Here is a 52,707-nt window from a genome sequence, read left to right as displayed (position 1 = left end):
GGGAAGACAGATATTAATATAAATAAATACAATTACAGCTATGTACATAAATTCTGTGGGGCTCTGAGGGGGGATGAATAAAGGGAGCAAGTCAGGGAGATGCAGAAGGGAGTGGGGGAAGAGGAAGTGAGGGCTTAGTCTGGGAAGGCCTCTTTCATTCAATCGTATTTATTGAGCACTTACTGTGTGCATAGCACTGTACTAAGCGCTTGGGAAGTACAAGTTGGCAACATATAGAGACGGTCCCTACCCAACAATGGGCTCGCAGTCTAGAAGGAGATTCATTCATTCATTCATTCAATCGTATTTATTGAGTGCTTACTGTGTGCAGAGCACTGGACTAAGCGCTTGGGAAGTACAAGTTGGCAACATATAGAGACAGTCCCTACCCAAAAATGGGCTCACAGTCTAGAAGAGGGAGACAGAGAACAAAACAAAACATAGTAACAAAATAAAATACATGGAATAAATATGTACAAATAAAATCAATCAATAAATAGAGTAATAAATACGTACAAACATATACATATATACAGGTGCTGTGGGAAGGGGAAGGAGGTAAGGTGGGGAGGATGGAGAGGGGGAGGAGGGGGAGAGGAAGGAGGGGGCTCAGTCTGGGAAGGCCTCCTAGAGGAGGTGAGCTCTCAGTAGGGCCTTGAATAATGATGGCATTTATTAGGCACTTACTATGTGCAAAGCACTGTTCTAAGCACTGGGGTGGTTACAGGGTGATCAGGTTGTCACACAGGGGGGCTCAGAGTCTTAATCCCCATTTTACAGATGAGGGAACTGAGGCACAGAGAAGCCAAGTGACTTGCCCAGAGTCACACAGCTGACAATTGGCGGAGCTGGGATTTGAACCCAGGACCTCTGAGTCCAAAGCCCGGGCTCTTTCCACTGAGCCACGCTGCACCGCAGGCGGGGCCAGTGGAGGGGGCTCAGTGAAGTGGGGGAGAATCATGGTCTGTCGGATATGAAGAAAGACGGCATTCCAGGTCAGAGTCAGGTCATAATAATAATAATAATAATGGCATTTATTAAGCGCTTACTATGTGCAAAGCACTGTTCTAAGCGCTGGGGAGGTTACAAGGCGATCAGGTTGTCCCATGGGGGGCTCACAGTCTTAATCCCCATTTTACAGATGAGGTAACTGAGGCACAGAGAAGTGAAGCGACTTGCCCAAAGTCACACAGCTGACAATTGGCGGAGCCGGGATTTGAACCCATGAACTCTGACTTCAAAGCCCATGCCCTTTTCCACTGAGCCACGCTGCTTCTCTTAAGGTCACGGGTGAGAGGTTGGCAGCGAGATAGACAAGTTGGAGGGACAGTGAGAAGATTGGCATTAGGGGATGGAGTGTGTGGGCTGGGTGGGAATAGGAGAGTAGTGAGGTGAGGTTGGAGGGGGCAAGGGGATGAAGGGTTTTAAAGCCGATGGTAGAGAGTTTTTGTTATATTTCAGGCCACATAACCCACCTATGAGAAATATCTAGATAATTCAAACCAAATTTCTAGTAAGAAAAAAACCTGTTGGATAATAATAATAATGATGATGGTATTTGTTAAGCGCTTACTATGTGCAAAGCACTGTTCTAAGCGCCGGGGGGATACAAGGTGATAAGGTTGTCCCACGTGGGGCTCACAGACTTACTCCCCATTTTACAGAGGAGGGAACTGAGGCCCAGAGAAGTGAAGTGACTTGCCCAAAGTCACACAGCTGACAACTGGCTGAGCTGGGATTTGAACCCATGACCTCTGACTCCAAAGCCGTGCTCTTTCCACTGAGCCACACTGCTTCTCTTTTGGATGTCTTCCATGCTGTCTACCTGACCCGATTCACCCCTAGCTATGATTTTTTTTGTAAGATATACAAATGAGTTATTGGTACATTAGTAGTTTTGATTAGTTTTTGTATTTTTCTCCTATATTTAGTGTTTCCCTCATTTCTTTTTTACCAACCAGGGGAGTTCTAGTAAGTGTATTTAGCAAGTTCCCCATTAGAGAGAATCTTTACCCTTTCTAGGTCACTATAATCCTACCTTTTAGACTGTGAGCCCACTGTTGGGTAGGGACTGTCTCTATACGTTGCCAACTTGTACTTCCCAAGCGCTTAGTACAGTGCTCTGCACACAGTAAGCGCTCAATAAATACGATTGATTGATTGATTGATTGATTGATTTGTGACTGCCATTCGTAGTAAATGATCACACTGCTGATAATAACTATGATATTCGTTAAGCGCTTACAATGTGTCAAGCACTGTACTAAGCGCTGGGGTAGATCTAAGTTAATCAGGTCGGGCACAGTCCCTATCCCACTTGGGGCTCACAGTCCATTCATTCATTCATTCAATCGTATTTATTGAGCGCTTACTGCGTGCAGAGCACTGTACTAAGCACTTGGGAAGTCCAAGTTGGCAACATATAGAGCCGGTCCCTACCCAACAGCGGGCTCACAGTCTAGAAGGGGGAGACAGACAACAAAACAAAGGGAAAACAGGTATTGAATCCCCATTTTACAGCTGAGGAAACTGTGGCCCAGAGAAGTGAAGTGACATCCTAAGGTCCCACAGCAGTCACATGACAGAACCAGGATTAGAATCCAGGTTCTCCGACCCCCTGTCAGTGGTATTAATTGAGTGCTTACTGTGTGCAGAGCACTGTACTAAGCACTTGGGAGAGTCCAATAGAACACTATAACAGCGCTTAGTCCAAGCGCTTAGTACAGTGCCCTGCACACAGTAAGCGCTCAATAAATACGATTGATGATGATGAACAGACACATTCCCTGCCCACAATGAGCTTGCAGTCTAGAGTGGGAGACAGACAGCAATATAAAGAAATAAAATTACAGCTATGAACATAAGGGCTGTGCAGATGGGAGGGGAGCGAGTAATAATAACAATAATAATTATGGTGCCTAAGTGCTTTCTATATGCCAGGCACTGTTCTAAGCACTTGTGAGCCCACTGTGGGCAGGGATGGTCTTTCTTTATTGCTGTATTGTACTTTCCAAGAGCTTAGTAAGTGCTCTGCATACAGTAAGAGCTCAAGAAATACCTCCCCCTCCCCACCCCTCCCACCTTACCTCCTTCCCCTCCCCACAGCACCTGTATATATGTATATATTTATTAATGGGGATTCAGACTGTGAGCCCCACGTGGGACAACCTGGTCACCTTGTAACCTCCCTAGCGCTTAGAACAGTGCTTTGCTCATAGTAAGAGCTTAATAAATGCCATCATTATTATTATGATGATTAAGAAATACAACTGACTGACTGAAAGGAGCTCCCCGTAGCTGCCCACCCAAAATCCTCCTGGAGGAGCAAGTCAATCAATCAATCAATCAATCGTATTTATTGAGCACTTACTATGTGCAGAGCACTGTACTAAGTGCTTGGGAAGTACAAATTGGCAACATCTAGAGACAGTCCCTACCCAACAGTGGGCTCACAGTCTAAAAGGGGGAGAAGGGGGGCAAAACTAGCTCCGACTCCGGAGTGACGGTCCTCATCAATCAATTGATCGGTCACTGGTATTGATTGAGCGCTTGCGGCAAACAGGGGTCTGGACTAAGCAGTTGGGAGAGTTCAGTACAACAGAGTTGGAGGACATGTTACCTGCCCACAACAAGCTGACAGTCTAGAAAGGAATGGCCCCCCTGGCTCTCATCATCATCAATTGTATTTATTGAGCGCTTACTATGTGCAGAGCACTGTACTAAGCGCTTTGTGGAGTCAGCACTTGGAGTTGTGGGCAGGGAACGTGTCTACCAACTTCTCTTATATTCTACTCTCCCAAACACTTAGTACAGTGCTCTTCACACATAGTAGAAGCTTAGTAAATGTGATTTATTGATTGATTAGGGGGAAAAGGGTCAGGAGATGCTATCATTTCCCCCCCTGTAGACTGTGTGCTCGTTGTGGGCTGGGATTGTCACTGTTTATTGTTGTTTTGTTCTTTCCCAAGCGCTCAGTACAGTGCTCTGCACCCAGTAAGCACATAATAAATGTGAGTGAATAAATGAATGAATCATATTTATTGAGCGCTTAGTGGGTGCAGAGCACTATACTAAGCACTTGGGAGAGGACAATACAACGGAGTTGGTAGACACATTTCCTGCCCACAACGAGTTTACAGTCCAGAGATGTGTAATAATAATGATAGTATTTGTTAAGCGCTTACTATGTGCAAAGCACTGTTCTAAGCGCTGGAGGATACAAGGTGATCAGGTTGTCCCATGTGGGGCTCACAATCTTAATCCCCATTTTACAGATGAGGTAACTAAGGCACAGAGAAGTTAAGTGACTTGCCCAAAATCACACAGCGGATAAGCGGTGGAGCCGGGATTAGAACCCACGACCTCTGACTCCCAAGCCCTGGGTCTTTCCACTAAACCAAGCTGCTTCTCTGCTTCTTAATAAATATGACTGACTGATTGACTAAAATGGAGTTTCTCTACCCAATCCTGCCTCTGCCATTTGCCTGTTGTGTGACGTTGGGCAAGTCACTTAACCTCCCTATGCCTCAGTGTCCTCATCTGTAAAATGGGGATTAATACTGTGAGTCTCATTTGTGTCCAATCTGATAAGTTTGTATCCATTCCAGCACTCAGTACAGTGCCTGGCACATAATAAGCACTTAACAAATACCATAAAAATAACAATAATAATAATGGTATTTTTTAAGCACTTACTATGTGTCAAGCACTGTTTTCAGCACTGAGGTAGATACAAGATAATCAGGTTGGACACAGTCCCTGTCCCACATGGGGCTCACAATCTCAATCCCCATTTTACAGATGAAGTAACAGAGGCCCAGAGAAGCCAAGTGACTTGCCCAAGGTCGCACAGCAGACAAGCAGCAATCAGGATTAGAACCCATGACCTGACTCCCAAGCCTGTGCTCTATCCATTATGCCCTGCTGCTTCTCTGTATAGTGATAGAGTAGGAAGAGAGTATAAAATGGTGATTTTCTTTAATGCTGTTCAAGTATCCCCTCAGTTGCATCAGAAGCCAACCAGTACAGTTCTATCCAAGAGTGGATTTGGAAAACATATTAAAGTCTTTTCTTTGTGATCTAAAGTCCAGTCTCCCTCACCTGTGTGGCTTTCCAATCAAGATGACGAGCAAACCGTGTTTTCATACTCAAGACCTCATCAGACCATCCGTGCAGGTAACAGAATAAATTCCTCTTTTTAGTAATAATTAATCACAATAATAATGGTATTTGTTAAGCGCCTACCATGTGCCAGGGACTGTACTAAGGATGCAAGCAAATCAGGTTGGACACAGTCCCTGTCCCACCTGGGGCTCACAGCCTCAACCCCATTTGATAGATGAGGTAACTGAGGCACAGAGAAAGGAAGTGATTTGCCCAAGGCTACACAGCAGACAAGCGGCGGAACGGGATTAGAACCCATGACCTTCTGACTGCCTGGCACATGGTCTTTCCGCTACACCATGCTGCTTCTAGTAAACTTTTGGAAAACTCATGGGAATGGACATTCCCCAAAAAGGAAAATATTGCAGGATTGTCAGTGAGTTAACAAAGTTCATGATGTCAATTGCCCAAGAAACTTTAAGAAAAAAATATAAAAACAAATTATGGCTACGTTCCATCCCTTTGATTTTTGTTAACAAACTAGACCAGGATATATGCGACATTTAAAGTGACCAAAATTCTCCACGAAGCAATGCCCTTCGCTTAGCCCCAGAAGGCAGATGCCTAAGACTGACTTCAAAAAGCAGTCACACTATCCATTTCCTAACCAGTCAGATCCATGGTATTTATTGAGCGCTTACTGTGTGCAGAGCACTGGACTAAATGCTTGGGAAGCAGCATGGCTCAGTGGAAAGAGCCCGGGCTTTGGAGTCAGAGGTCATGGGTTCAAATGCCGGCTCCACCAGTTGTCAGCTGGGTGACTTTGGGCAAGTCTCTTCGCTTCTGTGGGCCTCAGTTCCCTCATCTGGAAAATGGGGATTAAGACTGTGAGTCCCACGTGGGACAACCTGATCACCTTGTATCCCCCCAGCGCTTAGAACAGTGCTTTGCACATAGTAAGCGCTTAACAAATACCATCATTATTATTATTATTATAAAGCTAATCAGATTGGACCCAATACCTATCCCACATGAGGCTCACAGCATCTATCCCCATTCTGCAAATGCGGGAAATAGGGCTCAGAGAAGTGAAGTGACTTGCTCAAGGACACACAGCAGACATGTGGTGGAGCCTGGATGAGAACTCAGGTCCTTCTGATTCCCAGGCCTGGGCTCTAGCCACTAGACCACACTGCTTCTCAGTTGGTAGACACCTTCCCTGCCCACAAGGAGCTTATAGTATAGACGACTAGTTTAATTTCCTAACTAACTCTGGGCAGTGTTTTCGCAGCACTTTATGGGAATGACTGAGGGACTGTTCTATTATCGTATCCCCCGCGCTTTATAAACTGCTGTGCTCACGATAAGTGCTCAAATGCTTTTTGACTGGAAGTTTTAATGCCCGGCACTGTACTTAGCGCTGAGGATGCGGGTTCTAAACCCGGCTCCGCCACTTGTCTGTTGTGTGACCTTGGACAGATCACTACACTTCCCTGTGCCTCAGGAACCTCATCTGTAAAATGGGGATTAAAGACTGTGAGCCCCTCGAGGGACATGGACTATATCCAACCTGATGATCTCTTATCTATCCCAGTCTTTAATCCCGGCTCTGTCACTTGTCAGCTGTGCAACCTAGGGCAAGGCACTTGACTTCTCTGTGCCTCAGTTACCTCCTCTGGAAAATGGGGATTAAGACCGTGAGCCCCATGTGAGACAACCTGATTACCTTGTATCTACCCCAGCGCTTAGAACAGTGCTTGAAACATGGTAAGCACTTAACAAATACCATCATGATTATAATTAGAACCCAGGTCCTTCAGACTCCCAAGCCCGGGCTTGTTCCAGCAGATGAGAACAATGTACCATTCCTTTCCGAACTTCTTGAAAGAGTTGTTTACACCTGCTGTGTCCAATTCTTCTCCAATTTTCCCCTTTCTGCCCTCCAATCTGGTTTCCGCCCCCTTCACTCCACGGAAACAGCCCTCTCTAAGATAACCATTGATCTTCTTCTCACCAGATCTGACGGCCGCTACTCTATCCTCATCCTCCTCGACCTCTCAACATCCGTTGACACTGCAGGCCACCCCCTTCTCCTGGAAACTTTATCTAACCTTGACTTCACTGACACTGTCCTCTCCAGGTTCTCCTCCTAGCTCTCTGACCGCACCTTCTCAGTCTGTTTTGCTGGCGCCTCCTCTGCCTCCCACCCTCTGACCCTCTGACCCTCTCCCTCAGGGCTCAGTTCTGGGTCCCCTTCTCTTCTGCATCTACACCCCTTGGAGAACTCATCCACTCCCATGGCTTCAACTTCTGCGGTATCGCATTTCCTCCTGCCTTCAGGACATCTCTCCCTGAGTAGCCCGCCGACACCTCAAACTTAACATGTCCAAAACAGAACTCCTTATCTTCCCGCCCAACTCCTGTCCTCCCTCTGACTTTCTCATCTCTGTAGACAATACCAACGCCCGTAACCTGGGCATTGTCCTCGACTCATCTCTCTCATTCGATCCACGTATTCAATCTGTCACTAAAACCTGTCAGTTCTACGTTCACAACATCACTAAAATCCACCCTTTCCTCTCCATCCAAACTGCTGCCATGTCTAACCAGGTGCTTATCCCACCTTGACTGCTGCATCAGCCTCCTCACCAACCTCCCTGCCTTCTGCCTTTCCCCTCTCCAGTCCGTACTTCGCTCTGTTGCCCGGAATATTTTCTAAAAAAAATGTTCGGTCTATGTCTTCCCACTCCTCAAGAACCTCCAGTTGGTTACCCATCCACCTCCGCATCAAACAGAAACTCCTCATCGTTGGCTTTAAAGCACTCAATCCCCTTGCCCCATTCTATCTCACCTCACTAAATCTCCTGCTGGAGCCCAGCACGCCATTCTTTGCTCCTCTAGCACCAGTTTACTCCCTGTACCCCAATCTTATCTCTCACCTTGCTGACCCCTTTCCCATATCCTCCCCCTAGCCTGGAATGCCCTCCTCCTCCACAAATGCCAAACCACCACTCTTCCCACCTTCAAAGCCCCACATCTCCTCCAAGAGGCCTTCCCCGGTTAATCCCTCTTTTCCCAGGCTCCCTCTCCCTTCTGCATCATCTATGTCATTGGATCCGTGTCCTTTGGGCATTTGATATTCGCCCCACCCTCAACGCTGTGGCACTTAGGTACAGATGTATAAATCATATATTCTATACTCTTCATAGTCTCCCCCTCTAAACTGTAAGCTCATTATGGGCGGGGAACATTTCAGCCGACTCAGTTGTACTGTCTTCTCCCAAGCGCTTAGCACTGTGCCCTGCACATAGTCAGTGCTCCATAAATGTCATTGGTGATGATGATGAAGAAGAAAACAGCTGTGAATTATTTTTCTTCTAATTGATTTGTAGGAAACGAAAGCCAAGACTCCTAACTTGACTGCTAAAAAAATATTCAGGGCTTCTCTGACTCAAACCCCATCGATGAAATCCGCTTCCGCCAAGGGACCCGTAGACCAGGACCCCAACAGGGGGCTTTGGGTGAACCAATCCAACATCTTCTCCAGCCTGACCTTACAACCACAACTTGCCAACTTGAGGGATAGAAATGCCCAGCCCAGACAAACATCAGGACAAAATCATCAGCATTTAGGGGCCTCCCAAAAGAAAGATGCCACCAGAATCATACCGATTTTTAAAAAACTGCTACAGCCGAACGCGAAGAGCCCCAGAAAGGTCAACTTAAAGAAAAATCAGCATCCGACCCGAGAATCCAAGTTGTCCGCAGCTCAAGCTATTAAACCCGTTTTTGGCCCGCCAGCCAGAAAAGGCAATAGCAGCAGTGTCCTTCAGGTGCATTCTGGAAATACCAATCCGAAAGGGCTCACGGAACTGTGGAATACGAAAACAAAGCCTCATCGTCTCTCATCCCAAACGGATGCGAGTAGAAGCCCCCTCCAGCCCTCCGACAACTCTGTCGTTCGCCCAGCGAGCAAGCCAGATTTGGGCAGGAGTGCAGTTGCCAAAGAGGTCCAATCAAAAAAGAGAGGAAATGTATTAAGCAAACGCCCTCCACAAGCTTTAGAGAAAAGCCAGAAGTCCAAAAAAAGAAAAGGACAATTTAGTACCTTCGAGGCAGATGCGGAATCTCCAGGGTGTTCGCAACCATCACCTCCGCCAGCGGAGAAACAAAAGAAACCAGCCCGTGCTACTCTTGATCAAAGCCACCGGCCAAACAAGTCTAAAAGAAAGTCTACAAATGAACGTTCAGAGACTTCCTCTCACAAGCAGAGTCATCACAAATTGGCTAATTCTTCAGCTCATCAGGTAAGCAATCAATCAATCAATCGATGGTATTTATTGAGCACCTACTCTATGCAGAGCACCGTACTAAGCACTTGGGAGAGTAGTCAATGGTATGAATAATAAACAATAATAATAAGGGCATTGGTTAAGCACTTATTATGTGCCAAGCACTGTTCTAAACGCTGGCGGGGAGGAGGATAGGAGGAAATCAGGTTGTCCCACATGGGGCTCACAGCCTTTATCCCCATTTAACTGATAAGGTAACTGAGGCACAGAGAAGTTGAGTGACTTGCCCAGAGTCACACAGCTGACAAGTGGTGGAGCTGGGATTAGAACCCAGGACCTCTGACTCCCAAGCCCGGGCTCTTTCCGCCGAGCCACGCCGACGGACGTGTTCCCTGCCCATTACGAGCTGACAGTCTAGAGGTAATAGTCAAAGGTCATTTCACTTGTCGAGTGTTGATCATTGAATGAGTTATCCCGTATTCGTTCATACATTCGGTCAGTCGTATTCACTGAGCTCTTACCACTGTACTAAGCGCGTGGGAGAGTACAGTACAGCAATAAACGGAAGCATTCCCCTCCCACAACGAGCTTACAGTCTAGAGGGGAGACAGACATTAAGAGAAATAAATAAATTGTAGAATTTATAAATCAATTAGCAAATTAAATTGTAAGCATTCAAGTAGTTAGCTAATTTAAAGCATATCCAACTGACTCAGCACCCACTTGCAAATGAGTCAGTCTAGAGGTGTTATAACAGTGCTTGGCACATTGTAAGCGCTTAACAAATACCATCATTATTATCATTATTATTATTATTATTTGGAAACCCTAATTCTCGTCCTCTTAGGAAGTTAAAACTGCAGGTCAGGGATAGAGCCCGAAGTACACCACGTAGATCAATAAGCAGTGATATTTATTGAGCGCTTCCTGTGTGCAAAGCACTGTACTAAGCTCTTGGGAGCCTTTTAGACAGTGAGCCCACTGTTGGGTAGGGACTGTCTCTGTATGTTGCCAATTTGTACTTCCCAAGCGCTTAGTACAGTGCTGTGCACATAGTAAGTGCTCAATAAATACGATTGATGATGATGATGGGAGAGGACAATATAACAGAGTTGGGAGTTGCGCTCCCTGCCCACAGTGCTCTTACAGTCTAGAGGGGCTCCTCATTTCCTCAATTTGATTCTGTGCTTCTTCTGTGGGTTACAAAGATACAGATATTTTTTATGGTATTTGTTAAGAGCTTACGATGTGCCAGACACTGTACTAAGCACTGGGGTAGATACAAGGTTGTCAGGTAGGACACAGTCCCTGTCCCGCATGAGGCTCATGGTCTAATCCCCATTTTGCAGATGAGTTAGCTGAGGCCCAGAGAAGTTAAGTGACTTGCCCAAGGTCACACAGCAGAAAAGTGGCAGAGCCAGGATTCTTCTCCCTCTCTAGACTGTAAACTTGTTAACGGGCAGGGAACGTGTCCCTCTAGACTGTGAGCTCGCTGTGGGCAGGGATTAGTCCCTCTTTATTGCTGTATTGTACTTTCCCAAGCACTTAGTACAGCGTGGCTCAGTGGAAAGAGCACGGGTTTGGGAGCCAGAGGTCATGGGTTTTAATCCCAGCTCCGCCACATGTCTGCTGTGTGACCTTGGGCAATTTACTTAACTTCTCTGAGCCTCAGTTTCCTCATCTGTAAAATGGGGATTAAGACTGTGAGCCCCCTGTGGGAAAACCTGATCACCTTGTATCCCCCCAGTGCTTAGATGAGTGTTTTGCACATAGTAAGTGCTTAACAAATGCCATTATTATTATTATTCTCTGAGCCTCAGTTTCCTCATCTGTAAAATGGGGATTAAGACTGTGAGCCCCCTGTGGGAAAACCTGATCACCTTGTATCCCCCCAGCGCTTAGATGAGTGCTTTGCACATAGTAAGTGCTTAACAAATGCCATTATTATCATTATTATTATTATTAATCCCGGCTCCAGTACTTGCCTGCTGTGTGACCTTAGGCAAGCCACTTAACTTCTCTGGGCCTCAGTCACCTCATCTGTAAAATGGGGATTAAAAGCATAAGCACCACATGGGACAACCCGATCACTTTGTATCCACCCCAGCTCTTAGAGCAGTCTTGGCACAAAGTAAGTGCTTAACAAATACCATAATAATAATTATTATTATAAATACGATTGATTGATTGGTTCTTCTTTACAGGAAGGAGTAGTCGATTTGAAATCCAGAACCATTTTCATCTAGGACGGGGATGCAGACCAACACATAAAGAAAAATCAGGTAACCTGTGAAAAGAATTCCATATCATAATCTTTATGGTTTCCAGCTCAGAAAAACAAGTTGACTGCTCCAGCTCCAGCGTGGCTTAATGGCAAGAGCCCGGGCTTAGGCGTCAGAGGACGTGGGTTCCAATCCCGGCTCCGCCACTTGTGCTGTGTAACCTTGAAAAGACACTTCGCCTCTCTGTGCCTCAGTAACCTCATCTTTAAAAGGGGGATTAAGACTGTGAGCCCTAGGTGGGGGAACCTGATTACCTTGTATCTACCCTAGTGCTTAGAACAGTGCTTGGCATCTAGTAAGTGCTTAACAAATACCATAATAATTATTATTATGATTACTATTATTATTATTAACTCTCAGAGAAAAGCTCACTCCTGGGCAGGGGCCTTCATTCCCACTCCAGCTGTGTCAGTAAATCATATTTAATGAGCACTTACTGAGTACAGAACACTGTACTATGTACTTGGGAGAGGACAACAAAACAATATAACAGGCACGTTTCCTGCCCACAGTGAGGTGATAGTCTAGAAAGGGAGGCAGACATTCATAGAAATGAATAAATTACAGATATGAACCTAAGTAACTAAGCCCTCCTCTCCTCCCAATCCCTTCTGCGCTGCTCTTACTTGCTCCTTCATTTGTTCTCCCTCCCAGTCCCACTGTTGGGTAGGGACTGTCTCTATATGTTGCCAAATTGCACTTTCCAAGCGCTTAGTACAGTGTTCTGCACACAGTAAGCGCTCAATAAATGCGATTGATTGATTATGTGGATATCTGTAATTATCTATGTATTCATCTATTTATTTATTTATATTAATGCCTGTCTCCCCCTCTAGACTGAGAGCTCGTTGTGGGCCGGAACATGTCTGCTTGTTGTTCTTATTGTATGCTCCCAAGCGCTTAGTACAGCAGTGTAGCCTAGTGGATAGAGCATGGGTCTGGGAGACAGAAGGATCCGGGTTCTTATCTCGGCTCTGTCATTTGTCAGCTGTGAGGCTTGGGGCAAGCTACTTAACTTCTTTGGGCCTCAGTTACCTTAACTGTAAAATGGGGATCAAGATTGGGAATCCCATGTGGGGCAGGGAATTGTGTGTGGCCCGATTAACGTGTATGTACCCCAGTGCTCAGTGCAGTACCGGACACAGAGTAAGTGCTTACTTACCAAGAGAGAGACCATAAAGAAATTGAAAGAGATTGCATTTCCCAAAGCCAAGGAGCTGAAGAAGGAGCTGTTGACCCGCTACCCCAAAGAGTTTGCCGAATATAATGGGAGGAAGGTCAATCAATCAATCAATCGTATTTATTGAGCGCTTACTATGTGCAGAGCACTGTACTAAGCACTTGGGAAGTACAAATTGGCATCACATAGAGACAGTCCCTACCCAACAGTGGGCTCACAGTCTAAAAGGGGGAGACAGAGAACAGAACCAAACATACCAACAAAATAAAATAAGTAGGATAGAAATGTACAAGTAAAATAAATAAATGAATAAATAAATAGAGTAATAAATATGTACAACCATATATACATATATACAGGTCAGTAGCAGTAGTAGTAATAATAATAATAATAGAAGCATTTGTTCAGCGCTTCTTCTGGGTCAGGCTTGGCTAGAGAAGAAGTAAGACGCTGCTATATAATATCATATAGACGCTGCTACATAATAATAATAATGGTATTTAAGTCCTTACTGTATGCCAAGCACTGTTCTGAGTACCCAATGCCAAGCATCATCATCATCATCATCATCATCATCAATCGTATTTATTGAGCGCTTACTATGTGCAGAGCACTGTACTAAGCGCTTGGGAAGTACAAATTGGCAACATATAGAGAGAGTCCCTACCCAACAGTGGGCTCACGGTCTAAAAGGGGGAGACAGAGAACAAAACCAAACATACTAACAAAATAAAATAAATAGGATAGATATGTACAAGTAAAATAAATGAATAAATAGAGTAATAAATATGTACAAACATATATACATATATATAGGTGCTGTGGGGAAGGGAAGGAGGTAAGATGGGGGGATGGAGAGGGGGACGAGGGGGAGAGGAAGGAAGGGGCTCAGTCTGGGAAGGCCTCCTGGAGGAGGTGAGCTCTGTACTAAGCGCTGGGGGAGTTTCAAGATAAGCGTGGCTCAGTGGCAAGAGCCCGGGCTTTGGACTCAAGAGATCGTGGGTTCAAATCCCGGCTCCGCCACCTGTCAGCTGTGTGCCTTTGGGCCAGCCACTGAACTTCTCTGTGCCTGTTACCTTATCTGTAAAATGGGGATGAAGATTGTGAGCCCCCCGTGGGACAACCTGATCACCTTGTAACCTCCCCAGCACTTAGAACAGTGCTTTGTACATATTTATTACTCTATTTACTCTATTTATTTATTTATTTATCTTCCTTGTACACATCTATTCTATTTATTTTATTTTGTTAGTATGTTTGGTTTTGTTCTCTGTCTCCCCCTTCCAGACTGTGAGCCCACTGTTGGGTAGGGAATGTCTCTATGTGTTGCCGACTTGTACTTCCCAAGCACTTAGTACAGTGCTCTGCATACAGTAAGCGCTCAATAAATACGATTGATTGATTGATTGATTGATTGCTTAATAAATGTCATTCAAAGAAAAGAAGCAAACATAAAAAATGATCCAAGGTGAGGCAGATTGCCTCTAAAACCATTCCTTCTTAGTGCTGTCCACACTCTCTCAAACCTTCTGGAAAATGAATATGGCCCTGACTCATTAGAGAATGAAGGGAATCCTGAGAAAATCAATCAATCACGTTTTTGAGCGCTTATGTGTATAGTGCACTCTACTAAGTGCTTGACAAAGTACAATGCAACGGAGTTGGAAGAAATGGCAATAATCCTTCAATATTTTCATGATCATTCCGTTTACTGCCTAAAATCAAGGCCCAACAAAGCAAAGGACCCTTTTACATTTAGATAGGGCTCTCTGGTCACGGCATCAGATCACTCGGTAAATCAATCAATTATATTTATTCAGCATTTACCTGTGTTCAGAGTACTGTACCAAGAGGTTGGAAGGCTCAATGGAAAGAGCCCGGGCTTGGGAGTCAGAGGTCATGGGTTCAAATGCCTGCTCTGCCAATCGTCAGCTGGGTGACTGGGCAAGTTACTTTACTTCTCTGTGCCTCAGTTACCTCATCTGTAAAATGGGGATGAAAACTGTGAGCCCCACGTGGGACAATCTGATCACCTTGTATGCTCCCCAGCGCTTAGAACAGTGCTTTGCATGGAGTAAGTGCTTAACAAACGCCATTATTATTATTATTATTATTATTATTATCATCATCATTACAGTGCTCTGCACACAGTGTGTTCAATATTCATTCATTCATTCATTCATTCAATCGTATTTATTGAGTGCTTACTGTGTGCAGAGCACTGTACCAAGCGCTTGGAAGTTGGCAACATATAGAGACGGCCCCTACCCAACAACGGGCTCACAGTCTAGAAGGGGGAGACAGACAACAAAACAAAACATATTAACAAAATAAAATAAATAGAATAGTATGTACAAGTAAAATAGAGCAATAAATCTGTACAAACATATATACAGGTGCTGTGGGGAGGGGAAGGAGGTAGGGTTGGGGGGATGGGGAGGGGGAGAGGAAGGAGGGGGCTCAGTCTGGGAAGGCCTCCTGGAGGAGGTGAGTTCTCAGTAGGGCTTTGAAGGGAATACGATTGAATGAATGATCTGGGGCCGGGAGTGGGGATGAATAAAGGGAGCGAGTCAAGATGATGCAGAAGGGAGTGGGAGAAGAGGAAAGGAGGGCTGAGTCAGGGAAGGCCTCTGGGAGGAGATGGGCCTTCAATAAGGCTTTGAAGAGGCAGGCGAGAGTCATTGTTTTTCAGATATGAGGAGGGAGAGTGATGGTCTGTCAGATATCATCATCAATCGTATTTATTGAGCGCTTACTGTGTGCAGAGCACTGTACTAAGCGCTTGGGAAGTCCAAGTTGGCAACATATAGAGACAGTCCCTACCCAACAGTGGGCTCACAGTCTAAAAGATATGAGGAGGCCAGAGGCAGGACGTTCGGTCAGGCGGGCAGGCTCAGCATGGGTCCGCCCCACGGCACCCACGTTCCCTGGACTTTGAATCTGCGTGTCCATTTCCACAATCCCCCGGTGCCAGTCTCCAGTGACCCAACCCCGCTCTCTGAGCCGAGGGGCAGCTTCGATTGATTGATTGATTGATTGATTGATTCCACAGCTCGTTCTTGGCAGGAGGACCAGACCGCAGTCCGTGGGTTGGCATGCCTCACTCTCACTCCCTTACTAATAATAATCATCATCATCATCATCAATCGTATTTATTGAGCGCTTACTGTGTGCAGAGCACTGTACTAAGTGCTTGGGAAGTCCAAGTTGGCAACATATAGAGACAGTCCCTACCCAACAGTGGGCTCACAGTCTAGAAGGGGGAATAATAATTATAGTATTTGTTAAGTGCTTACTATGTGCCAAGCCCTGTTCTAAGCGCTGGGGGAGATACAAGGTGATCAGGTGGTCCCCCGTGGGGCTCACAGTCTTCATCCCCATTTTACAGATGAGGTCGCTGAGGCACAGAGAAGTTAAGTGACTCGACCACGGTCATGCAACAGATAAGTGGTGGAGTCAGGATTAGAACCCGTGACCTTCTGACTCCAAGGCCTGTGCTCTAACCACTTCACCTCCTCCAGGATGCCTTCCCAGACTGAGCCCCTTCCTTCCTCTCAATCAATCAATCAATCAATCGTATTTATTGAGCGCTTACTATGTGCAGAGCACTGTACTAAGCGCTTGGGAAGTACAAATTGGCAACACATAGAGACAGTCCCTACCCAACAGTGGGCTCACAGTCTAAAAGGGCTCACACTCTCCCCCTCCTCCCCCTGTCCATCCCCCTCATCTTACCTCCTTCCCTTCCCCACAGCACCTGTATATATGTATATATGTTTGTACATATTTATTACTCTATTTATTTATTTATTTTACTTGTACATATCTATTCTATTTATTTTATTTTGTTAGTGCGTTTGGTTTTGTTCTCTGTCTCCCCCTTTTAGACTGTGAGCCCACTGTTGGGTAGGGACTGTCTCTATATGTTGCCAACTTGGACTTCCCAAGCGCTTAGTACAGTGCTCTTTACACAGTAAACGCTCAATAAATACGATTGATTGATTGATTGATTGATTCGCCGTGCTGCTCCCTTCTCGCGGGTTCCCACTGAAAACAAGAATAAGTGTAGTGCTTAAGCGCTTACTTTGTGCTGGGCACTATACTGAGCACTCGGGGAGATACGAGGCCATCGGGTCTCCCGTGAGAAGCAGCATGGTGTAGTGAATACAGCACAAGCCTAGGAACCAGAAGGTCATGAATTCTAATCCTGGCTCCGCCACTTGTCCGCTGTGTGACCTTGGGCAAGTCACTTCTCTGGGCCTCAATTCCCTCATCTGGAAAATGGGGATTAAGACTGTGAGCCCCACGTGGGATGGAGACTTCCAACTCAATTTGCAAGTATCCACCCCAGTACTGCAGCGTGGCTCAGTGGGAAGAGCCCGGGCTTTGGAGTTCGAGGTCATGGGTTCGAATTCCGGCTCCGCCACACGTCTGCTGTGTGACCTTGGGCAAGTCACTTCACTTCTCTGAGCCTCAATTCCCTCATCTGTAAAATGGGGATTAAGACTGTGAGCCCCACGTGGGATGGAGACTTCCAACTCAATTTGCAAGTATCCACCCCAGTACTGCAGCGTGGCTCAGTGGGAAGAGCCCGGGCTTTGGAGTCCGAGGTCATGGGTTCAAATCCCGACTCCGCCACACGTCTGCTGTGTGACCTTGGGCAAGTCACTTCACTTCTCTGAGCCTCAGTTACCTCATCTGGAAAATGGGGATTAAGACTGTGAGCCCCACGTGGCACAACTTGATCACCTTGAATCCCCCCCAGCGCTTAGAACAGTGCTGTGCACATAGTAAGCACTTAACAAATGCCATCATTATCATTATTATCAGCATCAATTGTATTTTTTGAGCGCCTACTGTGTGCAGAGCACTGTACTAAGCACTTGGGAAGTACAAATTGGCAACATCTAGAGACAGTCCCTACCCAACACTGGGCTCACAGTCTAAAGGGGGAGACAAAGAACAAAACCAAACATACTAACAAAATAAAATAAATAGAATAGATATGTACAAGTAAAATAAATTAATAAATAAATAGAGTAATAAATATGTACAAACATATATACATATATACAGGTATATATTATTACTTAGTACAGTGTCTGGCACATAGTAAGCACTTAAGAAGTACCGTAAATTATTATTATTATTTTTCACAGTCTAAGGAGGAGGAAGGATGGAGATTGAACCCCCATTGCAGGTGTGGGAACTGAGGCCCAGAGAAGGAAAGTAACTTGCCCAAGGTCACACAGCAGACATGTGGTGGATCCTGTATATATGTATATATGTTTGTAAATATTTTTACTGTATTTATTTTACTTGTACATACTTATTCTATTTATTTTATGTTGTTAATTTGTTTTGTTTTGTTGTCTGTCTCCCCCTTCTAGACTGTGAACCCGCTGTTGGGTAGGGACTTGTACTTCCCAAGTGCTTAGTACAGTGCTCTGCACACAGTAAGCACTCAATAAATATGACTGAAGGAATGAATCCGGGATTAGAACCCAGCTCCTTCCGACTCCCAGGCTGCTAGTGAATAGTGCCCAGGCCTGGGAATCGGAAGGATCTGGGTTCTAATCCAGGCTCTGCCACTTGTCTGCTGGATCATTGGGCAAGTCACTTCATCTCTGGGCCTCAGTTCCCTCCTCTGTAAACGGGGGATTAAGAGTGAGAGCCCCTCGTGGGACAAGGATTGTGTCCAACCTGATTAACTTGCTTCTACGCCCGTGCTTAGAACAGTGCTTGGCACATAGTAAGCGCTTAACAAGTACCAATCAATCAATCAATCGTATTTATTGAGGACTTACTGTGTGCAGAGCACTGTACTAAGCGCTTGGGAAGTCCAAGTTGGCAACATCTAGAGACGGTCCCTACCCAACAGTGGGCTCACAGTCTAGAAGGGGGAGACAGAGAACAAAACAAAACATATCAACAAAATAAAATAAATAGAATAGATATGTACCAGTAAAATAAATAAATAAATGGAGTAATAAATGCATACAAACATATATACATATATACAGGTGCTGTGAGGAAGCGAAGGAGGTAAGGCGGGGGGGATGGAGAGGGTTTTTTACCATAATTAAAGAAACAGTTGCACACTTGTGTCAAGGCTAGAGTACTAGAACACAAAACTACTAGAACTCGAGTCTTCCAAAACTCGAGGTTTGTCAAGATTATAACCACTGCATCATGAGAGAACTGAGGGTCCATATGTGCCGTCTGTAGGAAAATGAAAGCAGAAAAAGCATCATTGGAATACATAATTCTGATTTACTACAGTGTTACATTAAGAACTTTCTAGAGGGAGAAAATGGAATGAGATTTTCTGACTAATTTTTAAAGCAAAGAATAATTACAAATCCCCTTTTTCTATTGCTTTTCAGGTGGTCTGCATTCGGAGTATAATGAAGGCGGTATTCCGGGCACGTGTTTCTATGTAATCTACAATCTTTCCCAGGAACTCTAAGTTGTCTTGTTTATTTCTGAAAATTGGCAGCGACAACCTGAAAATATAGTCAGGTTTTCATTGTCCCTACTGCTTTTTAAACTCATGGCAACTTTACTAAGGCAACTCAGAATATGTTCAAAGGAATGAAAGGTTCAGCTGCAGATATAAGCTCCTCTAGACTGTAAGACCATCCTGGGCAGGAAACATGTCTAATAATAATAATGGTATTTCTTAAGCGCTTACTATGTGCCAGGCATTGTACTCTCCCAAGTGCTTAGTACAGTGCTCTAAGGCACACAGTAAGTGCTCAGTAAATACCATTGATTGATTGATTTGTCCTTCATATTAAAAGATAATCCAGAAGGGTGAACTTTGAGCCGTAGATGCTGAACTTTGGGCCAATGTGTCAGTGCTGGCAGTTCTTTAGTAGTTTATATTAAGTATTTATACGTCGATGATATTTGTTAGAGACAATGAATCAGAATTAAACGTGTTTTCTTAATATCATATTACATATTGTTCACCTGGCCAGATTTGCCTCCGATTCTGTTGTCAGAATGTGATTACCAGTTTAATATGGAGTTAAATGATCACCCAAGTCTTCTTAGCATTGGTTAATTCAAATGTTAAATTAAAAATAAACACATCTTGTCCAAGCTGTACTTCTCCCTACCTGTTTTGAAATACTGCACAATAAAGGTGTTTAAAGCACAGGTCTCCGTCTTGTAATGTAAGTATGTATGTAATGTAAATGCAAGTATGTCTTGAAAATTATCTTCCATATCATGTGCCTGAAGAGAAGCCGCGTGGCACAGTGGAAAGGAAACGGGCTTGGGAGTCAGAGGTCATGGGTTCTAATCCTGGCTCCGCCACTTGTCAGCTGTGTAACTTTGGGCAAGTCACTTCACTTCTCTGGGACTCAGTTACCTCATCTGTAAGATGGGGATGAAGATTGTGAGCCCCACGTGGGACAACCTGATTACCTGGTATCTACTCCAGTGCTTAGAACAGTGCTCGGCACATAGTAAGCGCTTAACAAATGCCATCATTATTATAAGCCAAGTGGCCTAGTTGAAAGAGCCCATTCATACGATCGTATTTATTGAGTGCTTACTGTGTGCAGAGCACTGTACCAACCACTTGGAAAGTATAATTCAGCAATAGAGAAAATCCCTGCCCACACCGGGCTTATGGTCTAGAAGGGGGGAGACAGAAATCAAAACAAGTAAACAGGCATCAATATAAATAAATAGAATTATTGGTATATACACATCAAAACAAGTAAAAAGACATCAATATAAATAAATAGAATTACAGATATATACATAAGTGCTGTGGGGCCGGGAGAATAATAATAATAATAATGGCATTTATTAAGCGCTTAGAATGAATGAATGAATGTGGTTTTTTTCGATGGCATTTATTAAGCGCTTACTATGTGTAAAGCACTGTTCTAAGCACCTGAGGGGGGGGTTACAAGGTGATCAGGTTGTCCCACGTGGGGCTCACATTTAATCCCCATTTTACAGATGAGGTAACTGAGGCCCAGAGAAGTGAAGTGACTTGCCCAAAGTCACACAGCTGACAAGTGGCAGAGCCGGAATTTGAACCCACAACCTCTGACTCCAAAGCCCGGGCTCTTTCCGCTGAGCCACGCTGCTTCTCCAAGAAGTGGGGGAAGAGCAAAGAGAGCGAGTTGAGGTGACACGGAAGGGCGGGGGGACCAGAGGAAAAGGGGGGCTTAGTCTGGGAAGGCCTCTTGGAGGAGGTGAGCCTTCAGTAGGGCTTTGAAGGGAGGAAGAGAGCTAGCTTGGCGGATGTGAGGAGTGGGAGGTGTTCCAGGCCAGAGGTAGGACATGGGCCGGGGGTCGATGGCGGGACAGGCGAGAACGAGGCCCAGTGAGGAGGTTAGTGGCGGAGGAGCGGAGGGTGCGGGATGGGCTGGAGAAGGACAGAAGGGAGGGGAGGTAGGAGGGGACGAGGTGATGGACAGCCTTGAAGCCGAGGGTGAGGAGTTTTTGCTTGATTTGTAGGTTGACAGGCAACCAAGGGAAATTTTTGAGGGGAGTGACATGCCCAGAGCATTTCTGTACAAAGATAATCCAGGCTACAGAGTGAAGTATAGACTGAAGTGGGGAGAGACAGGAGGATGGGAGATCAGAGAGGAGGCTGTTGCAGTAATTCAGTTTGGATAGGACGAGAGATTGTACTAACGTGGTAGTGGTTTGATGGAGAGGAAAGGGCGGATCTTGGTGATGTTGTGAAGGTGAGACCGGCAGGTTTTGGTGATGGATTGCATATGTGGGGTGCATGAGAAAGTGGAGTCAAGGATGACATCAAGGCTGCGGGCTTGTGAGACGGGAAGGATGGTAGTGCAGTCCACAGTGACGGGAAAGTCAGGGAGAGGGCAGGGTTTGGGAGGGAAGATAAGGAGCTCAGTCTTGGACATGTTGAGTTTTAGGCAGGTGGACATCCAAGTAGCGATGTCCTGAGAGCAGGAGGAGATTTGAGCCTGGAGGGAGAGAGAGAACAGGGGAGGAGATGTAGATTTGTGTGTCATCCACATAGAGGTGATAGTTGAAGCCTTGGGAGCGAATGAGTTCTCCAAGGGAGTGAGTGTAGATGGAGAATAGAAGGGGACCAAGAACTGACCCTCGAGGAACCCCTACAGTAAGGGGTTGGGAAGGGGAGGAGGAGCCCGCAAAGGAGACGGAGAATGAACGGCCGGAGAGATAAGAGGAGAACCAGGAGGGGACGGAGTCTGTGAAGCCAAGGTTGGATAGTGTGTTGAGAAGAAGAGGGTGGTTCACAGTGTCAAAGGCAGCTGAGAGGTCGAGGAGGATTAGGATGGAGTAAGAGCCGTTGGATTTGGCAAGAAGGAGGTCGTTGGTGACCTTTGAGAGGGTGGTTTCAGTGGAGTGGAGGGGGTGGAAGCCTCATTGGAGGGGGACCAGGAAAGAGTCGGAGGAGAGAAATTTGAGGCAGCGAGTATAGACGACTCACTCCAGGAGTTTGGAAAGGAAGGGTAGGAGGGAGATGGGGCAATAACTGGAGGGGGCTGTGGGGTGAAGGGAGGGGTTTTTTTAGGATGGGGGAGACGTGGACATGTTTGAAGGCATTGGAGGACATAGCCCCTGTCCTGCATGGGGCTCACAGTCGAAGTAGAAGGGAGAACAGGAGAACTGAGGCACAGAGATGTGTAGTGACTTGCTCAAGGTCACACAGAAAACAATCGGCAGAGCCGGGCTTAGAACCCAGGCCCTCTGACGCCCAGGCCCGTGCTCTTTCCCCTAGGCCCAGACCCATTCTGGGATTCATATGTTGGCTGCCGGCCACGGGTGAAAGTTGTTTTATTGTACAAATCCTGGCTCTGTCATTTGTCTGCTGTGCGACCTTGGGCAAGTCACTTCACTTCTCTGAGCCTCGGGCTCCTCATCTGTAAAATGGGAATTCACGTCTGCTGTGTGACCTTGGACAAGTCACTTGACTTCTCTGTGCCTCAGTTACCTCATCTGTAAAATGGGGATTAAAAGTGTGAGCCCCATGTGGGACAACCAGATTACCCTGCATTTACCCCAGCACTTAGAAGAGCTCTCCCCCTCGTCCCCCTCTCCATCTCCCGCATCTTTCCTCCTTCCCTTCCCCACAGCACCTGTATATATGTATATATGTTTGTACATATTTATTACTCTATTTATTTATTTATCTTACTTGTACACATCTATTCTATTTATTTTATTTTGTTAGTATGTTTGGTTTTGTTCTCTGTCTCCCCCTTCTAGACTGTGAGCCCGCTGTTGGGTAGGGACTGTCTCTATGTGTTGCCGACTTGTACTTCCCAAGCACTTAGTACAGTGCTCTGCACACAGTAAGCGCTCAATAAATACGATTGATTGATTGAAGAGTGCTTGGCACATAGTAAGTGTTAAACAAATACCATTATTATTATTATCATTATTACGCTAAGACTCGTGTGTGGCTGTGTCGGCCCTGATGATCTTGTATCTTCCCCAGCACTTAGTGCAATGCTTAGTACATAATAAGAGCTTAACAGATACCATCTTTTTTTTTAGAAGGTTATTTTGGGAGGGATAAAGAGAGCAGATGGGGCAAATTACTGTAGAGTCTTACTGCAGAGTGGGCAGGGAATGCCTAACGTGATTAACCCCGGGGCTTAGAACAGTCCTTGACACATAGTAAGCGCTTAACACGTACCATATTATTATTATTAAGTGATAACATGGACGAAAAGCTTCTGCCCATTGGTTCTAAGGCAGGCACTCAGTTCAGGGAATGCGTCTACCAACTCTACTCAGTCATTCAATCGTACTGATTGAGCACTTACCATGGATTGATTAAAGAGATGGGATTGAGGTGCAGTTGCTGGCTGACGAGGAGAGAAGCCTGTGACTGGGGCCGGGAGAAGAGACAGAATAAACCAGGGGACAGAGAATGGGCAGAAGTTTCTCAACCATGTTATCACTTCACAATAATAAGAATAATAATTTTGGTACTTGTTAAGCCCGTACTAATTTGCTCCAAAATCCATCTGTTTGTCTTTTGGGCAGTCCATGGTATTCACAAAACCAATGCTCAAGGTCACACAGAAAACAATAGGCAGAAAACAATAAGCGTTTAAGCGTCGGTGTTCTCCAAACACCGCATTTCAAAAACAAATCGTTGTTCTTTCTATCCTGCTTTTTTACTGTCCAGCTTTCGGATCCACGCACTGTCACTGGAAACACCAGAGAATCGACAGCTTGTATTTTTGTGGCAATTGTTACATCAGCCCGTTTCATGATTTTTTTCCGGGCTCTTCATAGCAAATCTTCCTAACATGAATATTCGGCGTGCATCTTGACTACTGATTCCTGTATTATTGATTATCGATCCCTAGAAAGAAAAAATGGTCAGCTAATTCAATCCACTATAAATACAAATCCCACAATCCCACAATTATTATTACAGTGTGATGCCGTAAACAGCCTCCTGAGGGCGCTGTTGCCTTCACCCTGTAATTAATTCATTCATTCATTCAATCGTATTTATTGAGCGCTTACTTTGTGCAGAGCACTGGACTAAGCGCTTGGAAAGTACAAATCGGCAACAGATAGAGACGGTCCCTACCCAACAATGGGCTCACAGTCTAGAAGGGGGAGACAGACAACAAAACAAAAGAAGTAGAAAGGCATCAATAGCATCAAAATAGATAAGAAGAATTATATAATAATAATGATGGCATTTGTTAAGCGCTTACTATGTGCAAAGCACTGCTGTAAGCGCTGGGGGGGATACAAGGTAATCAAGTTGTCCCACGTGGGGCTCACAGTCTTAATTCCCATTTTCCAGATGAGGGAACTGAGGCTCAGAGAAGTTAAGTGACTTGCCCAAGGTCACACAGCAGACATGTGGCGGAGCCGGGATTCGAATCCATGACCTCTGACTCCAAAGCCCGGGCTCTTTCCAATGAGCCACGCTACTTCTCTAAAAAATGCAAAGCACTGTTCTAAGCGCTGGGGTAGATACACAGTAATCAAGTTGTCCCGCGTGGGGCTCACAGACTTAATCCCCATTTTACAGATGAGGTAACTGCAGGCCCAGGGAAGTGAAGTGACTTGCCCAAAGTCACACAGCTGACAAGTGGCGGAGCCGGGATTTGAACCCATGACCTCTGACTCCAAAGCCCGGGCTCTTTCCACTGAGCCACGCTGCTTCTCAGTATAATAATAATTGGCATTTGTTAAGTGCTTACTATGTGCAAAGCACTGTTCTAAGCGCTGGGGAGGATACAGGGTGATCAGGTTGCCCCACGTGGGGCTCACAGTCTTCATCCCCATTTTACAGATGAGGTAACTGAGGCTCAGAGAAGTTAAGTGACTTGCCCAAGATCACACAGCAGACATGTGGTGGAGCCGGGATTCGAACCCGTGAAACAGCGTGGCTCAGTGGAAAGAGCCCGGGCTTTGGAGTCAGAGGTCATGGGTTCAAATCCCAGCTCCGCCACTTACCTGTGTGACTTTGGGCAAGTCACTTAACTTCTCTGGGCCTCAGTTCCCTCAGCTGTAAAATGGGGATTAAGACTGTGAGCCCCCCGTGGGACAACCTGATCACCTATCTCCCCAGCGCTTAGAACAGTGCTTTGCACATAGTAAGCGCTTAACAAATACCATATCTATATAAAGAGCATTAATAAAATAAATAGAATAATAAATATGTACAAATCTACACAAGTGCTGTGGGGAGGGGAAGGGGGCAGGGCAGAGGGAGGGAGATGGGGTGATGGTGAGAGGAGGAGGAGAGGCAAAGGGGGGCTCAGTCTGGGAAGGCCTCCTGGAGGAGGTGAGCTCTCAGTAGGGCTTTGAAGGGGGGCGGCCTAGTGGCTAGAGCCAGGCCTGGGAGTCCGAAGGTCATGGGTTCTAATCCCGACTCTGCCACTGTTGTGTGGCCTTGGTCAAGTCACTTCACTTCTCTGGGCCTCGGTTGCCTCATCTGTAAAATGGGGACCAAGACTGGGAGCCCCATGGGGGACTGGGACTGTGTCCATCCTGATTTGCTTGTATCCAACCCCAGCGCTTAGTACAACGCCTGCACATAGTAAGCCCTTAACAAGCACTATTATTTTTAATATTGTTATTAATGCCGGAAACGGCCTGCTGTAGGCGCTGTTGCCTTCATCCTGTATTGCCAAAGGCCGCCTGCTGAGGGCGCTGTTGCCTTCATTCTGTAATTCCGGAGGCCGCCTCCTGAGGGCGCTGTTTGCCATCGTCGCAGGATGCCGAAAGCTGCCTGCAGAGGGCGCTGTGTACCTCAATCGGCGCGATGCCGGAAGCTGCCTGCAGAGGGCGCTGTGTACCTCAATCGGCGCGATGCCGAAAGCTGCCTGCAGAGGGCGCTGTGTACCTCAATCGGCGCGATGCCGGAAGCCGCCTGCTGAGGGTGCTGTTGCCTTCCTGGCGCAATGGAAAGAGCGCAGGCTTTGGAGTCAGAGGTCATGGTTCAAATCCCGACTTCGCCAATTGCCAACTGTGTGACTTTGGGCAAGACACTTAATCGATCAATCAATCGATCGTATTTATTGAGCGCTTACTGTGTGTAGAGCACTGGACTAAGCGCTTGGGAAGTACAAGTTGGCAACATGTAGAGACAGTCCCTACCCACCTAGTGGGCTCACAGTCTAGAAGGGGGAGAAAGAGAACAAAACCAAACATACTAACAAAATAAAATAAATAGAATAGATATGTACAAGTAAAATAAATAAACAAATAAATAGAGTAATAAATATGTACAAACATATATACATATATACAGGTACTTCTCTGGGCCTCAGTTACCTCATCTGTAAAATGGGGATGAAGACTGTGAGCCCCCTCCCATGGGACAACCTGATCACCTTGTAACCTCCCCGGCGCTTAGAACAGTGCTTTGCACATAGTAAGCGCTAAATAAATGCCATTATTATTATCATTATTATTATTATTATTATTCCTCCTTTAATGTCGGAGGCCGCCTGCTGAGGGCGCTCTCGCCTTCGCCCTGCAATGCCGAAGGCCGCCTACTGAGGAAGCCGTGGCCTTCGTCCTGTAATTCCTGAGGCCGCCTGCTGAGGGCGCCGTGGCCTCCATCCTGTAATGCCGGCGGCCGCCTGCTGAGGGCGCCGTGGCCTTCGTCCTGCAATGCCGGCGGCCGCCTGCTGAGGGCGCCGTGGCCTTCGTCCTGCAATGCCGGCGGCCGCCTGCTAAGGGAGCTGTGGCTTTCTTCCTGCAATTCCGGCGGCCGCCTGCTGAGGGCGCCGTGGCCTTCGTCCTGCAATGCCGGCGGCCGCCTGCTAAGGGAGCTGTGGCTTTCTTCCTGCAATTCCGGCGGCCGTCTGCTGAGGGCGCCGTGGCCTTAGTCCTGCAATGCCGGCGGCCGCCCGCTAAGAGAGCTGTGGCTTTCTTCCTGCAATTCCGGCGGCCGCCTGCTGAGGGCGCCGTGGCCTTCGTCCTGCAATGCCGGAACCGCCTACTGAGGGCGCCGTGGCTTTCCCCCTGCAATTCCGGCGGCCGCCTGCTGAGGGCGCCGTGGCCTTCGTCCTGCAATGCCGGAAGCCGCCTACTGAGGGCGCCGTGGCTTTCCCCCTGCAATTCCGGCGGCCGCCTGCTGAGGGCGCCGTGGCTTTCCCCCTGCAATGCCGGCGGCCGCCTGCCGAGGGCGCTGTGGCTTTCTTCCTGCAATTCCGGCGGCCGCCTGCTGAGGGCGCCGTGGCTCTCTCCCTGCAATTCCGGTGGCCGCCTGCTGAGGGAGCTGTGGCTTTCTCCCTGCAATGCCGGCGGCCGCCTGCTGAGGGCGCCGTGGCCTCCATGCAATACCGGCGGCCGCCTGCCGAGGGCGCCGTGGCCTGCGCCCTGTAATACCGGAGGCCGCCTGCCGAGGGCGCTGTGCCTCTGTCCGTGGTGCGGGGAGCGGGGTGACGTCGGCGGGCGACGTGGTGACGCACGGCGTGCGCGTGCTCGTGCTTGTGCGCGATGCTTCCGGGGCTGCGGGGTGGGCCGCCGGCCGCCATGAGCGCCGGGAGTCGCTGCCGGAGGAGGAAGACGCCGAACATGGCCACGGCCACGGCCCCGGAGCAGGAAAAGGAGCAGGAAAAGGAAGAGGAGAAGGGCGGCAGGAGAAGGCCCGGAAAGGGCGGCAGCCGCCTGCCCGACAGGTGAGCCCAGGCGGCCGGCACGCTGGGACAATCAATCAATCGTATTTATCATCACCAATCCTATTTATTGAGCGCTTCCTGCGTGCAGAGCACTGGACTAAGCGCTTGGGAAGTCCAAGTTGGCAACAGATAGAGACGGTCCCTACCCGACAGTGGGCCGGGCCTGGAATGCCCCCATTTCCTGTATATATGTATATATGGTTGTACATATTTATTACTCTATTTATTTATTTATTTATTTATTTATTTTACTTGTACATTGCTATCCTACTTATTTTATTTTGTTGGTATGTTTGGTTCTGTTCTCTGTCTCCCCCTTTTAGACTGTGAGCCCACTGGTGGGTAGGGACTGTCTCTATGTGATGCCAATTTGTGCTTCCCAAGCGCTTAGTACAGTGCTCTGCACATAGTAAGCGCTCAATAAATACGATTGATTGATTGATTGATTGATTGATTTCCTCTGCCCCTCCTCCAAGCTGGCTCTCTTCCTCCCTTCCAGGCCCTGCTGAGAGCTCACCTCCTCCGGGAGGCCTTCCCACACTCAGCCCCCTCGTCCCCCTCTCCATCTCCCCCAGCTTATCATCCTCATCAATCGTATTTATTGAGCGCAGAGGGGGAGACAGGGAACAAAACATGTAGACAGAATAAAATAAGTAGAATAAATGTGTCCAAATAAAATAGAGTAATAAATCTGTACAAACATATATACATTCATTCAGTCATATTTTTTGAGCGCTTACTGTGTGCAGAGCACTGGACTAAGCGCTTGGGAAGTACAAGTTGGCAACACATAGAGACGGTCCCTACCCAGCAGCGGGCTCACGGTCTAAAAGGGGGAGACAGAGAACAGAACCAAACATACTAACAAAATAAAATCAATAGAATAGACGTGTACCAGTAAGATAAGTAAATAGAGTAATGAATATGTACAAACATATATCCATATATCCAGGTGCTGTGGGGAAGGGAAGGAGGTAAGGTGGGGGGGTGGAGAGGGGGACGAGGGGGAGAGGAAGGAAGGGGCTCAGTGTGGGAAGGCCTCCTGGAGGAGGTGAGCTCTCAGTAGGGCCTTGAAGGGAGGAAGAGAGCGGGCTGGGCGGATGGGCAGAGGGACTGGGGGCCTTCCGGGCCCGGGGGACGGACGGGGGCCGGGGGTCGATGGCGGGACAGGCGAGAGCGAGGCACGGAGCGGAGGGTGCAGGGTGGGCTGGAGAAGGAGAGAAGGGAGGTGAGGTAGGAGGGGGCGAGGGGATGGATGGACAGCCTTGAAGCCCAGGGTGAGGAGTTTCTGCCTGATGCGCAGATTGATTGGGAGCCACTGGAGATTTTTGAGGAGGGGAGTAACATGCCCAGAGCGTTTCTGGACAAAGACAATCCGGGCAGCAGCATGAAGTCTGGATTGAAGTGGGGAGAGACACGAGGATGGGAGATCAGAGAGGAGGCTGATGCAGTAGTCCAGTCGGGATAGGGTGAGAGCTTGAACGAGCAGGGGAGCGGTTGGGATGGAGAGGAGAGGGCGGAGCTTGGCAATGTTGCGGAGCTGAGACCGGCAGGTTTTGGTGACAGCTCGGATGTGAGGGGTGAATGAGAGAGCGGAGTCGAGGATGACACCAAGGTTGTGGGCTTGTGAGACAGGAAGGATGGTAGTGCCGTCAACAGAGATGGGAAAGTCAGGGAGAGGGCAGGGTTTGGGATCCCCGACTAAGCCCTCTACATGTTTTGTTTTGTTGTCTGTCTCCCCCTTCTAGACTGTTGAGCCCGTTGTTGGGTAGGGACCGCCTCTATATGTTGCCAACTTGGACTTCCCAAGCACTTAGTCCAGTGATCTGCACACAGTAAGCGCTCAATAAAAACGATTGAATAAATGAATGAATTTGACTTCTCTGGACCTCAGTTACCTCATCTGGAAAATGAGGATGAAGACTGAGCGCCCCAAGTGGGGCATGGATTGTGCCCAGCATTTTTATCTGGTATCAACCCCAGCGCTTAGAACAGTGCCTGGCACATAGTAAGCACTTCACAAATACCATTATTTTTATTAAGCACATCATGAGCAATGAACGTTTCTGCTTAATTCTTTAAGATTGTATTCTCCCAAGCGCTTAGTCCAGTGCTGTGCAACGTTTCTGCTTAATTCTCTAGGATTGTAGTCTCCCAAGTGCTTAGTCCAGTGCTCTGCACACAGTAAGCACACAATAAGTACCATTAGTTGATTGACTAAGCCGGAAATAACAGGAATAATCATCAATCGTATCATCATAAAATAAATCATATAATAAATATATTATGATGTATTTATTGAGCACTTACTATGAACCAAGCACTGCTCTAAGTGCTGGGGTAGATACAAGCTAATCAGATTGGACACAGTCCCTGTCCCACGTGGGGTTCACAGTCTCAATCCCCATTTTACAGGTGAGGGAACTGAGGCCCAGGTAAGTGAAGTGACTTGCCCAAGGCCACCCAGCAGACAAGTCGCAGAGGCAGGATTAGAATCCAGGTCCTCTTGACTCCCAAGCCTGGGCCATTTCCACTAGACAAAGCAACAGTACTTGTACAACAAGTACTCCAACTTGTACTTCCCAAGCGCTTACTACAGTGCTCTGCACACAGTAAGCGCTCAATAAATACGATTGATTGATTGAACAGCAGCAGCTGCCCACCACCTCCCCCGGCCAACTGGCCTGGTTGCGTTTGCGGGTTGATAATAGTCATCGTCATCATCATCAGTGGGATTTACTGAGCGTCACTGTATGCAGAGAACTGTACTAAGCGCTTGGGACAGTGCAGCAGGGTTGGTAGGCCCATTCCCTGCCCACAACGAGCTTACAGTCTAGAGGGGTAGGTGGACGTTAATAGAAATCAATAAAAAGTGTGGCTCAGTAGAAAGAGCACGGGTTTGGGGGTCAGAGGTCATGGGTTCTAATCCCGGCTCCGCCACATATCTGCTGTGTGACCTTGGGCAAGTCACTTCATTTCTCTGAGCCTCAGTTCCCCCATCTGTAAAATGGGGGTGATGACTGTGAGCCCCCCGTGGGACAATCTGATCACCTTGTATCCCCCCCCAGCGCTTAGAACAGTGCTTTGCCCATAGCAAGCGTTTAACAAATGCCATCATTAATATTATTATTAATGATAAATTACGGATATATGGATAAATGCTTTGGGGCAGAGGATGGGGGTGAATAAAGGGAACAGAAGGGAGTGGGAGAAGGTAAAATGAGGGCTTAAGTTCTCTCGCTTGAGACGGGCCTTCAGTAAGACTCTGAAGTGGAGGAGGGTTGCCACGTTGGGGAGGGACCGTCTCTATGTGTCGCCAACTTGTACTTCCCAAGCGCTTAGTACAGTGCTCTGCACACAGTAAGCGCTCAATAAATACGATTGAATGCATGTGAGGAGAGAGGGCCTTGTGGGCCGGGGGTCAGCAGCGAGATGGAGGTACAGTGAGGAAGGGGCGAGGGGATGGACCGCTCTGAAGCCGGTGGTGAGGAGTTTCTGTTTGTTTCGGAGGTGACTGGGCAACCACTAGATGATCATGAGGAGTGGGGGAACATGAACTGAACGTTTTTGTAGAAAAACGACCAGGGAAGTATGGACTGGAGTGGGGAGAGAGACTGTAGACCGTCTCGAGATGAGAAACTCGTGGGTAGGGAGTGCGTCTACTGTTCCGCGGTACTCTCCCAAACGTAAGTACAGTGCTCTGCGCACAGTAAGTGCTCAATAAATAGGATTGAGTGAATGAATGGAGAGAGAGGAGGCAAGGAGGCTGATAGAGTAATCAAGGCGGGATAGGTTAAAAGCTTGGATTAACACGGGAGCAGTTTGGATGGAGAGGAAAGGGTGGATTTTAGCAGTGCTACGGAGGTTGAACTGACAGGATTTGGTGGTAGAAGGAGTATGTGGGTTGAATGAGAGAGAGGAGTCTCTTTTGTACTCCCAATTTGTACTTCCCAAGCGCTTAGTACAGTGCTCTGCACCCAGTAAGCGCTCAATAAATACGATTGATGATGATGAGTCCAGGATGAGGCCAAGATTCCGGGCTTGTGAGACAGGAAGGTTGGCGATGCCATCTCCAGCGATGGGAAGATCAGGGCGAGGACAGGGTTCGGATCATCATCAATCGTATTTATTGAGCGCTTACTGTGGCAGAGCACTGTACTAAGCGCTTGGGAAGTCCAAATTGGCAACATATAGAGACAGTCCCTACCCAACAGCGGGCTCACAGTCTAAAAGTTCGGATGGGGAGGTGAGGAGTTGTGTTTCGAGTACAATGCGACGGAGTTGGTAGACACCTTCCCTCCCTGAAGCTTACAGTCTCACCATCACCAGTGATGGTTTGTTGAGCACTTACTTTATTGAGCACTTGGGAGAGTGGTTACACATGACACATGATTTGCTATAGCACAACTTGAGTTTCAAATGAAAAATGAAAAATGAAAAATGAAAAGAGTGATAAATACGACTGAATGGGTGACCAGAGGGGACGCGTTTGGGAATTTGGAAGAGATGCTTCCAGAAAGGGGAACCATTCCAGTGGGAGCAGTCGTGGCCTAGTGAAAGGACATCCTGGAACTTCATGTCCCTCACCCCTTCGAGTCTGTAAAATCCTTAACGATCCTAATAATAATAATAATAATAATAATAATACCGTGGTAGTTGTTTAAGGTTTATTATATACCAAGGCCCTGTTGAAAGCGCCGGAGGAAATACAGGTTTTACAAGTTAATCAGGTTGGACACGGTCCCTGCCTGCCATGGGGCTCGCAATAATAATAATGATGGGATTTGTTAAGCGCTTACTATGTGCAAAGCACTGTTCTAAGCGCTAAGTAGGAGGTAGAACAGCAGCGTGGCCCAGTGGAAAGAGCCCGGGCTTTGGAGTCCGAGGTCATGGGTTCGAATCCCGGCTCCGCCACTTAGCTGTGCGATTTTGGGCGAGTCACTTCACTTCTCTGGGCCTCAGTGACCTCATCTGGAAAATGGGGATTAAGACTCTGAGCCCCATGTGGGATAACCTGATCACCTTGTAAACTCCCCAGCGCTTAGAGCAGTGCTTTGCACATAGTAAGCGCTTGGTAAATGCAAAAAGAAAAGGAACAGGGATTGAATCGCCATTTTGCAGGTGAGGGTAGTGAGGGCCAGTGAAGTGAGTCGCCCAAGGACACACAGCAGGAGCGTGGCGGAGCCGGGATTAGAATCCAGGATCTCCCAACTCCCAGGGCTGGGCACTCCGCATTGGGCCACACTCCCAAGCTCCCAGTCCAATCAATCAATCAATCAATCAATCAATCGTATTTATTCTCTGTCTCCCCCTTTTAGACTGTGAGCCCACTGTTGGGTAGGGACTGTCTCTATATGTTGCCAATTTGTACTTCCCAAGCGCTTAGTACAGTGCTCTGCACATAGTAAGTGCTCAATAAATGCGATTGATGATGATGATGATGATAATGATTTATTGAGCGCTTACTGTGTGCAGAGCAGTAAGCGCTCAATAAATATCAATCACTGATGGATTGATCAAGCGTAAAAGGAGCCTGCGATGGCCCTGGACTTCCAATTGTCAACCAGTGGTATGTACTGAGCACTAATTGGGAGCGGAGCACTGTACTGAGCGCTTGGGGAAGTGTGACCATCCAGATCTGAAGGCGTTGCCCAATGTGCAAGAGCACCCGTGACTCTTTATAGCTGAGTTACAGTTTCCGGGAATGACCGGGCAAGCAGGAAATCGGATTTTTTATGTTAAAGTTAATTATGAGAAGCAGCGTGGCTTAATGGAAAGAGCCCGGGCTTGGGAGTCAGAGGTCGTGGGTTCTAATCCCGGCTCCGCCGCTTATCAGCTGGGTGACTTTGGGCAAATCACTACCCTTCTCTGGGCCTCAGTGACCTCATCTGTCAAATGAGAAGCAGCGTGGCTCAGTGGAAAGAGCGCGGGCTTTGGAGTCAGAGGTCATGGGTTCGAGTCCCGGCTCTGCCACATGTCTGTTGTGTGACCTTGGGCAAGTCACTTCTCTGAGCCTCAGTTACCTCATCTGTAAAATGGGGATTAAGACTTGTGAGCCCCACATGGGACAACTTAATCACCTTGTATCCCCCCCAGCGCTTAGAACAGTGCTTTGCACAGAGTAAGCGCTTAACAAATGCCATCATCATCAAATGGGGATGAAGACTGTGAGCCCCACGTGGGACAACCTGATTACCTTGTATCTACCCCAGTGCTTAGAACAGTGTCTGGCCCATAGTATTTGGTAACAAATACCTTCGAGAAGCAGCATGGCTCAGTGGAAAGAGCCCGGGCTTTGGAGTCAGAGGTCGTGGGTTCAAATCCCAGCTCCGCCAACTGTCAGCTGGGTGACTTTGGGCGAGTCACTTAACTTCTCAGTGCCTCAGTTCCCTCATCTGTCAAATGGGGATTAAGACTGTGAGTCCCCCATGGGACAACCTGATCACTTTGTAACCTCCCCGGCGCTTAGAACAGTGCTTTGCACATAGTAAGCGCTTAATAAATGCCATTATTATCATTATTATTTTACTGTCGGCGAGTTTGAGTCGGGTGGTCAGTTCTGTCCACTTCTCTCAGCCTCTCCAAGAGGAAAATCTAGAGCCCAGTGGGAAGAGCCCGGGCCTGGGACTCACAGGACCTGGGATCTAATCCCGCCTCCGCCCCTTCTCTGCTGGGTGACCTTGGACAAGTCACTTCACTTCTCTGGGCCTCGGTTAACCTCATCTGTAAAATGGGGATTAAGAGTGGGAGCCCCATGTGGGACAGGGACTGATTGGCATGTTTCTACCACAGCGCTTAGTACAGTGCCTGACACAGTAAGCACTTAACAGATACCATTTTTAAAAAAATGCTCTCTAGTAGCGTTTTATTACCTCATCATTGAACAATAATAATAATAATGGTATTTGTTAAGCGCTTACTATGTGCCAAGCATTGTTCTAAGCGCTGGGGTAGAGAAGCAGCGTGGCTCAGTGGAAAGAGCTCGGGCTTTGGAGTCAGAGATCATAGGTTCGAATCCTGGCTCCACCACATGTCTGCTGTGTGACCTTGGGTAAGTCACTTAACTTCTCTGAGCCTCAGTCACCTCATCTGTAAAATGGGGATTAAGACTGTGAGCCCATGGGACAACCTCATTACCTTGTTTCCCCTCCCCAGCGCTTAGAACAGTGCTTTGCACATAGTAAGCGCTTAAATGCTATTATTATTATTATTATTATTATTATTATTATTATTATTATTATTATTATTATTATTACAAGAGAAGCAGCATGGCACAGTGGAAAGAGCTTGGGGTGGAGTCAGAGGTCATGGGTTCAAATCCCCGCCCCACCAACTGTCAGCTGTGTGGCTTTGGGCAAGTCACTTCACTTCTCTGGGCCTCAGTTACCGCATCTGTAAAATGGGGATTAAGACTGTGAGCCCCCCCATGGGACAACCCGATCACCTTGTAACCTCCCCAAAGCTTAGTACAGTGCTTTGCAATAGTAAGCGCTTAATAAATGCCTTCGTTATTATTATTATTACATTATTACAAGGTAATCAGGATGTCCCACATGGGCTTTACAGTCTTAAACCCCATTTTCCAGATGAGGTAACTGAGGCCCAGAGAAGTGAAGTGACTTGCCCAGAGTCACACAGCTGATAAGTGGTGGAGTCAGGATAAGAACCCACAACCTCTGAGTCCCAAGCCCGGGCTCTTGCCACTAAGCCACACTGAAGGCCCTCCTACCATGTAATCAGTCAATCAATCAATCAATCGTATTTATTGAGCGCTTACTGTGTGCAGAGCACTGTACGAAGCGCTTGGGAAGTCCAAGTTGGCAACATCTAGAGACGGTCCCTACCCAACAGTGGGCTCACAGTCTAAAAGGGGGAGACAGAGAACAAAACCAAACATACTAACAAAATAAAATAAATAGAATAGATATGGACAAGTAAAATAAATAAATAAAGAGCAACTTGCACTGTCAGCGCTTAACAAATGCCATCATTATTATTATTATTATTATTATTATTATTATTATTGAGGAAGACTAATGGGACTAGAGATGATGATGATGATATTTGTTTAAGCGCTTACTACATGCCAGGCAGTCTTCTAAGTGCTGGGATTGATCCAGGCTAATCAGGTTGGACCCAATCCCCGTCCCCCACGAAGCTCACGGTTTTAACTTTGCGCACGAGGGAACTGAGGCCCGGTGAGGTGGCTTGCCCAAAGTCACCCAGCAGACAGGTAGCAGAGCCGGGATTAGAACCCAGGTCCACCCTAGGCCCAGGCTCTAGCCACTGGGCCACACTGCTCCGCAGTTGAGTTAGTTAAGTCTGTTGGAAATAGAGCGGCAACATGCACGGTAGCGTGGCTCAGTGGAAAGAGCCCGGGCTTTGGAGTCAGAGGTCATGGGTTCAAATCCCGGCTCTGCCAGTTGTCAGCTGGGTGACTTTGGGCAAGTCATTTAACTTCTCTGTGCCTCAGTTACCTCATCTGTAAAATGGGGATTGCCTGTGAACCCCCGCCGTGGGACAACCTGATCACCTTGTATCCTCCCCAGTGCTTAGAACAGTGCATTGCACGTAGTAAGCGCTTAATAAATGCCATTATTATTATTATTATTAGGGAAGACTAATGGAATTAGGGCGGTTGTGCAAACAGGAAAGGGTGGGGAAAGGATTGGCAGGAAAATCCGCAACATCAGGCCCTGCTGCCCTCAGCCACAACTGATTTTCATGCCTGCCTCCCTCCCCCCTCTAGACCATAAACTCGCCGTGGGCAAGGAACACATCATCATCATCATCAATCGTATTTATTGAGCGCTTACTGTGTGCAGAGCACTGTACTAAGCGCTTGGGAAGTACACATCCGCCAACTCGGCTGTATTGTGCTTTCAGTCGTATTTTTTGAGGGCTTACTGTGCGCGGACCACTCTACGGAGAAGCCGCGTGGCGCAGTGGAAGGAGCATGGGCTTGGGAGCCAGAGGCCATGGGTTCTAATCAATCAATCAATCAGTCGTATTTATTGAGCGCTTACTGTGTGCAGAGCACTGGACTAAGCGTTGGGAAGTACAAGTTGGCAACATAGAGAGACGGTCCCTACCCAACAGTGGGCTCGGTCCGCCGCTTGTCAGCTGTGTGACTTTGGGCAAGTCACTTAAATTCTCTGGGCCTCAGTTACCTCATCTGGAAAATGGAGAAGCAGCGTGGCTAAGTGGAAGGAGCCCAGGCTTTGGAGTCAGAGGTCAGGGGTTCAAATCCCAGGCCTGCCAGTTGTCAGCTGGGTGACCTTGGGCAAGTCACTTAACTTCTCTGGGCCTCAGTTCCCTCATCTGTAAAGTGGGGATTAAGGCTGTGAGCCCCCCCGTGGGACAACCTGATCACTTTGTATCCCCCCCAGTGCTTAGAACAGTGCTTTGCACATAGTAAGTGCTTAATAAATGCCATTATTATTATCTATTATTATTACTATTGGGATGAAGACTGTAAGCCCCCTGTGGGACAACCTGATCACCTTGTAACCTCCCCAGTGCTTAGAACAGTGCTTTGCACATAGTAAGCACTTAATAAATGCCATTATTATTATTATTATGGGAATGAAGACTGTGAGCCCCCCGTGGGACAACCTGATCACCTTGTAACCTCCCCAGCGCTTAGAGCAGTGCTTGGCACACAGTAAGCACTTAATAAATGTTGTTGTTGTTATTATTATTATTATTATTATTATTATTATTATGGGGATGAAGACTGTGAGCCCCCCGTGGGACAACCTGACCACCTTGTAACCTCCCCAGCACTTAGAACAGTGCTTTGCACATGGTAAGCGCTTAATAAATGCCATTATTATTAGTATTACTATTAGGATGAAGACTGTGAGCCCCCCATGGGACAACCTGATCACCTTGTAACCTCCCCAGCGCTTAGAACAGTGCTTTGCATGTAGTAAGCGCTTAATAAATGCCATCATCATCATTATCATTATTACTAAGTGCCCGAGAGAGGACAATAACTGGACACATTCCCTGCCCACAATGAGCTTACAGTCTAGGGGGGAAGACTGACATTAATAACTCTAGATCTAAGCGCTGTGCTCCGCGCACTCGGCGAACCCAACCTGCCGAGGGCCCGGACAGTCACTGTCGGGGATCTGGGGAAGCGGGGTGGCCTAGTGGTTAAAGCCCAGGCCTGGGAGTTGGAAGGTCATGGGTTCTAATCCTGCTCTGCCACCTGTCTGCTCTGTGGCTTGGGGCAAGTCACGTCACTTTTCCGGGCTTCAGCTCCCTCATCTGGAAAATAATAATAACAATAACGGCATTTATTAAGCGCTTACTATGTGCAAAGCACTGTTCTAAGCGCTGGGGAGGTTACAAGGTGATCAGGTTGTCCCCTGGGGGGCTCACAGTCTTCATCCCCATTTTCCAGATGAAGGAGTTGAGGCCCAGAATAATAACGATGGCATTTATTCAGCGCTTACTATGTGCCGAGCACTGTTCTAAGCGCTGGGGAGGATACAAGCGGATCCCACGCCGGATCATCATCATCATAATAATAATAATAATAATAATAATAATAATAATAATATAAATAATATAATTATATAATATAATGATATTATATTAATAATATAATTATATTAGTATTTACATTACTATATTAATTATTACATTATATGTTGTGGTATAAATGTTATATATTGATGTTTATGATTATATTAGTTAATAGTGTTGTATAAATAATTATGTAATATATAAGAATAATATAATAATGATGATGATGGCATTTACTAAGCGCTTACCATGTGCAAAGCACTGTTCTAAGCACTGGGGAGGTTACAAGGTGATCAGGTTGTCCCCTGGGAAAATGGCAATTAAGACCGGGAGTCTCATGTGGGACGGGGACTGCGTCCAACCCGGTTTCCTTGTGTCCACCCCAGCGCTTAGTACAGAGCCTGGCACACAATAAGCGCCTAACAAGTACCACAATTATTGTCATTTCAGATGGAAAGACTACCTCCCTCTCGGCCGCCGGATGCCCGGTACTCGATTCATCGCCTTCAAAGTCCCCCTGGAAAAGGCAAGTGGAAGCCATCCCGGTCGCCCAGAAAGCTACCCGGAAACGCGGGGCCGGAGGTGAAATGAGAAGCAGCGTGGCTCAGTGGAAGGAGCCCGGGCTTTGGAGTCCGAGGTCATGGGTTCGAATCCTGGCTCCACCATATGTCTGCTGTGTGATCTTGGGCAAGTCACTTCACTTCTCGGAGCCTCAGTTCCCCCACCTGTAAAATGGGGATGATGACTGTGAGCCCCACGCAGGACAACCTGGTCACCTTGTATCCCCCCAGCGCTTAGAACAGGGCTTTGCACATAGTAAGTGCTTAATAAATGCCATTATTATTATTAAATGACCGTCCGGTCAGTGGTCCGGCCCTGGAAAATGGCGTTTTTGTCGTCAGTGGGCCAAGTCTTCCAGGACTCATTGGATTCCAGGGTGCTGCCCACTCCTTCAGGAACGTGCAAGCGAAATTTCAATGGGTGCATCGCATCTCCCCCTTCTAGACTGTGAGCTCACTGTTGGGTAGGGACCGTCTCTATATGTTGCCAACTTGGACTTCCCAAGCGCTTAGTACAGTGCTCTGCACACAGTAAGCGCTCAATAAATACGATTGATTGATTGATTGCATGCTTGCCATTTGCAGGGCACCGTTCTATACTCTTGGGAGAGGACAGAATTGGTGGAGACGTTCTCTGCCCTCACCCAGCCTGCAGTCTAGAAGGGAGACAGTTATTAATGTAATCGATCGACTAATCGTATTTTTTGAGCGCTTACTGTGTGCAGAGCACGGCACCCTCCCAAGCGCTTAGTACAGTGGTCTGCACCCAGTAAGTGCCCAGTAAATACGGTTGACTGACTGCTTAGTGCCGTGTGCGGAGCACGGCACCCTCCCAAGCGCTTAGTACAGTGCTCTGCACACAGTAAGCGCTCAATAAATACGACTGAATGAATGCTTACCAATCAATCAATCGTATTTATTGAGCGCTTACTGTGTGCAGAGCACTGTACTAAGCGCTTGGGAAGTCCAAGTTGGCAACATATAGAGACAGTCCCTACCCAACAGTGGGCTCACAGGCTAAAAGGGGGAGACAGAGAACAAAGCCAAACGTACTAACAAAATGAAATAAATAGAATTTATTCTGAAGCGCTAATTCATACGAAGGTCTGTCTCCCACTCTAGACCATAAGCTCATTACGGGCAGGGAGCGTGTCAGCTCATTCTGTGGGGCCGTGCTGTCCCATGCGCTTAGTACAGTGCTCTGCACACCGTAAGTGCTCAATAAATACGATTGAATGAATGAATGAATACAGTGCTCTGCCCACAGTAAGCGCTCAGTAAATACAATTGAATGAATGAGTGAATACAGTGCTCTGCCCACGGTAAGCGCTCTGTAAATACTATTGATGGATTCAGTAGGTGGTAGTTTTGTACCCTGAAGGTACGGCGGTCATTCTCCCTTCCCTTTTCTCATTTCTCTCCAAAAGAGTTTTAATGGGAAGCTCGCCCCAGGGGAACGATTTTCCCCTTCGGATCTCATCAGCCGAATCAGGGCCCAGAAGGAAGAGCTCGGGCTGATCATCGATTTAACGTACACCCAGCGCTACTATAAACCCAAGGTGAGCCGAAAACCGGGCGCCCAGCCCCTCTCGCTCGGGTCTTGGCAACGCTACCATCTTCGCGACACTCACCCTACAAGGTGGCAAAATTAGGAGGATGATGATGGTGATGATACTGTAATAATGGGAATCATTGCGGTATTTGTGAAGCACTATACTAAACACTGGGGTAGAAGCAAGTACACGGGGCTCACAGTCTTCACACCGTTTTAACAGGGAGGGGAGGAGGGAGGGGGCAAGTGGTTTTGATAAGGAATGGCATCGGATGAGCAGGCGGAGGGGGTGGATTTTGAGAGAAGCCGGGAGATTTACTCTCGAGATCCTGCCGGGACAGATGGGAGCGTCGAAGAAGGGGCGGGGGAGATTTTAGGGCGCTCACGACCCGACTGATAGTGTCAATTTTCTCAATAAGGTAGGCGTCCAGGTCATTAGGGGCCAGGGATGGAGGAGGCGGGAGGCCAGGGGGGTTGAGGAGGGAGTTAAATGTCTGGAGCAACTGGCGAGAGCGATGGGGCCCCCCTCTCCATCCCCCCCATCTTACCTCCTTCCCTTCCCCACTGCACCTGTATATATGTATATATAATAATAATAATAATGGCATTTATTAAGCGCTTACTATGTGCAAAGCACTGTTCTAAGCGCTGGGGGGGGATACAAGATATATGTTTGTACATATTTGTTACTCTATTTATGTATTTTACTTGTACATATCTCTTCTATTTATTTTATTTTGTTAGTATGTTTGGTTTTGTTCTCTGTCTCCCCCTTTTAGACTGTGAGCCCCCTGTTGGGTAGGGACTGTCTCTATATGTTGCCAGCTTGGACTTCCCAAGCGCTTAGTCCAGTGCTCCGCACACAGTAAGCGCTCAATAAATACGATTGATGATGATGATGATGGGGTCAGTGAGGATGGAGAGATCAATCAATCAAGCGCTAGGGAAGTACAAGTTGGCAACATAAGGGGAGGGGACAGACATTATTATTATTATTAGAAGGGGAGACAGGCATTAATCATTTTGCCAGTCAGAGTTAAAGCAGGTGAAGATAATAATATTAATGACGATGGTATTTGTTAAGCATTTACTATGTGCCAAGGGCTAGTCTAAGCGCTGGGGAGGTTACGAGCTGATCAGGTTGTCCCACGTGGGGCTCACCCTCTTAATCCCCGTTTTACAGATGGGGTGACTGAGGCACCGAGAAGTGAAGTGATATGCCCAAAGTCACACGGCTGACAAGTGGCGGAGCCGGGATTCGAACCCACGACCTTTGACTCCCAAGCCCGGGCTCTTTCCACTAGGCCACGCTACTTCTCAAACTTGAAGCGGACAAAGTCAGCCCGATAGCTAGCTCTCTGCCGGCAGTGCTCTGCGGCTCTTGCACCAAGTCTGTCCCAAGCGCTTAGTACAGGGGTCTGCCCACAGTAAGCGCTCAATAAGTACGATTGAATGAATGAATGAAAATGAATGAACCCAGCGGACAAGCGGCAGAGCAGGGATTGTAGATGCAGTTGAATCTGGTTGGACACAGTCCCTGTCTCACATGGGGCTCACACTCTTAATTCCCATTTCACAGAGGCGGGAACTGAGGCCCAGAGAAGCAAAGTGACTTAGCCAAGGTCCCGCAGCAGACGTGGGGCAGAGTCGGGATTAGAACCCAGGTCCTCCTGACTCCCAGTCCCGGGCCCTGTCCACCAAGCCACACTGCTTCTCGCCCATTGCCGTTTTCGGCATCTGGGTCTGAGAAGCACCGTGGCTCAGTGGAAAGAGCCCGGGCTTTGGAGTCAGAGGTCATGGGTTCAAATCCCGGCTCCGCCAACTGTCATCTGTGTGACTGGGCAAGTCACTTCACTTCTCTGTGCCTCAGTTCCCTCATCTGTAAAATGGGGACTAAGACTGTGAGTCCCCCCGTGGGACAACCTGATCACCTTGTAACCTCCCCAGCGCTTAGAACAGTACTTTGCACATAGTAAGCGCTTAACAAATCCCATTATTATTATTATTATTATTATTATTTTGGTTAAAGGAGCGGGGTTGAAATGCTATTTTAACAACTGTCACCCGTCGCCCGGGGACGGGTTCATTCGGTAATTGGCGTGGCAACAGGGGGGACAGAAAGCCTGAGTTTTATATAAAATTTATTCCGTGAGGCGAACTGAATTATTTAATTATTTAGGCACGATGGATTGGACTTCCCTTTCGGGAGGAATGTGATTAATTAGTAATATTAGAGCTTCCCTAACGGGAGGAACACACTCATACGTTAGTCGTACGTGGGTGAGGCGGCTAGCTGTTGCCCAGTGGCACTTCCCACTTGGGAAGAATCCACGGGCTTTCCCACACGGGAAGAATCCACTTACTTTCCCACATGGGAGGAATCCATTCCCTTACCCGCGCACATGGCGGGCAGCTAGCTCTCACCATGTGCTCTCCCTACACGGGACGAATCCGCTTACATTCCCCGTCTGCAGCGGGACACCTGGCTCCCAACCAGTGCTCACCGCTAACCAATATGCATTTTTTTCCTTGTCTCCGTTTGGAAGGAGCTACCGGACACCCTTCTTTACCGGAAGATTTTTACAGTTGGACATCACGTGCCTGACGACGGCACCATATTTAAATTCAAATGTGCAGTGAACCAGTTCCTGGGAGAAAACAAGGACAATGGTGGGTTTGGGGCCCAGCCGGAGCCTCCCGAGCAATCGATCCGTGCTGTCTGTGGGGCGCTTACTCGGTGCAGAGCACTGGGCGAAACGCTCGGGGGGGTCCAGTCTAACAGTCAATTGCGTTTATTGAGCGCATACTGTAATAATAATAATAAGAATCGTGGTATTTGTTATGCACTTACTATGCGATGGTGATTATGCTATTTGTTTGCTTACTATGTGCCAGGCACTGTACTAAGCACTCGTGTGGATACAAGCAAATCGGGTTGGACACAGTCCCCGTCCCACCTGGGGTTCACGGTCTTAATCCCCATTTTACAGATGAGGGAACTAAGGCCCAGAGAAGCAAAATGACTTGCCCAGGGTCACACAGCAGACGAGTGGCAGGGCTGAGATTAAAAGCCAGGTCCTTGTGACTCCCAGGGCCAAACACCATCCACTAGGCTATACTGCGGAGCTCTGTACTAAGCGCTTAGAACACTATAACAGACACGTTCCCTGCCCATAGGGATCTTACAGTCTAGAAGGGGAGACAGACATTAATATAAATAAATAAAACTACAGCTGTGCGCATAAATGGTGTGGGGCTGGGAGGGGAGATGAATAAAGGGGGCAAGTCAGGAAGATGCAGAAGGAAGTGGGAGAAGAGGAAAGGGGGGCTTAGTCGGGAAAGGCTTCTTGGAGGAGATGCGCAGAGCGGAGAATACATCCAACGGAATTAGCGGTTCCGTGTCCACGAGCCGACAGTCGCCGTGTACACGGCTGACCGGCTCAGGCAGTTAATCGTATTGACCGAGGGCTTACCGTGTGCAGAACACTGTACCGAGCACTTGGGAGAGGACAACAGAGCAATAAACAGACACAACCCCCGAGGCGGGTCTCCCCTCTAACGGAGAAGGTCACGGTGCCAACGGGAAGGGCCGTGGGATAAGGAAATTAGAGGAGCAAAGTGTGCGAGCTGGGTGGGAGTAGGAGAGCAGCGAGGCGAGGTAGGAGGGAGCGAGGGGATGGACGGCTTAAAAACCAATGGGGAGGGGTTTTTGTTGGATGCGGAGGCGGGTGGGCAACCCTGGAGGTCCTTGAGGAGCGAGGAGACGTGGCCTGAACGTTTTTGTAGAAAAACGATCCGGGTGGCGGAGTGAAGTAGGGACTGGAGCGGGGAGGGTCAGGAGGCTGATGCAGTCGTCATGGCGGGATGGGATAAGGGCTTGGTTTAACATGGTAGCGGTTTGGATGGAGAGGAAAGAGCGGATTTTGGCGATGTTGTGAAGGTGGAACCGGCAGGATTTAGTGACGGATCGAAAATGCGGGCTGAATGAGAGATATGAGTGGAGGACAACGCCAAGGTTGCAGGAAGGAGGGAGATGCTGTCTATGGTGACAAGAAAATCAGCGGGAGGACAGGGTTTGGGTGGGGAAACGAGGGGCCCTGTTTTGGACGTGCTAAGTTTGAGGTGACAGGAGGACCTCCAAGTAGATACGTCTTGAAGGCAGGAAGAACTACGAGACTGCAGAGAGGGAGAGAGATCGGGGCTGGAGAGGGGGATTCGGGAATCATCCGCATAGAGGTGGGAGTTGAAGCCGTGGGAGTGAATGAGTCCTCCGAGGGAAGGGGTGGAGATGGAGAAGAGAAGGGGACCCAGACCTGAGCCGTGAGGGGATTTCCGCGAAGGCGGAGGAGCCCACCAGAGACCGTGGCGCATTTCTCACAGTCCAGAGCTGCGGGTCATTCCCCACACGAGAGCTATCGATCAACTCACGGTATTTATGGAGGGCTTACTGTTCACAGAGCAGTGTACTAAGCGCTTGGGAGAGTACAATCCAACAGAATTAGCAGGCACATTCCCTTGCCCTTAACAAGCTATGTTCCATTTTTCACAGCCCAAGCCGGGACCGCAGGCCATTGACTGCCCGAGGACCGAGTGATTTTATTTTTTTTCTTGACCTTCCGGGCAATTAGTCACCAGAATTGGTTTCCTCCCAGGCACGGAAAGAGGTTTGGAAGCAGATTCCAAATTCTTGGTGCTGGCTCACTGCCCCCAAATTTTAAACCTGTCCTCACCTTGTCACTCGGTTTGGTTTTATAAATAGGGGTCTCTCTCTTTCTGTATTTCTCTTCAGCTTTGACCCCCACCCGCAGGATGAACTGTTGATGATAATATTAAATAGTGAATGTTACTTATCGGGAGCATACAGATTCACCCCTGAAATTTTATTCATTGAATTGTAAATTTCATTTGTTTTGTAGACAAGCTTATTGGCGTCCACTGTACACACGGTTTAAACAGAACCGGGTATCTTGTTTGCAGGTGAGCTACTTTTAAAAATTAACCTGGTTGTGGTGTGTATTTTACAAATAATAATAATAATGGCATTTCTTAAGTGCTTACTATGTGCAAAGCACTGTTCTAAGCATTGGGGAGGTTACAAGGTGATCAGGTTGTCCCATGTGGGGCTCACAGTCTTCATCCCCATTTTACAGATGAGGGAACTGAGGTCCAGAGAAGTGAAGTGACTTGCCCAAAGTCACACAGCTAAGTGGCAGAGCCGGGATCTGAACCCATGGCCAATGACTCCAAGGCCCGAGCTCTTTCCACTGAGCCACGCTGCTTCTCATATTGAGCGCTTACTATGTGCCAAGCGCTGCACAAAGCGCTTGGGAAAGTCCAGTACAACAGAGTTGTATTGGTATATACCTGTATATATGTTTGTACATATTTATTACTCTATTTTACTTGTACATATCCATTCTATTTGTTTTATTTTGTTAGTATGTATGGTTTTGTTCTCTGTCTCCCCCTTCTAGACTGTGAGCCCACTGTTGGGTAGGGACTGTCTCTATATGTTGCCAACTTGTACTTCCCAAGCGCTTAGTCCAGTGCTCTGCACACAGTAAGCGCTCAATAAATATGATTGATTGATTGATTGGTAGATAGGTTTCTGCCCACAATGAACCCACAGTCTAGAGGCCTGGCATAACTGAGTTTTTTCCTCAAAACAGCATAAAGCATCCAAAGACCAACTTTTTTGTTGTTGTTTCTTTCTTTTCTCTGTTCGCATTTCTAAGTTGAATTATGTCGCTCTCTTTCAGGTACCTAATTGATGTTGAAGGCATGGAACCAAATTCTGCAATAGAACGTACGTTTAAAGGTTAAACCACCTTCCCTGTCCTCTCCCACCTGATGATAATAATCATAATACTATTTCTAGTATTTGTTCAGCGCTTATTATGTGCCAAGCACTGTACTAAGCGCCAGGGTAGATACACGATAAATGGGTCCCATTCATTTATTCATTCGTTCGTTTTTATTGAGCACTTCGTGCAGGGCACTGTACTAAGCGCTTGGGGGAGTATAATGTAACAATAAACAGACAGTTTTTCCCTGCCCACAACGAATTTACAGTCTAGAGGGGGAGACAGACAATCTGAGGAGGTGGGAGGACAGGCATCGAATCTCCATGTTGCCGATGAGGAAACTGAGGCACAGAGAAGGTAAGCGACTTGCCCGAGGTCACAGAGCCGGGATTAGAACCTGGGGCCTTCTACTCCCGGGCCTGTGGTCTTTCCACTAGGCCACGCTACTGTATGCTTTGGAGATGGATTTCTGTTTTTATGTATTCAGTAACGATTCCTCTTCTTTAGGAGAAGAGAAGTGTCAGAAATATAGGGGTGACTATAAGAAGGGGATGAACTGAGGTCTTCTCCCACTCCCTTCCATGTCGCCCTGATACAGCGCTTAGGACAGTGTTTGGCACATAGTAAGAGCTTAACAAATACCATTATTATTTTTATTAGCATTATTTGCTCCCTTTATTCACCCCCCCCCTCCCCGCCCCGCAACACTTAGGTCCATAGCCATAATTAATTTATGTATATTAATGTCTGTCTGCCCTTCTAGACTGTCGGCTCACCGTGGGCAGGGAATGTGTCCGTCATGCTGTTACATTATACTCTCTCAAGCATTCGTTCAGTAGTATTTATCGAGCGCTTACTGTGTGCAGAGCACTGTACTAAGCCCTTGGAAAGTACAATTCAGCAACAAATGGAGGCAATCCCCACCCAACAACGGGCTCACAGTCTAGAAGAAGCACTCAACAGAGTGTTCTTCACACCGCGAGCGCTCAGTAAATACGATCGATTGATCGGTTATCATGAGAACGGTCTAAATTCCGGCCCAGTCGAAGGGTTTCAGCTCAGTGTCTAATTCCTGACACCATCCCCTCTCCTGCACTCCTGTCCCCGTCCCTCCCCTCCCGTCTCCACCCTTCTCTTCCCGTCCTCTCCCATCCCGTTCCCTCTCCTCCTGTCCCCTCCTCTCCCTTTCTCTGTCCATCCCTTCCCCCTCCTCCTCTCCCCTCAGTGTTCAACAGCTGCCGAGGACATTCCATAGAAAGGAAAAACTACATCAGAGACCTCCAGGACGGACCCATCCGGAAGTAAGTCCAGGGGTTCGTGTGGCGCCGATTGGGGTTCTCCTTGTAACCGGGACACCACACCCCCCCCCAACCTAGGGCTAGACTTGGGAAGGAGCCCCCCTACCTCTAGTTCTTTTTCATTTTCCCACCACTGCCTTAGCCTGGGAAAGAGGCCATCCCCGGGAACGGCAAGGGACCGGCTCTGTTTCCACAGACAAGACACGGAAGCGCCTCAAAGACACTCCTTTCCGGTCTCCGGGGATGCAGTGGGGCCTTTTTTTGATAAAACCCACGGCCTGGGAGCCGACCACCACACAGAGGAGCGGCGTCCGGCACCCTGAAAACGTCCGAGCGGCGACTTCTCCGGTCATCGCTAACTCAGTGTCAATCAATCAATCAATCAATCACATTTATTGAGCGCTTACTGCGTGCAGAGCACTGTACTAAGCGCTTGGGAAGTACAAGTTGGCAACATATAGAGACAGTCCCTACCCAGCAGCGGGCTCACAGTCCAAAAGACTGTGTCAAACGTATCTTTCAGCAACGACGGCCCAGAAGCGTCCGGGCCGGATCGCTTCAGAGAGTCACAGCAGCCGAAGCGACCAGTCTGGAACGCTAACTACCAAGGACCTAGCCATAATTCCCCGGCGCCCTGGGGCCTCCCGGCCGAGGAGCGAGATTTTCACACCCCTCCGTGGGGCTCCCCGGCCCAGAAGCGAGATTTTCACTCCGGTCCATGGGGCTTCCCGGCCGAACCGCAAGATTTCCCCGCCCCGCCCCGGGACTTCTATCACCAGTCCTGGGACCTGCACTCCCACCCGTGGAATTTGTCCTGCCAGCCTCCGGGTTTTCACCCAACAACCAGGTGGGTCGTTTTTCACGTCCTCTGGTCCCAGGAAACCTCAGAATTGGTCAAAAAATAGAACCAACATGCTCCAGTTGGTTTTTTCTCTGCTACCTAAGAAATCGGTCAGTTCTGTTCCTTAGTAATTATGGTATTTGTTAAGTGCTTATTATGTGCCCAGCACTATTCTAAACACATGGTAATTACGTGGGACACAGTCTATGTCCCACATGGGGCTCACAGTCTTGGGCCCCATTTTACAGCTGAGGTAACGGAGGCACAGAGACTATGAAGGGATGTGAGCCCACTGCTGGGTAGGGACTGTCTCTATATGTTGCCAATTTGTACTTCCCAAGCGCTTAGTACAGTGCTCTGCACATAGTAAGCGCTCAATAAATACGATCGATGATATGAATCCCTTCCAGGGCAGAGGGAGGACGAAGGCGAGGGGTTGGGATCTGTCTCAACAGACAGCAGACGGGGGTGACTGAATTCATTCATTCATTCGATCGTATTTATTGAGCGCTTACTGTGTGCAGAGCACTGTACTAAGCACTTGGGAAGTACAAGTTGGCGACATATAGAGACAGTCCCCACCCACCGACGGGCTCACAGTCTAGAAGGGGGAGACAGACAATAAAACAAAACACGTGGGCAGGTGTCAAGTCGTCAGAATAAACAGAATTAAAGCTAGATGCACATCATTAGCAAAACAAATAGAATAGTAAATGTGTACAAGTAAAATGGAGTAATAAATCTGTACAAACATATATACAGGTGCTGTGGGGAGGGGAAGGAGGTAGAGCAGGGGGGATGGGGAGGGGGAGAGGAAAAAAGGGGGCTCAGTGTGGGAAGGCCTCTTGGAGGAGGTGAGCTCTCAGTAGGGCTTTGAAGGGAGGAAGAGAGAGAGCTTGGCGGATGTACAGAGGGAGGGCATTCCGGGCCAGGGGGAGGACGTGGGCTGGGGGTCGACGGCGGGACGGGCGAGAACGAGGTACGGTGAGGAGGTTAGCGGCAGGGGAGCAGAGAGTGTGGGCTGGGCTGGAGAAGGAGAGAAGGGAGGTGAGGTAGGAGGGGGCGAGGTGATGGACAGCCTTGAAGCCGAGAGGGAGGAGTTTTCCTTGATACGTAGGTTGACAGGCAGCCACTGGAGATTTTTGAGGAGGGGAGTAACATGCCCAGAGCGTTTCTGTATAAAGGTGATCCGGGCAGCAGCGTGAAGTATAGACTGTGTGTGGATTGAATGAGAGAGATGAGTCTAGAACAGTGCCGAGGTTCCAGGCTTGTCAGTCAGGGAGGATGATGGTGCCATATCTACAGTGATGGGAAAGTCCAGAGGAAGGTAGGGATTGAGTGGAAAGATGAGCTCTGTTTTGGATACGTTAAGTTGGAGGTGTTGGGCGGGACATCCAAGAAGAGACGTCTTGAAGGCAGGAAGAAATGCGAGTCTGCGGAGAGAGATCGGTGCTGGAGTTGGAGACTTGGGGATCATCACATAGAGGTGGGAGTTGAAGTCATGGGAGCAGATGGGTTCTCCAAGGGAGCGGGTGTAGATGCAGAATAGAAGAGGACCCAGACCTGAACGTCGAGAGACCCCCACTGTTGGGTGGGAGGAAGAGGAGGAGCCCACGAAGGAGACCGGGAATGAATGGCCGGAGAGATAAGAGGAGAACCAGGAGAGGACAGCGTCAGCGAAGCCGAGGTCGGATAGCATTTCCAGAAGGAGGTGGCGGTCCACAGTGTCGAAGGCAGCCGAGAGGTCGAGGAGGATTAGGATGGAGTAGAGGCCGTTGCATTTGTCAAGAAGGAGGTCATCGGTGACCTGAGAGGATGGTTTCTGGGGGGCGAAGGGGACGGAAGGCAGACTGGAGGGGGTCAAGGAGAGAATTGAAGGAGACGAATTTGAGACAGCCGGTGTAGACGGCTCGCCCGAGGGGTTTGGAGAGGAACGGTAGAAGAGAGATGGGTGATAACTGGAGGAGGCCGTGGGATCAAAGGAGAGGCTTTTTTAGGATCGGGGAGACATGGGCGTGTGTCGAAGCCAGTGAGGAAAAAGCCATTGGAGAGCGAACAGCCCCCGTCTTACCTCCTTCCCTTCCCCACAGCACCTGTATATATGTATATATGTTTGTACATATTTATTACTCTATTTACTTATCTTACTTGTACATATCTATTCTATTTATTTTATTTTGTTAGTATGTTTGGTTTTGTTCTCTCTCTCCCCCTTTTAGACTGTGAGCCCACTGTTGGGTAGGGACTGTCTCTATATGTTGCCAATTTGTACTTCCCGAGCGCTTAGTACAGTGCTCTGCACACAGTAAGCGCTCAATAAATACGATTGATGATGATGATGTTAGGGAGGGAAGAAGGGAGGGGGCAGGGGCTTTGACAAGGTGCGAGTTGAAATGGTTGTGGAAAAAAATGCCTTCCCTACAAGTGCAAACCCTTAGTTGGTAATTAATCAATCAATCAATCGATCGTATTTATTGAGTGCTTACTGTGTGCAGAGCACTGTACTAAGCACTTGGGAAGTAATGCATTTCTGGCCTCATAGTAAACACCATTGATGGATTGATTGATTAACAAGTTACCAAGGGGGAAAGAAGGTTTATGGCCTTGTGGGAAAAGAGTTCCCTAAAAGCGTGAACTCCTCGTAGTTTGTGATGACTATGATCTCGTTGTGGGCAGGGAATGTGTCTGTCTGTTCTTATCTTGTACTCTTCCAAGCGCTTATTACAGTGCTTTGCACACAGCAAAGAGGATAGAGCACGGGACTAAGGGAGCCAGAAGGACCTGAGTTCTAATCCTGGCTCTGCCACTCGTCTGCTGTGCGGCCTTGACAAGTCACGTCACTTCTGTGCCTCAGCTACCTCATTTGTAAAATGGGGGTTTTTTGAGCCCTATGCAGGACAGGGACTGTGTCCAACCCGACTTCCTCGTACCCACCCAAGCGCTTAGTAAAGTGCCAGGCACAGAGTAAGTGCTTAATAAATACCAGAATTGTTAGTATTATTATTAATGATAATAATATTGCTGCTATTGAATGAATAACGAGTTTCTGCTCCCTGTGCCAACCGCCAGCTACTAAAGGCTCACCTCGTCCAAGAGGCCTTCCCAGACTAAGCCCCCCTTTTCCTCAGCTCCCCCTCCCTTCCGCGTCACCTAATTATATAGCTATAATTCTATTTATTTATATTGATCCCTGTTTACTTGTTTTGATGTCCGTCTTCCCCGCCCCAGCCTGTGCACCCCGGTGTGGGTAGGGATTGTGTCTCTTCGTTGCTGGATTGTACTTTCCAAGCACTCAGTCCAGCGCTCCGCGCACAGTAAGCGCCGAATAAATCCGATCAAATGACCGCCTCCAACTCTGTCTCTCCTCTCGTTCCAGGACCGCCCAGCGAAACCTGAAGTCCTTGGGGCCGAACACCAAGGCGAGCCGCCATCCTCCCCCGGGCCCGCCCGGGGACAACTTTGGCCAAGCCAGATACACGTGGACCCCGAGGCCGGGCCCCCGGGAGCCAAACGGGCCGCCCAACGGCCAGACGAGACCCCGTAAGAGGCCGTGGCGGACCGTGACTGGTGGGACACGGAGTCGGGGCGGACGAGGACCCCAGCCCCCACCGCGACACGTCGTGGTGCCGGAACGAGCGATTAAATCTCACTTTTGATTCAAGTGGGTGCCGAAAGGCGGCCGTTTGTCCGGGTCGCCTCAGCCACCCGGCTCGGGGCCGCCCGGTTCCCCGGGGGAGTCTACCTCGCTCCTGGGGGGGGTGGGCTCTCCTCGCCCGCCGCCGCCACCTCCTAGGGCCTACCTACCCCCCACTCCTCCCGGGGTGTTGAAGAATATTCCAGGTAATGAGTCAGGCTAGGCCAGCCTTTTATTCGTTTTGTTGCATCGTCATCATCATCATCATCAATCGTATTTATTGAGCGCTTACTATGTGCAGAGCACTGGACTAAGCACTTGGGAAGTACAGGTTGGCAACATAAAGAGATGGTCCCTACCCAACAACAGGCTCACAGTCTAGAAGGGGGAGACAGACAACAAAACAAAATATATTCACAAAACAAATAGAATGGTAAATAGGTGCAAGTAAAATAAATAGAGTAATAAATCTGTACAAACTATATAGG

General features: G+C 48.0%; 1 protein-coding gene across 2 annotated transcripts; it reads left to right on the top strand.

The window, feature by feature from the left end:
• Positions 1-27,834: 27,834 nt before the first annotated feature.
• On the top strand, positions 27,835-52,246 carry DUSP11 (dual specificity phosphatase 11). 2 transcript variants are annotated; one of them, XM_038746813.1, is made up of 9 exons: positions 27,835-27,994; positions 38,981-39,056; positions 40,518-40,649; positions 43,189-43,312; positions 45,559-45,619; positions 46,402-46,448; positions 47,672-47,747; positions 48,268-48,591; positions 51,962-52,246. In XM_038746813.1, exons 1-9 carry the CDS (start codon positions 27,849-27,851, stop codon positions 52,239-52,241), a joined length of 1,266 nt encoding a protein of 421 aa, XP_038602741.1. In that variant the 5' UTR covers positions 27,835-27,848; the 3' UTR covers positions 52,242-52,246. The 2 variants fall into 2 exon arrangements, with proteins under 2 accessions (XP_038602741.1, XP_038602742.1); XM_038746814.1 differs by lacking the exon at positions 48,268-48,591.
• Positions 52,247-52,707: the final 461 nt, after the last annotated feature.

Source organism: Tachyglossus aculeatus, chromosome 5 (assembly GCF_015852505.1).
Source record: "Tachyglossus aculeatus isolate mTacAcu1 chromosome 5, mTacAcu1.pri, whole genome shotgun sequence".
NCBI classification, from domain to species: domain Eukaryota; kingdom Metazoa; phylum Chordata; class Mammalia; order Monotremata; family Tachyglossidae; genus Tachyglossus; species Tachyglossus aculeatus.
This window is presented reverse-complemented; position numbering and strand designations above follow the sequence as displayed.

Excerpts from the sequence above, each read along its gene's own strand:
- DUSP11 (XM_038746813.1), top strand. The coding sequence starts at position 27,849 with ATGAGCGCCGGGAGTCGCTGCCGGAGGAGGAAGACGCCGAACATGGCC. Across the intron at positions 45,620-46,401 it reads ACCGGGTATCTTGTTTGCAG|GTACCTAATTGATGTTGAAG; the intron begins GTGAGCTACTTT and ends GCTCTCTTTCAG. Across the intron at positions 48,592-51,961 it reads GGTTTTCACCCAACAACCAG|GACCGCCCAGCGAAACCTGA; the intron begins GTGGGTCGTTTT and ends CTCTCGTTCCAG.